Raw genomic sequence first — 71571 nt, forward strand, 5'->3', positions numbered from 1 at the left:
CAATTTAGTCTCTGCCTGGGATAGTATGAAAACTATTGTGGGGATAATAACATTTTTTTAAAGGTGTCACTAGATGGCTTTAATTCTGACAATCAACTGGCACAGTAGTTTTACCCGGGACCAGACAATATAGGCAGCCGCCTGCTCACCTCCTGTGCAGAGAAACTAGGCCCTATCATTTATTATGTCTTTATGTCGCTCAGCCAGCAGAGGGTGCCAAATCTATGGAAACAGTCTACTGTGATACCAGTCGCCAAGAACAAACACCTAAAGGTTTTTAACGACTACAGACCAGTCACCTTGACTTCCTTGGTCATTACGTCCTTAGAGAAACTGATTAAGAAAGCGCTTCTGGACAAGACACAGCACCTTCTTGATCTGTTTCAGTTTGCATATAAGGCTAAGTGGGGTGTACAGGATGCTACTGTCACCCTAACTGACCTTCCGTGCAAACATCTAGGGTAGAAAAAACGAATGGAAAGTTTTTATTTGTTGATTTCTCATCTGCTTTTAACACCTTTTAAAACCCCATCTGTTTGTGAACCAACTCACTAACTCACTAATGCACTCTCATGTAGTGGGTTGGACCTCAACTTTCTAACCAACAGAACCCAGAGCGGGAGGGTGAATGGATGCCTGTCAGGGGAGCTGTCATCACCAACAGGCTCACCCCAGGGATCTGTCTTCTCATCACTCCTCTATACCCTGTACACTGATGGTTGTCGAAGCCAGTACGTGAACTGACACGGAAGTCCCCCTACCTTCAGAACATTATCATCAAAGGACAGGACAGTGTAGACAACTACAAGTATCTTGGCACAATGATAGCTAAAATAGTGAAAGTGGCAGGGAAGTCCAGCAGAGTAGTCTGTCTGACCTGTACAAGAGAACAAATAAGTGGTGATGAAGGCAGAATCCATCCTGTCTGACTGTGTCCATCCCCTACACCTTGAGTTCCAGATCCTACCCTCTGCCTCCCGGTGTAGATTCCCCACTGTTAATACTAATAGGTACCAGCACTCTGTCACCACAATAGCCATTTCCCTTATGAATATAGGGAAGATAATGAGGTAGGCTAGGGGTGATTTTGAGGATGATGATGGTAAAATGTTGTTGATGATGATGAAGGTGATGTTTCCGTTGTTTTGGGGTTTTTGTCAGCACATTGATTATATGTTGTTGACAAGATGACCTAATATAGGGAATATAGAACACTTTACTTATTAGACAACTTTGGCTCACTGTACTTTTGTGCTTCTGATAATGTCGGTCACTAGTAGGCCTACTGTATATATTAGTATTGATGGCTATTAGTATTGATGGACCAGCTAGACCATTGTATTCCCTAGAACTGTGTGTCATTGTAATCCATGTGGATTTTATACTGTTTGTTCAATGTTGTTTTTAATTATCCTTAGCTGCAAAACCAATTTCCCTCTGGGACAATTAAAGTTGAAACTTGAACATACTGACCTAATTGTATTGTGCGTGCATTCTTGTAAATGAACAATGATTTACCATAGTTGACTGTAATTTGCTTTTATTTGTAGTTTTCAGCACAGTACATTACATTTACATAAACAACTCCCAAAGGGGAATACTCCTGCAGACTTCCTGGTTCTCCCATCAAATTTGCCAAATTTATCTGAAGGGAGTTTTTCTCTGTCTGTTCTTTGTGAGCTGACAGACTTTTAGCTGACTGTAGCAGCTTTCATCATCCTCCCATTTTCCCTGTATATATATATATGACCTTTCACCTCATCTTGGATATAGAAGATAACATGATAAATAGAAAGCTTAGGTTCACCTAAAAAGGATGATTATCAAGTATGTTTCAATCCCAAAGGGAATCTATGTTAATGACCTTTTATTCCAATGATGTTTTAGGATTTCAGATGTTGCCCAGACTTACCCACTTGTCTCTTTAAATAAAGTTCTGGGTTAAAACAGGGAACTTGATTCATGACCTAGAGTGTATCCCTCCTCAACTTCCAGTTTTGCATGAGCTCGTGATCTAAGGAAAGCCTAGAATATTTCTGATGGTATTTGTCTGTACTGCTTATTTGGATTGTTTTTGACAAATGCTCACTGTTACCAAACTGTTTCATTCATTCATTCATTCATTCATTCATGTCAACTGCCAACACGTTTACTTAACAACCGTTATCCACCCAAGTAACACTCACACAACATACTTTGGTTGTAATTGGCACCTGATCATGTAAACTGACAGTCCATTGATAATTAGTTTGACATCGAATGTTTGAATAATCATGGAACTCTTGTATTGCGCGCCAGTACAGATCTCCATCATATGGTGTAATGCAGATTATCATTACATCTATATGAACACATCACCCCAGAACACACAGATAATCTGACCCATACACACCCACACCTTGTGACTGGCCAGACAGAAGCCCGCCAGTTTCACAAAATCTTTCCAATCAGATGCTGTGCTGTCTTCAAGACATGCGTCATTGGGAGATGAGATCACAGACTCAGTGTCTCAATTGCTTCCTGGTTTAGAATAATCTCTCATGTTTGGACCACTGGGTTGAATTTTTGCAGTGTAAGGTTAACATCATAGACTTTACTTGAGCACATCCTGTGAAAAGCATTATGTGAAATTAGCTTACAAAACTATAAAAGTGACTCAGATTTTATCAAAAGACATTCATTTTAAAATCTCACAGTATTTATGACCCTATTGTACAAAAAATACTGCAGGGCAATATTAACACGAGTTAATACATTCTCCACATGAACATAATATACAGTGGGGCAAAAAAGTATTTAGTCAGCCATCAATTGTGCAAGTTCTCCCACTTAAAAAGATGAGAGAGGCCTGTAATTTTCATCATAGGTACACTTCAACTATGAGAGACAAAATGAGACTGAAAAAAATCCAGAAAATCACATTGTAGGATTTTTAATTTATTTATTTGCAAATTATGGTGGAAAATAAGTACAACAAAAGTTTATCTCAATACTTTGTTATATACCCTTTGTTGGCAATGACAGAGGTCAAACATTTTCTGTAAGTCTTCACAAGGTTTTCACACACTGTTGCTGGTATTTCGGCCCATTCCTCCATGCAGATCTCCTCTAGAGCAGTGATGTTCTGGGGCTGTTGCTGGGCAACACGGACTTTCAACTCCCTCCAAAGATTTTCTATGGGGTTGAGATCTGGAGACTGGCTAGGCCACTCCAGGCACTTGAAATGCTTCTTACGAAGCCACTCCTTCGTTGCCCGGGCAGTGTGTTTGGGATCATTGTCATGCTGAAAGACCCAGCCACGTTTCATCTTCAATGCCCTTGCTGATGGAAGGAGGTTTTCACTCAAAATCTCACGATACATGGCCCCATTATTTCTATCCTTTACACGGATCAGTCATCCTGGTCCCTTTGCAGAAAAACAGCCCCAAAGGATGATGTTTCCACCCCCATGCTTCACAGTAGGTATGGTGTTCTTTGCATGCAACTCAGCATTCTTTGTCCTCCAAACACAACGAGTTGAGTTTTTACCAAAAAGTTCTATTTTGGTTTCATCTGACCATATGACATTCTCCCAATCTTCTTCTGAATCATCCAAATGCTCTCTAGCAAACTTCAGACGGGCCTGGACATGTACTGGCTTAAGCAGGGGGACACATCTGGCACTGAAGGATTTGAGTCCCTTGCGGCGTAGTGTGTTACTGATGGTAGGCTTTGTTACTTTGGTCCCAGCTCTCTGCAGGTCATTCACTAGGTCCCACCGTGTGGTTCTGAGATTTTTGCTCACCGTTCTTGTGATAATTTTGACCCCACGGGGTAGGATCTTGCATGGAGTCCCAGATCGAAGGAGATTATCAGTGGTCTTGTATGTCTTCCATTTCTTAATAATTGCTCCCACAGTGGATTTCTTCAAACCAAGTTGCTTACCTATTGCAGGTTCAGTCTTCCCAGCCTGGTGCAGGTCTACAATTTTGTTTCTGGTGTCCTTTGACAGCTCTTTGGTCTTGGCCATAGTGGAGTTTGGAGTGTGACTGTTTGAGGTTGTGGACAGGTATCTTTTATACTGATAACAAGTTCAAACAGGTGCCAATAATACAGGTAACGAGTGGAGGACAAAGGAGCCTCTTAAAGAAGAAGTTACAGGTCTGTGAGAGCCAGAAATCTTGCTTGTTTGTAGGTGACCAAATACTTATTTTCCACCATAATTTGCAAATAAATTCATTAAAAATCCTACAATGTGATTTTCTGGATTTTTTCCCCTCATTTTGTCTGTCATAGTTGAAGTGTACCTATGATGAAAATTACAGGCCTTTCACATCTTTTTAAGTGGGAGAACTTGCACAATTGGTGGTTTACTAAATACTTTTTTGCCCCACTGTAACTGCGTACATTAATTATACTCCCAATGGAAGTTTCCTACTTGGCACAAACTGGTTGGATCAACTTTGTCCAACTTAATTTGTCAACGTATGGTGATGTGGGATCTACATGGAAAATACATTACATTTGGAAAAATTTTTTTACATAAACTGTTGTTTTGAGGGTGAAATTTCAACCACAGGATTATGTCATCATGGTAACCAATTTTCAGCATAGGCAACCTTGTATAAAATATGTTGAATTTATACCTTTGAAACAATGTCAGATCTTCAACGTTATATCCACTATCAGAATGAAATAATACATCTGGGCAGCACATAGTAGTTGATTTATCTACAGCTATCAATCTGGTCTCCCTTCCAGGGTTTTAACTTAGGCTGTCCCTGCTTAGCTTTGATATTTGTCACTGACTATTACCAATGTGCTATTGTGAGAATTATTATTAAGAGATCTCTTAACAACTAAACAGATTCACTGTTGCTTGAAGTCATTCCAAAGGGTAGGTTTAACAGAGCAAATTAAATGTAACCGTACTTTGTTATACACTGAGTGTACGAAATATTAGGAACACCTTCGTAATATTGAGTTTCACCTCATTTTGCCCTCAGGACAGGCTCAATTTGTCAGGGCATGGACTCCACACGGTGTTGAAAGCGCTCCACAGGGATGCTGACCCATGTTGACTCCAATGCTTCCCACAGTTGTGTCAAGTTGGCTGGATGTCATTTGGGTGGTAGACCATTCTTGATACACACGGGAAACTGTTGAGTGTGAAAAACCCAGCAGCGTTGCAGTGCTTGACACACTCCAGCCTGGCACCTACTACCACACTCCGTTCAAAGACACTTAAATATTTTGTCTTGCCCATTTCCCCTCTGAATGGTACATATACACAATCTACATATACACAATGGTACATATACACAATGATTGAAGTGGATTTAACAAGTGACATCAATAGGAGATCATAGCTTTAATCTGGGTTCACCTGGTCAGTCTATGTCATGCGGTGTTCCTAATGTTGTTTTTTTTTACATTTAGTGTATATCACTAATGACACTATTTGCAAAACATTAAGAACGTTGTAGAGTCTATGCCCCGGCGACTAGAAAGTGTTCTTAATGTGTTGTACACTCAGTGTAACATGTGCAAAGTCTTCAACAGCTATTGCTTAAATTCAACCCACGGTTCAGCTAAAAATAGACAATAGATATACACCTAGGGTTTCAAGCTTTGGCAGATTTTAAATTTAATCTTAAAGTCAATAATTCATATGTTGGATTTACGTCTCCAGCTCAACCAAAAGTCTAAGTTAAAGAATAGGACTTAATCAGGTCAAACTTGATTTAAAATGCATTTTGATTTGTTTGATTTGATTTAATCCTATTTTTTAACTTAGATTTATGGTTGCGATTGGAGACGTGAATCCAACATATAATTTGTTAATTTGTAGACAAACTGGATATTGAATTATGTTTAGCTGTCAGTGCCACAAAATATCAACATTTTAAGGAGATGTATCTTCTGCTTGGATAGCTCCATCTGTGTAGTTTGATGTTATCTAGTCCTATTCTTTAACTTCGATGTTTGGTTAAAATGGAGATGTGAATCCAACATACAGTGGGGAGAACAAATAAAATGAAATAAAATGTATTTATATAGCCCTTCATACATCAGCCCAGGTGGCAGGGTAGCCTAGTGGTTAGAGCATTGGACTAGTAACCAGAAGGTTGCAAGTTCAAACCCCTAAGCTGACAAGGTACAAATCTGTCATTCTACCCCTGAACAGGCAGTTAACCCACTGTTCCTAGGCTGTCTTTGAAATTAATTATTTTTTCTTAACTGACTTGCCTAGTAAAATAAAGATAAAATAAAAATATCTCAAAGTGCTGTACAGAAACCCAGCCTAAAACGCCAAACAGCAAGCAATGCAGGTGTAGAAGCACGGTAACAAGTATTTGATACACTGTCGATTTTTCAGGTTTTCCTACTTACAAAGCATGTAGAGGTCTGTAATTTTTTATCATAGGTACACTTCAACTGTGAGAGACGGAATCTAAAACAAAAATCCAGAAAATCACATTGTATGATTTTTAAGTAGTTAATTTGCATGTTATTGCATTACATAAGTATTTGATCACCTACCAACCAGTAAGAATTCCGGCTCTCACAGACCTGTTAGTTTTTTTTAAGAATCCTTCCTGTTCTCCACTCATTACCTGTATTAACTGCACCTGTTTGAACTCGTTACCTGTATAAAAGACACCTGTCAAAAACTCAATCAAACAGACTTCAACCTCTCCAGAATGGCCAAGACCAGAGAGCTGTGTAAGGTCATCAGGGATAAAATTATAGACCTGCACAAGGCTGGGATGGGCTACAGGACAATAGGCAAGTAGCTTGGTGAGAAGGCAACAACTGTTGGTGCAATTATTAGAAAATGGAAGAAGTTCAAGATGACGGTCAATCACCCTCGGTCTGGGGCTCCATGCAAGATCTCACCTCGTGGGGCATCAATGATCATGAGGAAGGTGAGGGATCAGCCCAGAACTATACGGCAGGACCTGGTCAAAGACCTGAAGAGAGTTGGGACCACAGTCTCAAAGAAAACCATTAGTAACACACTACGCCGTCATGGATTAAAATCCTGCAGCGCACGCAAGGTCCCCCTGCTCAAGCCAGCGCATGTCCAGGCCTGTCTGAAGTTTGCCAATGACCATCTGGATGATCCAGAGGAGGAATGGGTGAAGGTCATGTGGTCTGATGAGACAACAATAGAGCTTTTTGGTCTATACTCCACTCGTCGTGTTTGGAGGAAGAAGAAGGATGAGTACAACCCCAAGAACACCATCCCAACCGTGAAGCATGGAGGTGGAAACATCATTCTTTGGGGATGCTTTTCTGCAAAGGGGACAGGACGACTGCACCGTATTGAGGGGAGGATGGATGGGGCCATGTATCGCAAGATCTTGGCCAACAACCTCCTTCCCTCATTAAGAGCATTGAAGATGAGTCGTGGCTGGGTCTTCCAGCATGACAACGACCTGAAACACACAGCCAGGGCAACTAAGGAGTGGCTCCGTAAGAAGCATCTCAAGGTCCTGGAGTGGCCTAGACAGTCTCCAGACCTGAACGCAATAGAAAATCTTTGAAAGGAGCTGAAAGTCCGTATTGCCCAGTGACAGCCCCAAAACCTGAAGGATCTGGAGAAGGTCTGTATGGAGGAGTGGGCCAAAATCCCTGCTGCAGTGTGTGCAAACCTGGTCAAGAACTACAGGAAACGTATGATCTCTGTAATTGCAAACAAAGGTTTCTGTACCAAATATTAAGTTCTGCTTTTCTGATGTATCAAATACTTATGTCATGCAATAAAATGTATATTAATTACTTAAAAATCTTACAATGTGATCTACTGGATTTTTGTTTTAGATTCCGTCTCTCACAGTTGATGTGTACCTATGATAAAAATTACAGACCTATACATGCTTTGCAAGTAGGTAAACCTGCAAAATCGGCAATGTATCAAATACTTGTTCTCCCCACTCTACACTACTGGTCAAAAGTTTTAGAACACCTACTCATTCAAGGGTTTTTCTTAATCTTTTTACTATTTTCTACATGTCGAATAATAGTGAAGACATCAAAACTATGAAATAACACATGGAATCATGTTGTAACCAAAAAAAGTGTTAAACAAATCTAAATATATTTTATATTTGAGATTCTTCAAATAGCCACCCTTTGCCTTGATGACAGCTTGGCACACTGTTGGCATTATCTCAACCAGCTTCACCTGGAATTATTTTCCAACAGTCTTGAAGGAGTTCCCACATGTGCTGAGCACTTGCTTGCTGCTTTTCTATCACTCTGTGGTCTGACTCATCCCAAACCATCTAAATTTGGTTGAGGTCGGGGGATTGTGGAGGCCAGGTCATCTGATGCAGCACTCCATCACACTCCTTCTTGGTAAAATAGCCCTTACACAGCCTGGAGGTGTGTTGGATTATTGTCCTGTTGAAAAACAAATGATAGTCCCACTAAGCCCAAACCAGACGGGATGGCGTATCGCTGCAGAATGCTGTGATAGCCATGCTAGTTAAGTGTGCCTTGAATTCTAAATAAATCACAGACAGTGTCACCAGCAAAGCAACCCACACCATAACACCTCCTCTATGCTTTACGGTGAGAAATACATGTAGAGATCATCCTTTCACCCACACTGCATCTCACAAGACACGGCAATTGGAAACAAAAATCTCCAATTTGGACTCCAGACCAAAGGACAAATTTCCACCGGTCTAATGTCCTTTGCTGGTGTTTCTTGGCCCAAGCAAGTCTCTTCTTATTATTGGTGCCCTTTAGTAGTGGTTTCTTTGCAGCAATTCGACCATGAAGGCCTGATTTACACAATATCCTCTGAACAGTTGATGTTAAGATGTGTCTGTCACTTGAACTCTATGAAGCATTTATTTGGGCTGCAATTTCTGAGGCTGGTAACTCTAATGAACGTATCCTCTGCAGCAGAGGTAACTCTGGATCTTTCATTCCTGTGGCGGTCCTCATGAGAGCCAGTTTCATCACCGAGCTTGATGGTTTTTGCGACTGCACTTGAAATTTGCCAGATTGACTGACCTTCATGTCTTAAAGTAATGATGGACTGTCGTTTCTCTTTGCATATTTGAGCTGTTCTTTCCATAATGTTGACTAGGTCTTTTACCAAATAGGGCTATCTTCTGTATACCACCCTACATTGCCACAACACAACTAATTGGCTCAAACACATTAAGAAGGAAAGAAATTCCACAAATTAACTTTTAACAAGGCACACCTGTTAATTGAAATGCATTCCATGTGACTACCTCATGAAGCTGGTTTAGAGAATGCCCAGAGTGTGCAAAGATGTCATCAATGCAAAGGGTGGCTATTTGAAAAATCTCAAATATAAAACGTATTTTGATTTATTTAACACTTTTTTGGTTCCTACATGATTCCATATGTGTTATTCCATAGTTTTGATGTATTGACTATTATTCTACAATGTAGAAAATAGTTTTTTTTAAATACAGAAAAACCCTTGAATGAATAGGTGTTCCAAAACTTTTGACCGGTCGTGTATAAATTATGAATTTGTAGACAAACTGGAATTAAAGCTAGAATAAGTCAGTGGGACAGATGGAACTATCCAAGCAGAAGATACTTTTCCTTCAAATGTTGATATTTGGTTGCGTCACTTACAACTGGCAATACGGTTTAAAGCCCAAATGTAAGGCAGTTTTACAAATGAATGTAACAGTATTTATACAAACTTAAAATGAGCAACACATCCACTGCCATGTTGTGGTTACTGTAACTATAAATGTCTTCTATAATCATCGAAAGCATTCATGTTCAAGATAGTATGCAAAGGTCCCAGGTCAGTGGAGATCTTCACAATTGCTATTTGGAATCTACACAAAATCTTGAACAGCATTGATTGCTTGCACTATGTACTTTTAATGTAATCTCAGCTGCAATACACTTCATTTGGTTGCGCTATTAGATGAAGCACAGTGATAACACATTAAGTTGTTGCATAAATACAAAATATCTGACATTTTATTCCCATTTGAACTTTGTTGTGCTATATAATGGTTGAAAGTGCAGCGATAATACATTTACATGACAAAAAAAAATCTGACATTGTTTTTCAATGGAATTTGGTTGCGCTTTTAGATGGTGGAAAACATATTGATAACACATTGGGAATACAACAGAATTCTGTCTGTCTTTTTGAGTGGAAGAATGAAGATTGAAATCTCATTGGTTAACATCTCAACCAACTTTACACAAACGACGACGTTCAAATGACGTGGTATGCACAGGGGATTATTGCTGCCACTGAAAAATATTGGCCGGCCATTTTTTCTTTCAGTGGCAGCAATAAGCCTCCATACCTTCAAGTGTACAATAAATAATAAATAAAATAAATAGAAGGTCAGGCTCAGAACAGTGCATTTGTGTCTGCAAATGTTGTCCTCCTAGTGCACACTTGGCTCTTTAGGGTCCTTAGTTCACGTGTGATCCGCGACAGGAACTCCTTGAATCTCTTAAGAACCACACAGCCATAGACCTTCTGCTGGAACACGTTCTGGGAGGGGGGTACTGAAGTCGGTCGGTCTACAGGTTCAGGTGGGATGGGCAGGTTTGGAAAGAGGGTTTGGTAAATGCAGTTTATCTGGTTGGCCAGACCATTGGTGCGGTTATGGGCAGTAGAGAGTTTGCTCAGCAGTGAGCTGGATGGTGGCTGTAAGTCTGTCTGTTGCTCAGTGACCCTCTTCAGGTGTGGTAGGAAAGCCTTACAGTGGGTGTAGATGCTCAACATCCGCTCTGAGGGGTCAAGGCCAGAGATGTTTGGGTCAGGAACGTTGTTGATTGACATCTGGCAGAACAGCTCTGACATGTCTCCTTGACTGAGCTTCTGGAGATCAATGAAAAAAACATCAAATTACTGGAGGTTCTTGGAAGCCCTTTTACAAACTCCAACAGGTAGCCTATTATCCATTATGATTTGGCCATAAAATCGCTTAAAAGTAGTTTTAAATTTCCCATTAGACTGTGGATGATTCCATAATATACAGTTGAAGTCGGAAGTTTACATACACCTTAGCCAAATACTACATTCAAACTCAGTTTTTCACAATTCCTGACATTTGATCCAAGTAAAAATTCCCTGTCTTAGGTCAGTTAGGATCACCACTTTATTTTAAGAATGTGTCAGAATGTCAGAATGATAGCAGAGAGAATGATTTATATGAGCTTTTATTTCTTTCATCACATTCCCAGTGGGTTAGAAGTTTACATACACTTGTGTCTTGCACAAAGTAGATGTCCCAAACGAGTGGTTGAAAAACGAGTTTTAATAACTCCAACCTAAGTGTATGTAAACTTCCGACTTCAACTGTACATGTCACCCGAGTCTATAATTAAGCCAATCAGCCAATCAGCATTCAAACTGGTTACCAACGTAATTAGAACAGTAAAAATACATGTTTTGTCATTTTTGTGGTATACAGTCTGATATACCACATCTGTCAGCCAATCAGCATACAAGTCTCAAACTACCCAGTTAAAATACTGGACAAATATTATGCCTTGACTTACGTATGTTTTTAAGAGGTCCACAGATTCCTTGTGTATGAGTTTGGTTAGCTTCAAACTTCTTTGTAGGGAACTCCCACACGGTTGATTCCTACATACTACTCCAGCACTCACTGAATCAATGGCAGCAACCAGTAACAGAGAGAGCAATGCTGAGGAGCAATGTGAGACAATTAAAATCACCACACTAACACCTATATCACAGACTTTAGCATAGTTGCATGACAATCTAAAATAGAAGTATGAAATGTATTGCGATAAGTAGCTGTGGTAACAGTTACAGTATTTAAAATGTCTATATAATCAGTAAAGGACACAGTAAAAAGTTGAGACGACACATACTTAGTTTGTACCTTTGCATATGAGTACAATCATTCATACACACACACAAAAAAAATCATTATTCAACATTTGCACATCATCATTCATTTAATGTCGGCACATTGATGTTCCATAAATACATGTGGCATTTCAGCAAGTCCAGTACAGTATCCACATGTTTGAATAAATAGTTATTCACCGTATATGAAATATAGCAATAATGGTTTTATAATGTAATTTTACTTACTTCTTGCTGCTTGTGATATGGTCAGCTGAGGACACATATTCTTTACATGACCACTCATTTCCCATACAATCACACAGGCCAAGTGTTAGACACAGACTAGTCATGATCACTCCCCTGAAAAACGTTTTAAAAGACTGAAACCACGGATTTGTCATTGGAGGAAATGACGTGCTCAGCTCTTTCTTTGTGAAGCAACTGCATTTCCCAGATTTGTTTTTCAGACCTGAATTGCTTTATTTGATATACCAAATCTAAATGTATGTGTATGTTCACCCTTGTCTGTAGTCTGAGCTCACTCCCACAGGGTTCACAGATACCAGATGTATCTACAGTATATATTACAGCATTGCAGGTATATTCATTTGTATATTTGGATTTTATTATTATAATTTTTTAAAATCTTTTTCTTAACTAGGCAGGTCAGTTAAGAACAAATCCTTATTTTCAATGACGGCCATGAACAGTGGGTTAACTGCCATACATTTACAAACAGTATAACTGTCAACGGATTACAATCTTTGAGTTGAGGTAGTGTACTGTAAAAGCTGTGCTAATAAATTCATATAATATCCTATGCATATGTGAGGTCATTTGTTTTATACCAGTCACAAGAGGTCAACCCACTCTGACACAATTCATTGTAGTAGTGCTGTCGCCTCCTAGAGTAAGTGGTTGTGAAGTTTTAAAAGAAGTTCATGCAGTGTTGCAATCTGTTCAGTTTGGGTATCATATGATGTCGTTTTAAATTCCTTATGGTTTTTATAAATTGTTTATTTAACATTTATTTTACTGAGACCATGTAACGTTCGTTGTAGGTGGAAGAAGAGGACGACCAATGCGCAGCGTGGTAAGTGTCCATATTCTTTAATAAAGTAATTGAACACTGAAACAAAACAATAAAACCACAACCGAACAGTCCTGAATGGTGCTGAAAAAACACTGAACATAAAATATATCACCCACACCACACAGATGGGAAAAGGCTACCTAAGTATGATTCTCAATCAGAGACAACTAACGACACCTGCCTCTGATTGAGAACCATACCAGGCCAAACACAAAAACACCACATAGACAACCCACACAACTCACGCCCTGACCATACTAAAACAAAGACATAACAAAAGAACAAAGGTCAGAACGTGACAGTCCAAGGTCTCTTTTACAGATTAGCCCTGAATTACATAAAATAGAGACAGCAAAATATAGAATGCAAGCAGAAAGAAAAAAAATGGTAATCAAAACACATTCATCAGTAATAAGGTCCTCAATGAGCTTTCTGAATTGCCTTATTGGCACCAAAGAACTTCAAATTTAACAACATTTTGAAGATTGTTCCACAAATAAGGTGTAAGAAAACGAAAAGCTGATTTACCGAACTCAGTAGAGAGCAAAGGAATGTCCGGAGTTAGCCATCAGTGAGACCTGGGGTGGTGACTCGAATGTCTAAAGTTTAGTAATGATGTTAGATACAGTAGGACTTTTTGTAAAAGGGCTTTATACATGAAAACATAGCAAGGTATCAACCTACTGGACATCAAAGAGGGCCAACCAACTTTCTGGTAGAGAATACAGTGAGTACTAAAATTGTCGCCCGTAATAAAGTGCAGTGTGCTGTGATAAACTGCATCTACCGGCTTTAATGAGGTGGGAGCTGTGTTCGTATAGATGCTTTCGCTATAGTCTAGCACTGATAGAAACGTCAACTGAATAATCTGCTTTCTACTATTTAGCGAGAGGCAGGACCTATTTCTATAGAAGAAGGCCATTTATATTCCCAGCTTCTTTACTAATTTATCAATATGCTTTTTAAAAGACAGTTTTCATCTATCCAGATGGCCAGATATTTGTAAGCAGGGACACGATTAGTATGGACACCATCCAAAGTACATATGGTTAAATCATCAAAGTTATTTTTTGCGCTTTAGAGAACAACATCAATTTTGTTTTTTTATATTATTTAACCTTTATTTAACTAGGCAAGTCAGTTAAGAACAAATTCTTATTTACAATGACGGCTTAACAGAAGGCTAAAGGCCTCCTGCGGGGACGGGGGCTGGGATTAAATATAAAATATAGGACAAAACACACATCACGACAAGAGAGACAACACAACACTATATAAAGAGAGACCTAAGACAACAACATAGCATGGCAGCAACACATGACAACACAGGATGGTAGCAACACAACATGACAACAACATGGTAGCAACACAACATGGCAGCAGCAACACAACAGACAACAGCACAAAGGGCAAGAAGGTGGAGGCAACAACACATCAAGCGAAGCAGCCACAACTGTCAGTAAGAGTGTTCATGATTGAGTCTTTGAATGAAGAGATTGAGATAAAACTGTCCAGTTTGAGTGTTTGTTGCAGCTCGTTCCAGTCGCTAGCTGCAACGACCGGAAAAGATGAGCAACCCACAGTTACACATAGTAGTTGCATGGAATATATACTGAACAACAATATAAACGCAACATGCAATAATGCCAATGAGTTCACTGAGTTATAGTTTATATAAGGAAATCAGTCAATTGAAATAAATTAATTAGGCCCTAATCTATGGATTTCACATGATTGGGCCCAACCACTGGGGAGCCAGGCCCAGCCAATCCGATTAAGTTTTCCCCACAAAAGTGCTTTATCACATACAGAAATACTCCTCAGTTTCATCATCTGTCCGGGTGGCTGGTCTCAGACGATCCCGCAAAGGAAGAAGCCTTTTGTGGAGGTCCTGGGCTGGCGAGGTTACACGTGGTCCGCGGTTGTGAGGCTGGTTCGATGTACTGACAAATTTTCTAAAACAACGTTGGAGGTTGCTTATGGTCGAGAAATTAGCATTAAATTCTCTGGCAAAAACTCTGGTGGACATTCCTGCAGTCAGCACTCCAATTACATGCATTCTCAAAACTTGACACATCTGTGGCATTGTATTGTGTGACAAAACTGCACATTTTAGAGTGGCCTTTTATTGTCCCCAGCACAAGGTGCACCTGTTTAATGATCATGCTGTTTAATCAGCTTCTTTATATACTACACATGTCAGTTGGATGGATTATCTTGGCAAAGGAGAAATGCTAACTTACATGAATATAAACATTTGGGCACAAAAAGTATGGAACATTTCTGGGATCTTTTATTTCAGCCCATGAAACACTTTATGTGTTGTTTTTATATTTTGTTCAGTAAAGAAAATACTGTATAACTGTGTTCTTGTACATAGAGGAAACGAAACAGAGTGAACTCCTAGCGTATGTTAGTTAAGACCCTGTACCCATTTTCAGGTTCATCAGAAACCCTTGCATGTGGGCTCACAGGAACTTTTCAACGCACAGGACGAGAGTTTCTCAAGAGGAGACTTTCCCCAGTGTGTAAAAGACAGTGTAAAGAAAGGGTCAATCACCAAAGTGGGCCAGGAAACAACCGCACCACACCCTGTAGTGTATCTCTTGTCCCAACACCAAACCAAGACACACCTCAAAGCTCTTGAAACCCACAAAAGTTGATTTTCTCAGGAAACTCCTGTTTGGTACATCTGTGTTTCAGAGAAGCCCACTTTCAGCATATGATGACAGTCAAACTATGATGTTGTTTATAACTAATAAACCGGCTACTCCATTTTTGATTGAAGCAACCATGACCAAAACAATGATAAATGATCAGTGATGACATGTGTGAAATGAATTACCAAGGTGGAGCCAAATCAAATCAAATGGTATTTGTCACATGCTTCGTAAACAACAAGTATAGACTAAAAGTGAAATACTTACTTACGGGCCATTCCCAACAATGCAGAATAAAATGAAATAAAATAATAATAGAAAAATAGTAAAAACAGTAAAAAAGAAAAATGAATAGAAAAATAATAACACAAGGAATAAATACTCAATGAGTAACGATAACTTAGCTATATACACAGGGTACCAGTACTGAGTCTATGTGCAGGTATAGGAGGTAATTGAGGTCGATATGTACAGTTGAAGTCAGAAGTTTGCATACACCTAAGCCAAATAAATTTAAACTTTTTTTTCAGTTTTCTCAGTTTTTTTAATCCTAGTAAAAATTCCCTGTTTCACCACTTTATTTTAAGAATGTGAAATGTCAGAATAATAGTAGAGAGAATGATTTATTTCAGCTTTTATTTCTTTCATCACATTCCCAGTGGCTCAGAAATTTACATACACTCACTTAGTATTTGGTAGCATTGCCTTTAAACTGTTTAACTTGGCTCAAACGTTTCGGGTTGCCTTCCACAAGCTTCGCACAATAATTTGGGTGAATTTTGGCCCATTCCTCCTGACAGAGCTGGTGTAACTGAATCAGGTTTGTAAGCCTCCTTGCTCGCACACGCTTTTTCAGTTTGACCTACAAATTTTCTTTGGAATTGAGGCCAGGGCTTTGTGATTGCCACTCCAATACCTTGACTTTGTTGTCCTTAAGCCGTTTTGCCACAACTTTGGAAGTATGCTTGGCGTCATTGTCCATTTGGAAGACCCATTTGCGACCAAGCTTTAACTTCCTGTCTGATGTCTTGAGATGCTGCTTCAATATATCCACATCATTTTCCAGCCTCATGATGCCATCTATTTTGTGAAGTGCACCAGTCCCTCCTGCAGCAAAGCACCCCCACAACATGATGCTGCCACCCCCGTGCTTCACGGTTGGGATGGTGTTCTTCGGCTTGCAAGTGTCCCACAGTGGCTTCTTCCTTGCTGTGCGGCCTTTCAGGTTATGTCGATATAGGACTAGTTTTACTGTGGATATAGGTACTTTTGTACCTGTTTCCTCCAGCATCTTCTCAAGGTCCTTTGCTGTTGTTCTGTGATTGATTTGCACTTTTCGCACCAAGGTACGTTCATCTCTAGGAGACAGAACTTGTCTCCTTCCTGATCGGTATGACAGCTGCGTGGTGCCATGGTGTTTATACTTGCGTACTATTGTTTGTACAAATGAACGTGGTACCTTCAGGCATTTGGAAATTGCTCCCAAGGATGAACCAGACTTGTGGAGGTCTACAATTTGTTTCTGAGCTCTTGGCTGATTTCTTTTGATTTTCCCATGATGTCAAGCAAAGAGGCATTGAGTTTGAAGGTAGGCCTTGACATACATCCACAGGTACACCTCCAATTGACTCAAATGATGTCAATTAGCCTATCAGAAGCTTCTAAAGCCATGACATAATTTTCTGGAATTTTCCAAGCTGTTTAGGCACAGTCAACTTAGTATATGTAAACGTCTGATCCACTGGAATTGTGATACAATTAATTAGAAGTGAAATAATCTGTTTGTTAACAATTGTTGGAAAAATCACTTGTGTCATATACAAAATAGATGTCCAAACTGACTTGCCAAAAATATAGTTTGTTAACAAGAAATTTGTGGAATGGTTGAAAAACAAGTTTTAATGACTCCAACCTACGTGTATGTAAACTTCCGACTTCAACTGTACATATACAGTAGGTAGAGATAAAGTGACTAGGCAAAGGGATAGATAAACAGTAGCAGCAGCGTATGTGATGAGTGTGTAAGTGTGTGTGTGTTGGAGTGTCAGGGTAAGTATGTGTGAGTGGGTAGAGTCCAGTGTGTGTGCATGGAGTCAAAAAGAGTTAGTGCAAAAAGGGTCATTGCAGATAGTCCATGGAGCTATTTGGTTAACTATTTAGCAGTCTTATGGCTTGGGAGTAGAAGCTGTTCAGAGTCCTGCTGGTGCCAGACATTGGTGCTGCTTGTTAGCAGAGAGAACAGTCAATGACTTGGGTGGCTGGAGTCTTTGAAAACTTTTAGGGCCTGCCTCTGACACCGCCTGGTATAGAGGTCCCGGATGGCAGAGAGCTCAGTCCCAGTGATGTACTGGTTACTACGGACTGGGGACCCTCGTAGCGGGCCCCGGACTGGGGACCGTCTCTGGAGGCTCCGGACTGAAGGACGTCTCTGGAGGCTCCGGACTGAAGGACGTCTCTGGAGGCTCCGGACTGGAGACCATCTCTGAAAGCTCCGGGCTGAAGGACGTCTCTGGAGGCTCCGGGCTGAAGGACGTCTCTGGAGGCTCCGGACTGGAGACCATCTCTGAAGGCTCCGGGCTGAAGGACGTCTCTGGAGGCTCCGGGCTGAAGGACGTCTCTGAAGGCTCCAGGCTGAAGGACGTCTCTGGAGGCTCCGGGCTGAAGAACATCTCTGGAGGCTCCGGGCTAAAGGACGTCTCTGGAGGCTCCGGGCTGGACACCGTTTCTGGAGGCTCTGGGCTGGGGACCGTCGCTGGAGGCTCCGGGCTGGGGACCGTCACTGGAGGCTTCATGCCATGGATCACCACTGGTGGCTTCGTGCCATGGATCATCACTGGAGGCTTCTTGCCATGGATCATCACTGGAGGAAGGAGACGTATGGGCTGTCTGGTACGTTGAGCTGTCACAGGGCTCACCAGACTGGGGAGACATACAAGAGGCCCTGTCCTTCTGGGGACAGGCACAGGATACACTGGGCCGTGGAGGCGCACTGGAGGTTTTGAGCGTAGGGACTGCACAACCCGTCCTGGTTGGATGGCGCAGGCACAGGACACACAGCTGGCGCAGGATATCCCGGGCTGTAAAGACGTACTGGCGGCCAGATGCGCTGAGCCGGCATCCTCTGGCCTGGCAGGATGCCCACTCTCGCCCAGCCGATTCGAGGAGCTGGAAGGTAGCGCACCAGGCTGTGCACGTGCATTGGAGACACCGTGTGCTCCACCGCATAACACGGTGCCTGACCAGTACGACTCTCGCCACGGTAAGCACGGGGAGTTGGCTCAGGTCTCCAACCTGACTCAGCCACACTTCCCGTGCCACACCCCCAAAAACAACATTTGGGAGCTGCCTCTCGAGCTTCCTTGCTAGCCGAGTCCCTTCGTAGCGCTGCCACTCTGCTCTTGCTGCCTCCAATTCCTCCCGTGGACGGCGATACTCCCCAGCCTGCCTCCAGGGTCCCTTACCGTCCAGGATCTCCACCCAAGTCCATGAATCCTGGACACGCTGCTCCTCCTTACCACGCTGCTTGGTCCGTTGTTGGTGGAAAGTTCTGTCACGGCTGTTGAAGGAGGAGGACCAAGGTGCAGCTTGATGAGCGTACTTATTCTTTATTTAAGATGACGCCAAGCAAAACAATAAACACTACAAACTGTGAAGCTAAAGGCTATGTGCCCTGAACAAAGTCAACTTCCCACACAGGTGGGAGAAAGGGCAGCCTAAGTATGGTTCTCAATCAGGGACAACGATAGACAGCTGTCCCTGATTGAGAATGTTATGGGATGCATTTTCCCCATTGTTGTTGATGGTTGGCTACTCTGGTAGGCCTAAATTATGATCAAATAGCCACAGTAGCCTACTTGACCACTGTCTGTAACTGTCACTTCAAGCGGGTGCAGGCTCAGTGTTCACAGTAAACGCAAGCTGGAAGTTAAACAGACTTTTCACATCGTTGAAATTTGCGCTCAGCAGACCCAAAAATGTCTTAGTGCTGAATTTTGTTTTAGGAAACTTTGGCGGTATGAGAATTGGAGTGGGTCCAGAATGTCTGGGATAATGGTGTTGATGTGAGCCATGATGAGCCATGATAAGTCTTTCAAAGCATTTCACTGCTTCGGGGCGATAATCATTTAGACAGGTTACCTTGGCGTTCTTCGGTACAGGGACTATGGTGGTCTGCTTGAAACATGTAGGTATTACAGACTGGGTCAGGGAGAGGTTAAAAATGTCAGTCAAGACACTTGCCAGCTGGAGAGCGCATTCTCTGAGTACGTGTCCTGGTAATCTGTCTGGCACCGTGGCCTTGTGAATGTTAACCACATGAGGTTGGTGGAACCCTAATTGTGGAGAACGGGCTTGTGGTAATTACTGGAGCGGAATCAGTGGAATGGTATCAAATACGTCAAACACATGGTTTCCTGGTGTTTGATGCCATTCCAATTGCGCCGTTCCAGTCATTATCATGAGCCGTTCTCTCCTCACCAGCCTCCACTGATGTTAACCGGTTTTAAGGTCTTACATCACCTACGGAGAGTGATATCACACAGTCGTCCGGAACAGCCAATACTGAAAAAAGTTATTTTTAACAGAAACATTTTGCCAGCCTAAGACGTGATGTATAATTATGTATGTTGGTCCATTTCTGCTTGTCTCGGACTTTGATGTGTGGACTTACTCCTTTGACCTCCCTGTAGGTGTCATAATCACCTACAGTGCCTTGCGAAAGTATTCGGCCCCCTTGAACTTTGCGACCTTTTGCCACATTTCAGGCTTCAAACATAAAGATATAAAACTGTATTTTTTTGTGAATAATCAACAACAAGTGGGACACAATCATGAAGTGGAACGACATTTATTGGATATTTCAAACGTTTTTAACAAATCAAAAATTGGGCGTGCAAAATTATTCAGCCCCCTTAAGTTAATACTTTGTAGCGCCACCTTTTGCTGCGATTACAGCTGTAAGTCACTTGGGGTATGTCTCTATCAGTTTTGCACATCGAGAGACTGACATTTTTTCCCATTCCTCCTTGCAAAACAGCTCGAGCTCAGTGAGGTTGGATGGAGAGCATTTGTGAACAGCAGTTTTCAGTTCTTTCCACAGATTCTCGATTGGATTCAGGTCTGGACTATGACTTGGCCATTCTAACACCTGGATATGTTTATTTTTGAACCATTCCGTTGTAGATTTTGCTTTATGTTTTGGATCATTGTCTTGTTGGAAGACAAATCTCCGTCCCAGTCTCAGGTCTTTTGCAGACTCCATCAGGTTTTCTTCCAGAATGGTTCTGTATTTGGCTCCATCCATCTTCCCATCAATTTTAACCATATTCCCTGTCCCTGCTGAAGAAAAGCAGGCCCAAACCATGATGCTGCCACCACCATGTTTGACAGTGGGTATTGTGTGTTCAGGGTGATGAGCTGTGTTGCTTTTACGCCAAACATAACGTTTTGCATTGTTGCCAAAAAGCTCAATTTTGGTTTCATCTGACCAGGGCACCTTCTTCCACATGTTTGGTGTGTCTCCCAGGTGGCTTGTGGCAAACTTTAAACAACACTTTTTTTGGATATCTTTAAGAAATGGCTTTCTTCTTGCCACTCTTCCATAAAGGCCAGATTTGTGCAATATACGACTGATTGTTGTCCTATGGACAGAGTCTCCCACCTCAGCTGTAGATCTCTGCAGTTCATCCAGAGTGATCATGGGCCTCTTGGCTGCATCTCTGATCAGTCTTCTCCTTGTATGAGCTGAAAGTTTAGAGGGACGGCCAGGTCTTGGTAGATTTGCAGTGGTCTGATACTCCTTCCATTTCAATATTATCGCTTGCACAGTGCTCCTTGGGATGTTTAAAGCTTGGGAAATCTTTTTGTATCCAAATCCGGCTTTAAACTTCTTCACAACAGTATCTCGGACCTACCTGGTGTGTTCCTTGTTCTTCATGATGCTCTCTGCGCTTTTAACGGACCTCTGAGACTATCACAGTGCAGGTGCATTTATACGGAGACTTGATTACACACAGGTGGATTGTATTTATCATCATTAGTCATTTAGGTCAACATTGGATCATTCAGAGATCCTCACTGAACTTCTGGAGAGAGTTTGCTGCACTGAAAGTGAAGGGGCTGAATAATTTTATACGCCCAATTTTTCAGTTTTTGATTTGTTAAAAAAGTTTGAAATATCCAATAAATGTCGTTCCACTTCATGATTGTGTCCCACTTGTTGTTGATTCTTCACAAATAAATACAGTTTTATATCTTTATGTTTGAAGCCTGAACTGCAGCAAAAGGTCGCAAAGTTCAAGGGGGCCGAATACTTTCGCAAGGCACTGTATACATCATTGCTTTACTCAATATGAATAACATGAATCCTGGTTAGGTTCCTGTCTAGTCATTGTGCTCTGTGATAATACATGCAAGTATATATAAAGAGTACACTCATTTCACTTTACATGATTATGACCCACATTTCCTCCTTTCAACTCAGAAGTGTTTCATGTCAGGGGGAACTCACTCGACCACATCCCTGTCAGCACAACTCAGGTGAGGGTAGACCGCTTTTGCCACAACCCCTCTACCATATGAGAATGTCCTTACCCAACAGCCAGATCAAACAGATACACAGTCTGCATTGTAAGATGGTAGACCACAGGGCATCGAGGAAACAGGAAGCACTGTAGGGGTAACTTCCCTCACCACCGGTTCACACACACAGCACTGTGGGGAATATGGACTGTCACTTCTAGTGAATCTAATATGCTATAACTATTTGTGTATTTCTTACATAATTGTCAGGGAGTATACTTTACGTAAGGCATGCATGGTAATAATACAGGAAATAAGAAAATAATTGCACATTCATTCATGGGAGCACTGACATTGGATGCAGGATGTTGATGCAGACCTCTTGTTTCAAGAGAATCTCTTTTATTTCATCTCTGTACCACACAGGAAACGCTGTGTGGCTTAGTTTAGGGAAGTCCCCTTTCTTGATAACATAAGTCCACATAAACACGTTTGGTTCATAACAGGTTTGAACCAGTCTCAAGTTAAACCAACCCAAAGAAAATAGCATATGGATCTAAACCATTCGTCAAGAAAACGTACATTCTCCAAAACCTTCCAACCTCAAAATATGCCCCATTCCATGGAGTCATTTACACCAAATAATTCCCAAACTGAAGCCTACTGTATAACTTTGGCACTTGAAGTCATGCCACAAGTCATGAGTCTGGAGGTATCAATAATGCCATACTTGGTTTCTTACATTGAAAGTATTAGTTGTTTATTAATGTATTTTGAAGTTCATAGTTTTGTTGCATTTATGTGTCAGATATTTTAACATTCTTAATCTCACTTGCCCAGCCCACCGACTAGGAAGGGCGTGATTTCCATCACTTAAATTATATCAATGTGTGAGGAACAGGACTAGGGAGTGGGTTTGGAGGCAACTGTCAAAATATCAGTGTTGCATTAAAGATCTCAACTTAAAACAATCTTTCAAAACTGTTAAACCTGGACATGTTGAAATAGTTTTAACATCCATAGACAGGCATTCAATCCGGTATTCTGTCTGTGTCAAAGGCTGATGGTGATATTAGAAATCAAGCACCAAACAATTTCCTTCCCAGTCACTGTAATGGACACATTTTGCAACCGTATGTGCAATAACAACAATGAACATTGCAAAACATTGTACATCTGGTTACTAAACAGCTACGACTTGAATGCAACCCAGAACAAAGCAACCACCCACCTGGTTAACTATTACCAGACAGCTTTTTTTTAATCGATGCATTTACAGTAATTCTGTGATACCATTTAACTGTGTTTTTTTTTAATACAATCTGATAAAAGTCTTCAGTGATTCGAGTTTTCAGTATGTTTGACCTACCGCATTACCAAGGGAAAAAAACATGTTTCTAAGTATAATGTGAAGTTCCGTCATTAGTAATCGACCAATGCTTCTGTATCTCCTATTTATGTCCTCAAATACAAATATTTATATCAAAAGTTATACAGCACAATTCTCACCATTGTCCTTGACAAGACCTTTGATTGGTGAACGTTAAATGATTCCCAAATTTGGATGGAACAATCAATGGTATTGGCCGTGCTAAACAAACATGAAAGAATAACAACGACAAATCAAAACCGCTTCATAGGCACAACTTAAATAAAGGCATTTGTGACATTTTCATATCAAATATGGCGCTTGTCAATAGGGATTAAAACAAAAAACGCAATGACCACTTTTATTTACAAACGGCTAAAATCTCTGGACAGAGTCATGCATCACTTCACAACCTGAATGTGTCTTTAAAGTGCATGCAATAATAACCAGTTTGACGGAGTTGAATCATTCTGATAAAATACACACCTTGATCAAACTGATGCCAATAAATCCTAAATACTGAACAACAAAAAATAAAGTACCGGAATTGTTTAAAAAGTGAAGGACCATATGCTTTAGCACAATATGGAATGAAGTAAAATCTCTCTTTAAAACTGTTTTACATATAAGATCTGACACTGTCCCAATACCTTCTTTTAGCTTACAGTATTCACATACAGTATTATTCACATTCTGTGAGAAAAAAAAGAAAGAAGAAGCAGCTCAACACCACGGTGTAGTCCGCAGCTCACATTCCACAATCGCAATGCCCCTCCATGTGACATACGCATTAAGCATCATATGAACATGATGGGTTAATACCTAAACATATCAAAGTGCTAATTTTTACTAAAATTTCCTGAATTTCCTGAATTCATACCAAAAGGAGGATGATGGCATGGAGGAAAGAGTCGGTTCCTATTTTTTTAATAAGTATTCTATTCTTGTAATCTCCAACGCAAGACTTTTGAGTTACACACACTTGGTTGAACTTGTGATGTGAATTAATCTTGTTTAATTTTCCCCTTTTTCTAAAGTTTAACAAAAGTCGTTCCCATGGCAAATGACCGCTCTATGCTGTGATGTGGTATCTAAAAGACTCTAGAGAGGAAGAGAGAAAGAGGGTTATCTAGCGTTATCACTGTAGAGATGGCCATGGTGAAGTTGACCGTGAGAATGCAGGCACATGCCTACACCATACACCAGAAGGAAAGAGTCTAGTCCTCCACAACCACATCCATTTTCATCTGTCGTCCTCCTTGGGGAAGTCCAGCGATCCTAAGCTCCCAAACCCCAGCCTAGCGCTCTCTGCATCGAAAGCGTCCATCTCCCTCTCCTGCCGTTCAAAAAGCTGCTTGATCCTTTCAGTGCGTTCCTTCTGAAGAGAGTCCAGCTCCTCTTCAATCTGAAACCATAATAGTGATAATCAAATAAGGGACGTGGTCAGTTTAAAGAGGTGAGACTGTGTTACCACATAACCAAAACATACCTTCTGTTCCAGGTGGGCCCTGCGTAAGGAGACCTTCTGTTCCAGCATCTGCAGCTCCCTCTCATGTTGGGCTTCTGTCTGGGCCTTGGTCTTGCTCTGGTAAGCATCCAGGAGCTCCATCTCCTGCTGCAGCTGCTGCTTCAACGCCTGGCACTCCCTTTCCTGCTCCTCCTCCAGACGCATCTGGGGGACCACAGAGACAAGCGAAAGAGAGAGAGGGATAAAAAAGACATGCAGCAGTAAGCATTGTGTGCCTGTTTGGAGGTTAAGGGTGAGTAGTGCCCTTACCGCTTGTGAGGCCATCATCTCGTTGATGCTCTGCTCGTACTGCTCGGCCAGCACAGCGAGCTTGCGTGTCTGCTCCTCCTTCAGTGACTTTAGGATGGCCTTGTGCTCGCTCTTAGGAGAGACTTCAAGCTGATGGTTCCTCAGGGCTTTGTACTGCTTGTTCTGCACCTTACACGTGTCCTGGAACTGTTTCTTGATCTGCATCTCCAACATCTCCAAATAGAAAGAAAGAAACAATCGTAAGAAACATACAGTAAGAAACAATCATTTTGCCGGTTATTGCTACCGGCTGAGCTTCAGTCTGATCAGGATCAGGGGTGCGACTTTAATTCAAGGATCTTTGCCTTGATGTGCAGACACACAATGATTTATCATTGGCTCTTACTAAACCAAATGTACAGTGCAACAGCTGTAGTATAGATTCTATGCACCTTGAGGTTCCGGGGCTGCTGCCGCTGCTCCAGGGCGTGCTTCCTGTGCAGCTCTCTCTGCCGCCGGCCGTTGTACTCCTCCTGGTTCTCCAACTCGGTCTGGTGCTGCAGGAAGATCAGCTCAACACGGAGCCTCTGCAGTGTCTGCAGCTGCCTGCGCTCCAGCTCCTGAGTGGACTCGTCCTGTCGGATCATCAGGGCCTGCTCCATCTCCTTCTGGGTCTTCTTCTTATTCAGCTCCTGGGGTGGGACATATTCCTCATCTCCTCATTTCATTTTGAATATACAGTACTTCAGATTTCTACAATGCAAATTAGGCCATTTAACAAAAGAGGTTGGGGTGACAATTCTAAAGGCAATTCTATCAGCATCATTGGCAAGCTAAATATCAGAGAGGAACTGTACCTCTCTCATTTGCTCCTGTTCGAACCCGTGCCTCTTGACCAGTGTCCTGCGTTTCAGAGCACGGCAGCTCCTGTCATAGACCAGCCTCTGCTGGTCCAGAAGGTGGGCCTCATCCTCAGCCTGTGAGCGCTGCACCGTCTCCTTGTGCCTGGAAAGACGCTCTTGCTTCTCCTCCTTGGGCGTACTGGGCTCCTCATTCATCTCCTGCAACATCCAGATAAGAACCAGGGCGTAATGGGTATTGCATGGAATCCATGGAAAAATCAAACAGTGTAATCACAGACCAAGGGGAAAATAATTGTAAATGATTTATGCATTTACCTCTTTGATCTTGTCTTTACAGAGCCTGTACTCTTTTTTCTGGTTGTCTACGAAGGTGGTCAGCTCCTTCTTTTGCTGGGCAATGATCTGTTGCTGGATCCTCTTCTCCTCTGCTGTAGCTGCCTTTATCTGTACGTGAACATTCGAAATGTCCAAGATTTATTTTGTTGATTTCCTCCCTTCGATGTGCTTTTTAAAATTCTTACATTATGCTGAAAGGACAAAATGCTACGGATGCAATCTAATCAAGGGGCTGGAACATCTTCAGTTTACATTTTCATTCACAGCAACCAAGACCTACTGTCCTACCAAGCAACAACATTATTCACCTCTTTGTCTGTGTGAACGGTGTGCCGTTTAGCCAGTCTCTCCAGTTCAATGTAAGTGTTGTTGGCATGGGTCTCTACTTCCTTCTGCAACCGGAGCCTATGCTCGTCCATCTCCGCCTTCAGCCTGTTCTCCAGGGCGATCAGCTGCTTCTGGTGCTGCCGCCGCATGCGCTTATACCCAGACATCTGCTCCCGCAGCTCAGAGTCCTGCTCATGCTCCTGGATCTACCTGGTGACCTGGACACAGGGTTCAGGGGGTCAGAGGGCACAGAGAGAACAGTCAGGTGTGAAAAGCAAGAGGGCCTGAGATACCCACTGTACAATTAAAATGTACTATATCGTTAAATATGGACTTACAAAGGGAGAAACACGAGTACCCTAGTCGCACTGAGTAATAGACTGTAAAATACAGTAGAACAATATCCTTTGTGAATCTGACACATAACTTGACATATTTTATTATCTTTGCAAGAATACCTTCAGTGAAATAGAAAAGAGAGACCTCACAAAGACTATATACAGTACACCTAAGGGTAACTGCAGTATTAATTTGGTTCTATGTAGTTGCGCATACTCTAGATCACTGTCTCTGAATATCACCCTTGATGTAGTATAACTACAGTAAATTCATTCCAGAATTTACTAAATATATTCTCATTAGCCTTTTAGTTCAACGTGTAAAGTCCAATCAATTATAACTAAAGATGGCCTCTATGGCCACCTGTCACAAATTCTTTCATAACTTTCACACATACAAACATGCACACATACACACACACACACAAACACACAAACACGCGCAGTTGTTAATTGGTGTACATTCTTGAGGATTATTAGGTACAGTATCTGTGGATAGTATTAGCCAGGGCAGGAAATAATGCACACTGCTCCTCTTCACTAAATGATCATGGCTGCTCAGCTCAGATTTCATGCTAGTAGCATAGCACATGCATCATCAATTATAAGAGCTACATACATGAACATAAGAAGGGTGTCTTGAATGTCAATGTGGTGTTCTTCATGCTAATACATCTGTCACGTCCATAGTGTATGTAGCCACAAATGGAGAGCTCAATAGGTATGAGCCTGTTTTGCAGGCCTACTATTCTGGGATGAAAATGCTAAAGGTACGTCCACACATAGCCAGTAAATCAAAAAGCCAAAAACACATCACGATAAACAGATATAGAAAGAGATTTGATATCAATCCAAACGATTACACACACATGAAAGCAGAGGGGGGAACCTGAGGATGGAAAAAAACGACACTTATTAACGGGATCCGGTTGCCATGGCTACAGATGTACTGCTGAGAGGATGGAGAGAGAGACCCTCCCAGCGGGAGAGGGAGCCTGCCTACCAAAGATGCTGATTTGATGGTGGCAAAGCGTTCACAGATCTTGCAGTCGAGAGCCCGGCTCTTGTGAGAAGAAGTAGGCCGCAGCTCTGGCCTGGCGTCCCTGTGCACAGCCTCATCCCTCACGCAAGCATGGTCCTGCAGGGGGGGAGGAAAAGGAGGAGAGAGAGGGGGTGGGCGCTTCCCAGGCCCTCCGTGCTCGCTGCTGCTGCTGCTATCGCTGCCGTGTCTCCCAGCATCCAGCACACATCCTGCTTTAAATGCATCCTTCCCCTGCGTGGTCTCTTGCTACTGCCTGCAGCTCCTCGCTAGAAATGAACAGGGCATCGCAGAGCGATCGCAGGCACCGTCAGAAAGGCAGCAGCTGAAGGCAGTCCTTGTCTCAGGCGTCTCCACTTCCTGAGGAGGAGGAACCAAATGGATCCGGTGGGAAGGGTGAATTATGCCATGCCTATCACAGACAATCAAGACAAGAAGAAGAGGAGGAAAATGTCAAATATAGATGGTTGCACTCCTTCTCTCCTACCTCCAAATGAAATAAAATGATTAGGAGCGGTGTTCATTTTCCTGTATTCTCATGAGGACATTGCGAAAATATGCAAATCAAACACTGATCCATCCAAGGCATTGTTCTCCTATGACAATACTAATCAGCTAGATAATTTGTGTATATTCCAATTAATTGTTTCTGGTGTCTTCCATTAATCTCTCACACATTACAACATTTCAAATACTGGATGGATGCTATACAATGATACCAATCCTGAACATTACATTCATTATCTGGTGTGGCCTCCTTAAATTAATCAATTTGCTCGAATCTTGTTGATTCTAGATACAGATTTGTAAAAATGTCTGAATAAACAACAAGGTCTTTATGAAAGAGTCATAGAATAGTAGTATTGTAAAAACGATTCAAAACGAATACTAGTTCAGAAGACTGGCTAATAGGTAAACTACTGTAAAGATTACTTGATTACCCTTTACTATAATTTTCATGAATAAGCTTATACATGTTTTATAAATTATTACATGTGCCATAATTGCTTATGAATTGGGATTCTTATAATGTTTCAAAATTATTATGCATGTTTACAAATAATGACATTTTAGATACACAATTTATAAATATGTATAATATGTATGAATGCTTATTCATTAAACGATTATACAGTGTTACCAATTACTCTACATACTGCAATTTCATATTGTGTTTCTCACTGACTCAGTTTGTCTTATAAATGGCCAATTAAATTACTACCGGGAGCATGTAAAGGCCCCAAGTAACAAAGCTTGTCTCAACAAACCACTGGATGGGTCAAATGTGTAGGATAACAGTTTCTAAAAGGGGGTTTCAGTGACCCACAATCATAGCACTGATCAAAGAGAATACATTTCAAGTCAACATCCTCAGCCAACTCCAGTAGAGCTAAGAACCAAGCAAACAGTCCTCTAATTCTCTATCTAAATGGGTAACCTATTACTATGTCAGAATAAGGTATGCTCCTGAAAAAGCCCATGATAGGAACTGCAAGGAGAACAGTATGTGGTCACCTAGCTATCTTAAGGTGAATGCACTAGTTAAATGTAAGTCACTCTGGAAAAGAGCATCTGCTAATTGACTGAAATGTAAAATGTCATCCTTACCTCAAACACTATTTATTTTTACTGTCATGTTCATGTTTGTGTTCCCTTACCAGATCTTTAGATCTTCTTTAAGTCAGTCCTTTCCTCTTCCATGCCAATAACTTGTTACCTGACATCAGGCTTGAGCTTATTCAACCACCTCTGAAGAAGCTGCCTCACTGCTGGTATTACTTTCTATGACCTATATGTTTAACAGAGCCCAATACTTTAATATTGTGAAACATTCTGGATATAACATTTGCGTGAATAGGCTGAGCAAGCTTAGTCAAAAATGTAGTTTTTCTTTATTTTTACTATTTTCTACATTGTGGAATAGTAGTGAAGACATCAAAACTATGAAATAACACATATGGAATCATGTAGTAACCAAAAAAGTGTTAAACAAATCCAAATATATTTAATAGTTGAGATTCTTCAAAGTAGCCACCATTTGCCTTGATGACAGCTTTGCACACTCTTTAAGTGTTGTTTACATGGTTCCAAACGGTCAGAAAAGGTATATTGTAATCTGACAGCACCTGTTTGGCACACATAATGTGCACGCAGTGCTTGCTCCATAACTTATTTTTCTTGATCTCCAGTATTTTCCACAACTAGTCAAATGTATTCCACACATCTGACTTCCCCTTTACCTCCTGAGGAACCAGTAAACATTCCCCATTTAGTTTATTTGTCACGTCCTCTGCATCCATTTTGCTGTCACATGTGTTGTGGTGTTCAGAGTTTGTTATAACCAATTTGTTGATGTGATAATGATAGGCTATAGGTCAGGCCCTATTGGTCACGAGCATGTGATGCATACATGTTTCACCTAACGAGAGCAAGGATTGAGGGAATTGGGAATGTTTTTCTAAACAAATCAGGGATTTCGGTAACAGAACTTTTCAGTCATAAATGGCTGTAATTATGTTGCATCTTCAGCAACACGAACAGCGCAATAAATACTGTTGATGTTCTGTGGTGGTCGCTGCAGCATAGAGAGGTGCTCGTCACACCGTCATTCGCTGTCAATTTTTTCAGCAAGTCGAACTCCCTCTAGTCATTTGTGTGTCTTAATTATTTAATCAAACAGTGGGCATAAAGCATCAGACAAGCTCAGTGCATATAGTTTATTTGATTAAAACACATGGGATGTGTCTATATATGGAAAAAAACGCGTTTTCAAATTTCGACAAATTGATTGGTTGAAAGAACAGACGACTCTCAGTTGACCAATCATTTTTTTCTTTGGGGACAGCCCTAATACAAAGTATATGTTATGGCATGGGGTGCATTTTCTTGGGCATGGTGTAGGTCCACTTGTAGAATCTATTCCAAGGCACATTGAAGCTGTTCTGGCAGGTTGTAGTGACCTTTCACTCTTTAATGACATTTTATGTTGGTGTTTCCTTTATTTGGCAGTTAACCTGTATGTGCTTGTGATAAAATTTAATCCACAGTTATTTTTTAGAAAATAACTGGATTAGCAGCTGGAGTAACAAAAGTGTATTACTAGCACAGGGGCAGGCAAAACGACAGGTCAAGGGCAGGCAGAGATCAGTAATCCAGATAGGGTGCAAAAGGTCCAGAACGGCAGAAAGGTTCAGGGTCAGGGCAGGCAGAATTGTCAAAACCGGGAAAAACTAGAAAACAGTAATGAGAACAAGACAGGACTAATGTCACGCCCTGGTCGAACGCCTTGGGAACCATATTTAGGCAGCCATATTCTTTGAGTGTTTCGTGGGTGATTGTTCCTGTCTCTGTGTTTAGTTTCACTAGATAGGCTGTATAGTTTTTTCACGTTTCCGTCTGTTGTTTTTGTACATTTCAGTGTTTTCATGTCAAGTCATTTTCCATCATTAAACATGAGTAATCACCACGCTGCATTTTGGTCCGCTCCTCCTTCAACAGAAGAACATCGTTACAACTAAGGGGAAAACGCTGGTAGGTTTCTCAAAAACAAAATGAACTGGCAACAGACAAACAGAGAACACAGGTATAAATGCACTGGGGATAATGGGGAAGATTGGTGACACCTGGAGGGAGGTGGAGGCAAGCCAAAGACAAGTGAAACAGATCAGGGTGTGACATATATAATATACACTGTATATATTTCCAAAACAGATGAAGTCGGAAGTTTACATACACTTAGGTTGGAGTCATTAAAACTTGTTCTTCAACCACTCCACAAATTTCTTGTTAACAAACTATAGTTTGAGCAAGTCTACAAACTATAGTTTAGGACATCTACTTTATGCATGACACAAGTCATTTTTCCAACAATTGTTTACAGACAGACTATTTCACTTATAATTCACTGCATCAAAATTCCAGTGGGTCACAAGTTTACATTACTAAGTTGACTGTGCCTTTAAACAGCTTGGAAAATTCCAGAAAATGAAGCTTCTGATAGGCTAATTTGAGTCAATTGGAGGTGTACCTGTGTATGTATTTCAAGGCCTACCTTCAAACTCTGTGACTCTTTGCTTGACATCATGGGGAAATCAATAGAAATCAGCTAAGAACTCAGAAGAAAATTGTAGACCTCCACAAGTCTGATTCATCCATCGGAGCAATTTCCAAATTCTTGAAGGTACCATGTTCATCTGTCCAAACAATAGTACGCAAGTATAAACACCATGGGACCACGCAGTCGTCATACCGCTCAGGAAGGAGACGCATTCTGTCTCCTTGAGATAAACTTACTTTGGTGTGAAAAGTGCAAATCAATCCCAGAACAACAGCAAATAACCTTCTGAAGATGCTGGGGGAAACAGGTACAAAATTATCTATATCCATAGTAAAACGAGTCCTATATCGACATAACCTGAAAGGCCGCTCAGCAAGGAAGAAGCCACTGCTCCAAAACCTCCATAAAAAAAGCCAGACTACGGTTTGCAACTGCACATGGGGACAAAGATTGTACTTTTTGGAGAAATGTCCTCTGGTCTGATGAAACACAAACATAACTTTTTGGCCATACTGACCATCGTTATGTTTGGAGGAAAAAGAGGGATGCTTGCAAGCCGAAGAACACCATCCCAACCGTGAAGCACGGGGTTGGCAGCATCATGTTGTGTGGGTGCTTACCTGCAGGAGGGACTGATGCACAAAGTAGATGGCATCATGAAGATGGAAAAGTATGTGGATATATTGAAGCAACATCTCAAGACATCAGTCAGGAAGTTAAAGCTTGGTCGCAAATGGGTCTTTCAAATGGACAATGATCCCAACGATACTTTCAAAGTTGTGGCAAAATGGCTTTAAGGACAACAAAGTCAAGGTATTGGAGTGGCCATCAAAAAGCCCTGACCTCAATCCTATAGAAGATTTGTGGGCAGAACTGAAAAGGCGTGTGTGAGCAAGGAGGCCTACAAACCTGACTCAGTTACACCAGCTCTGTCAGGAGGAATCGGCCAAAATTCACCCAACTTATTGTGGGAAGCTTGTGGAAGGCTACCCGAAACATTGGACCCAAGTTAAACAATGTAAAGGCAATGCTGCCAAATACTATTTGAGTGTATGTATACTTCTGACCCACTGGGAATGTGATAAAATAAATAAAAGCTGAAATAAATCACTCTCTACTATTATCCTGACATTTCAAATTCTTAAAATAAAGTGGTGATCCTAACTAACCAAAGACAGGGAATTTTTACTCGGATTAAATGTTGGGAATTGTGGAGAACTGAGTTAAATGTATTTGGCTAAGGTGTATGTAAACTCTGACTTCAACTGTATATACTGTATATTTGTTTTACTTTGTTTTTTTGCTGCCTCTTGGGCCCCCCACGGGCCTGGCCCCAGGGCCTTCAGCCCCGGTAAGCCCCTGCATTAATCCGACCCTGACAATACTGATACTAGAAGCATAACTTCTTCATTTTTTTATATGATTGCCCCACCTAACATGTATTTGTAATAACTCTCACTTTATGAATGCATCCACATCGCCAATTCTCTTCATTTGGGGTGCATTTGTTTTGCTAATCTCATATTTTACACCTTTTGCCATGAGGCTGAGAGAATTGCTGCTGTTTTAGAGTGTTGCTGTTTTAGAGTGAAATATTTGTAATTTTTATTTGTGTTTACTATTTCTTATTTAATTTGGAAATAGATTGGACCTGAGACATTTAAAATAATTGTAACTAGCATAAGTGTGTATTAGCATCAGTGCATACTTTAGTCTAATCATACAACTATCAACATAAAATTATAGCCTAAAATCTAATCAAATCAAATCAAAGTTTATGTGTCACATGTGCCGAATACAACAGGTGTAGACCTTACAGTACAATGCTTACTTACAGGCTCTAACCAATAGTGCAAAAAAAATGTGTTAGGTTAACAATAGGTAAGTAAAGAAAAAAAACAACAGCAAACAGAAAGGCTATATACAGTAGCGAGGCTTTAAAAGTAGCAAGGCTACATACTGACACCGGTTAGTCAGGCTGATTGAGGTAGTATGGACATGTAGATATAGTTAAAGTCACTATGCATATATGATGAACAGAGAGTAGCATTAACGTAAAAGAGGGGTTGGCGGGTGGTGGGTGGCGGGTGGTGGGACACAATGCAGATTGCCCGGTTAGCCAATGTGCTGGAGCACTGGTTGGTCGGCCCAATTGAGGTAGAATGTACATGAATGTATAGTTAAATTGACTATGCATATATGATAAACAGAAAGTAGCAGCAGCGTAAAAAGAGGGTTGGGGAGGCACACAATGCAAATAGTCAGGGTAGCCATTTGATTACCTGTTCAGGAGTTTTATGGCTTGGGGGTAAAGACTGTTGAGAAGCCCTTTTGTTAAGGTTGGGGTTATGTTTATGAGTTAGTTTAAATGGTTAAGGTTAGGGGAATGTTTAGCTAAAAGAGTTAGGGTTAGGGGAAGGGTTAGCTAAAAGGGTTAAGGTTAGGGTTAGGAGAAGGGTTAGCAAACATGCTAAGTAGTTGCAAAGTAGATCAGAAGTACTAAGTAGTTGAAATCTTTGGGTTTCCAAACGTTCACTACGCTCATCCACCGTAACCAACCACCCTACTTCAGTTTTTGCCTAAGGTAACCATCTGTCTCATGTAAACATATGTTTACTATGTTACATCTAGTGTATGAGACCAGCCTGTATTTGCAGGTGACAATGTTGGATCTCTGTTGCTGTGTTCTTTGCCTTAAAAAACAGCCATATAATAAGATATAAATGCCTTTCAAATATAACTTTACTAAATAATTAATGGTTGTAGTAGTTCTTAGGTCTATGTAAGCTATGTAAAATATTATAACCTGTAATATTATCAATTTAACTAGAACTAATTCCGTAAGAAAAACAACAGTTTATTCTGCCTGGTCAAAGTGTGCTGTTAATTTAGTTGTCAACCCTTCCTTACTTGCTGAGCTTTATCCTTATTATATACCCAACATCACTCATCTGCCACATTAGTCCTTTGTTTTTGGCAGCCCTCATTGTCCATGATGAAAATCCCTGTCAGGAACACTGGCCTGGGTATTTAAATTGTATTTAAAACTTCTCATTAAACAGTAATCAGCAAGCTTCTCTCATTTCAAATCCCAAACCAAGGAACACTATAACTCCCAGACCAGGAAAATAGGTCAAGGTCCATCTAATTTAAATCACTTATAGACACATGATACTGTATATCAAGCCTTGTGGCATTACATAAGTCATGTTAAAAAAAATCAAGGAGTGACTGGACATCTTACAAATTGTGGCTCGTACAGATGTATCCATTCAATTGAGGAAAGCATGCCTCACTGTCAACCATATTTGGCCTTTCCCATTTGAATATCATGCCACCACTTTGTGTCACATACTATGGATAGAAAAGTATGATGGGTGGGGTAAATGACTAGCTTATTTAGTTTTATAACTGATAAGATCTTGACATTTCTACTGCAAGGGATCAGTTTAATATCTGTGAAACATGAGGGTTAGAATTTAGAGCGGGTAACACAAGGCAACCCATGCCTCTGATATTTACTGCTTTGCCAGTAGTGCCGCACCAAATGCGAACACCATCAGCCCCACTTAAAACATCTCTCACACCACTACTCCAAAAGGATGCATTGGCATTTAAACATTTGATATTAGTTTTATTGACTGGGATCACAGTAAATAAAGTAATTGAAAGTTGGGTTACCCTGGCTTTAGTCCATTAAAAGAGGCCTGCATTTTTCTACTTACAGTAACTTGACACTGGGGAAATCACCTGGAAAATCAGCTGCCGAACATGTCCAAAAGGATATGTATTTTTAGTTAATAAAACATGTGCTTGCATACATATGTATATAACAAATGTTGTAAACCTAGTCTTGTCGAGCAGAGAGAATGTACATATTTATTTTTCATTCATAATATAGGCCTAATGCAAGGTAATATCAAATCAAATCAAGCTTTATTTATACAGCACATTTCACACAGGAACACAATGTAATTCATTGCAACAAAATAATAAAAACAATGAAAATAAAAACTGAAATATTTACTACACAACAAACATAAGAGGATAAAAAAACAAAAGAATAACAATAAGAAACTGAACGACTAAAATGCACCCTAAGGAAAAGCAAGCTAAAAATGTGTGTTTTAAGATCTCTTTTAAAAATGTCAACAGTTTTGCTTTGGGATAGTTAAAGGCCAGTGCCAGAATACCTGAGGGACCTACTGGGCACATAACTTTAAAAGCATGTCTGGCATCTATTGGGGTGCACAATCATGGATTGATTTACAACCAATAGAATAATTCTAAAACTCACAGGCAGAGATCTTAAAACTGGTGTAATGTGTGCTCTCTGTCTGGTCTTGGTCAGTACCCGTGCTGCACCATTCTGTATGTTCTGCAGTTGACCAATGGCTTTCTTAGGTAGACCAGACAGGAGAGCCTTATAGTAGTCAAGCTTGCTTGTAATAAAAGCATGGAGGAGTCTATCTGTATCAGCCTGAGAGAGAAACGCCCACACCGTGGCAATGTTCCAAAGGTCTTATGGATTCTTACACTGACAGAAATAGTCAGTCATATTTGGAAAGGATAACTAATGCAAACATGATATTCAGCTGACACAGACTGCACTCCTGGTGCTTCCAGTGGTTTATGGGTGTTAATCCCTATTCGTTGATTTCACTGCACATTCTATCAGTAGCAGAACACCTATGGAGCTGAAGGCACTATGAAGAGTTTCCTTTGTTACAAACATAGGATTGTCTGGGTCAAGCCCCACTCCTCTTCTGCTCTTCTGGACACAAGTCTTGTAGCCATACATCATTTTCTTTCTTCCAGTACCTGAGGTAAATCGTCACATTTACACATTTACACATTTACACATTTACATTAGGCCTAATGTATAGAACCACAATTAACATGTGACTTAACAGTGGACCAGTGTCTATGATAACTGACATCAAAAGGCATAAAAAGTATCTGTATCACCTTGCTTTGGGTGAAGTCGTCACATTCCCTCAGTGTAAGTACTAAACCATTCATCTGCACTTCAGGTTCTTCTGAATTGCGGTGATATCAGAACATTACCTGACAGACCAATGACAGGTTGTGGCACCTCGTACAAGTACAGGACAGATTACATTTAAATATTTTGGTTTGCAGACCACTGTAAAACTGTCATGTCAAAATTCTAAGAGTAGATTACTTGCATTGTCTTTAACATTAATATATTAATACAATAGAAAAAAATTAAATGGTGTCATAATCAACATAATCAACACATATACAGTTTTACAGTACCATTAGATGTTTTCAGGCTGGAGGTATCCATCGATGTTGCTCACTGTCTCTACTGACCAAATGCTTTGTATGTGATTTGTCATAGTGTGCCAGCTGAGAGGGTTTCAACTCCTGTTCGTGGACGACTGGACGTTGTAGCCTCTGACATGGGTCAACACGCCCACACCAATGAATATAAGATTTTGGAGCACACATCAAGTATATCTCTAATGTATTTAAACAGGGTTCTTAGCATAAACCTGTCAAACTTCAAGGCTTAAGGCAAATGCAGGGCAACAGTGCCACCATCAGGATCATTTGCCAAGTCCTTTAGGGTCAATTTGGGTCAAGTAGGCAAGAGTTTGAGGGAAATGAGAGAAGAGAATGGGGGGGAGGACCCACATCCTAGCGTTGTACTTACCTTTCTTGCACTAACACTTGTCTGCTTTATTGAGGAAGTTTGCTTACTTTGACTTATGTGGTTGTTGTACCTAGTGCATTCAGTTAGTGAATGCAATAACAGTAAGTTACTCTGGATAAGAGTGTATGATAAATAACTAAAAGGGAAATTACTTCACTTTATACTGTATTTACACAGTAGTTATTTTGGTTTGGACTCATTTAAAACATTCTACTACTTCCAGGTCTAATTTAGAGTAAGTAATGTGTGTACACAGGCAGCAGTTCTAGTACAAAGACAGACACCGCATACATAAGAGCCCCCCCCCCCCCCAGCCCTCCTCAAAATGTGTCATTTTGTCATTTTGCCATGGATTGTTTATTGCTTTGATTCAAAGGAGATTCAATTCAATTCATAGAAATAGATCACGTTGAAATGTATGCCTTGCAGAACTGTTTTATTAACAGTTATGAACATCTTTATTAAGAACAGCTTTATTAAGCATGGTCATGTTGACTCCTAGATGATCTATCATTTGACAAATGAGAAAGTACATTTCAAAAGTCTTGATTTTTCACTTTATCTTGGTTTTGCTAGTCTTTGCAGGAAATGATTTTAACATAATACATAGAAAAACATGCCACACGTGTAGTTCGAGTGAGAGTAAATAAAGTGATGGTGTTTCAATAGCAATAGAAGCCACTATGTTTGTCATCATAAATGACCAAGGCTTAATTCAAAATAATGTTGTCAAAAGTTGTCAACGCCGACATCAGCTTTAAAGCTCTACCCCAAGCTTTACATCTAGTTGTAATGGATCACTGGATTCACTCTTTCCCCTCACACTCGTGCTTGATCTGAATGGGGATGACCATGTCACTGGGGAGGATGGTGGTGGTTAAGCCTGGGAGGGGTGCTTCTACCAAGAGAATCCCTTCACCAGACAGAGATGAGCTGACGTGCTGCAAGTCCACACCAGGGGGCAGCCTTCAACAAACCCACAACAACAATCCGCTTACAACACAGACAGGCAAGGACTTGTTTACTGTGATTCAATAGACTGCTTGTCATCTGTTTTTACAAATGTAATTAAACCGAGGGAAACCATTTAGAATGCCTTCCTATAGCAATCAACAGCAAAGACGTTCAATTCCTTTGAATTCTTACTTTCATTACCGGTATGTCTTTGTCACAGCATTGTGAGGGACTTTATTTTCTATTAGAACTTACTTGTATTTTCTTGTAAAGCACCTTGAGACTGATCCATGCTCGTCCTCCCTTTCTTCGTGTTGACCTGAAAATATAAGTTGAGACAATAATTGAAGTAACTGAATAAGGAGCACGTTGACGTGAGACCTCTATAACAATTTTCATCCGTTAATTGTCCAACATTTTTTAGTAACAATGAATGTTCAAACTGCCACCATATTCTGGTTTCTCAGATCAGAGAAATAATGTTAGTACCTGTAATCTCCAGGAAGCCCCCCTTGGTTTTGATTGATATCTCCTCTGGTGAAAAGTGATTGACATCCAGTGTGATCCTCCAGCTGTCCTGTCCTGTCCTGATCTCTGACACTCCTCCAGACAGTTGTCTCTGAAGTCTGGCTGCGGTCTGGGGTGCCACTGCAGCAGGGGGAGCAGTGCTGGGGGTGAAGAGGGGATGGCGTGTGTACCCTGGCCAGGAGGATGATGCCAGTCTCCTCCTAGCCCAGTCTATCCAGCTCACATCGCCTGGATCCAGGAAAGGAGGGAGGCCAAAGTCCTGCTCCATGATCATGCGGCTAGGCTGTGTCCACTCACGGAAAGGATCCCAGTTTACATCTCGGCGGAAAAGAGGACGCGGTAATACCTTGTTGTGGTCAGCCATGACTTCGGAATGGCCTGAGACTGGTACTAGGGGGAAAAAACTGTTTCCTCTCTTGGGTTTCCCCTGGCTAGCTAATGTAATTTAATCTTTGACTAATTGCAATGACTAAGTCAGGTTTAATGACTTACTCAACACACAAAAGGGCAGCAATATTTTCCCCCAAACAGTTCAGAAAGGCTGGCTCATAGTGGGAAGGACTGCCCTGGACAATCAGACTTTGTTCAGCTGTGGAGCATCACTCACACCCTTTATATACCCAGTTAATCCATTCTAGAACGTATCAAACAGTAAGTCTTATCCATGGCATGACAATGAGTTGATTGGCATGGTTGGGGCAGTGGTGTTGCTCCTCTGTTGCCCTGGGACCTGGAGAGAATAAATCTTAAGTATGTGTATTTATAGCTCCAAAGCGTAAATGGCAAGTAGATGGTGGATGACTCAGGGTGCAGCAACGATGGGGTTTCTTCAGCACTTGGCCTCTGCAGTCTTGTCACATACTGGTGCTCTTTGTCTTCTCCATAGTAATCACACCGTTCAGCTATGTACAGGGACAGCATGTCCATTCAGCGCAGAAGCTGCTAAGCAACTCGTCAGCTACTGTAGGAACGAGGGGGAAACTGTTAGTTCCAGCCCCAAACTCCTAAACATGACTTCTCTGGTTAACCCACTGTCGGAGCCATGGTTTACTGACACCTAATAGGTTATTTTGCAGTGACTTCAACTTCTACATCTATGGGCATGTAACATTCACTTACATGTTGACACTGTTGCTCCTGCATCTGAGGGGAGTGATGGAGTTCTAATGGAAAGACTGACGCAATAGAGAGGTAGTGAGGAATGTTGATATGAAGAGCCTGTAGGCCTTTCCTCTGGTTTGCCCTGCTTTACCCCTGGGTGCGACTCTCTGTCCCCTCACTCACTGTCAGGGGGGAATGGACCTAATAAGCCTGCGCCAGTGTGTTTTAGGAGGGTCATGAAAGGGATTATCTACATAATGTCAACAACTCAGGCTCTCTCCATTCAACAACTCCTTGGGGTGAAGTCCCACTTAGTGTTCTCTCTCTCTCTCTCTCTCTCTCTCTCTCCCATACATAATTGATAACTCTCCTTGGTTAGCTTTAGAGTCCACAAACCAAGTTCTCAAGGCCCCAATATGTCTATCAGGCAAGGATGGAAACGAGAATTAGTGTACCCTCTATTGCAACAACTGGGCCAGTTGCTGTTTGTAAGGGGTGCGTAACTGGTGGCAGGGAAGTCAAACGCAGGAGAGCAGAACTTGGTGAATAGCCGGAGCAGTTTAATATATAAAACTAACGGCATATATAACAACAAACAAATGGGGTACAAAACCCGTAGTGCACCAGTACCACATAGCACGAGTACTTACAATAAACATTTCCTGACAAGGACATGGGGGAAACAGAGGGAAAATATACAACATGGAATTATGGAATTGAAACCAGGTGAGTGTGAAAACAAGACGAGACAAATGGAACATGAAAAATGGATCGGCGATGGCTAGAAGACAGTTGACGTCGACCGCCGAACACCACCCGAACAAGGAGAGGAACCGACTTCGGTAGAAGTCGTGACACTGTTGGATAATTATTTTGTTGCTGCAGTTTCGTAGTGTTTATATATTTGTGTATTGTCTTTCAGATATTAGTAATACAACATAACAACAATTGTATTCTACAGGTGGGGGATGAGAGGGGGTGGTGGTGTGACATAAATTCTCAAATAAAGGTGCTTTCAAACTGCAATATGCTATACACACGTTGGCCCTGTCCAAAATCTGTTTTTCCTACTACTTACTAAAACTACATACTGTGTACTAATCTTACTGCATGCTATTTTGAATGTACTGTTCCGTAAAAACGAATGCAGTAAGCAACAGATCAACATACTAGACTCACCCATCCTAAAAATGAATCATCTAATGCGCAATTGCATTGATTCCCGCAATTCGGTCATTATCAGCGGTTGTGAAAAACACGTGAGCCTGGAATTCTTCAAAAGTATGCAGTAAATTCTACTAAAATGAAAAGGCGAAATTTGTATGACGTCCTGGCATTTAAAGCATACATGATTTTCGAAATGTCACATACAGTATAACGTTCTATTTTCGCAAACCTGAAATGCCTACTATTTAGAATGCAGGTATGAGTATTTGGACATTGATTGTACATTGGTTTTCAAAAACGAAATAATAGGAAATACAATAAATGAAACACAAATAAATTATGTATGTGTGGTCAAATACAAAGACATCCACACATATTCATCTCATACGTCAACATTGATCGCACTGGTCTCTCAAGAGACCAGTGCGAGACACACTCCCACGGGCGCGCCCCCACCACCGCTCCCAACCCAGATAGTGAAGACGTCAATAAATATATTTTTGTTGTCAGTTGCACTAGGTGAAGGCTGGAAAGAGAGCCGCATGATGATACTTATTTTCCACCATAATTTGCAAATAAATTCATTAAAAATCCTACAATGTGATTTTCTGGATTTTTTTTCTAATTTTGTCTGTCATAGTTGAAGTGTATCTATGATGAAAATTACAGGCCTCTCTCATCTTTTTAAGTGGGAGAACTTGCACAATTGGTGGCTGACGAAATACTTTTTTGCCCCACTGTACATCCACAGGTACACCTCCAATTGACTCAAATTATGTTAATTAGCCTATCAGAATCTTCTAAAGCTATGATGACATTTTGTGGAATTTTCCGAGCTGTTTAAAGGCACAGTCAACTTAGTGCATGTAAACTTCTGACCCACTGGAATTGTGAGACAGTGAATTATAAGTGAAATAATCTGTCCTAACCGACTTGCCAAAACTATAGTTTGTTAACAAGTCATTTGTGGAGTGGTTGAAAAACGCGTTTTAATGACTCCAACTTAAGTGTATGTATACTACCGACTTCCACTGTAGTATAAAATGTGTATTTTTCAGAGGAAGTGTGTAAAGGAAAAGGAACTGCATGAAGATCACTTTACCGTACCTTTCATTTTTCCTGCTGTTGACTGAGTGTTACTATCATTAAGTTGAATAATATTGCTCCAATAACTGAACACATTACAATTTCCACGAGATTATCTGAAAAACAAAGAGCATGTACTGTAACGTCAGTGGAGTTTAAGAGGGAAAGATAAATCATTTTGTTCAAGGGAGTTGTGAATGCTTTGAAATCCTTCCCTTTTTGATTTAAGGGGCCCATTTGGCACACACTGGCTGAATCGTTGAATTGATGTCTGTGCCCAGTGGGATGAAACCGTGGTGTAGTAACGCATTTTAAAGATTTGGGAAAATTAAGAGAAGACAGGACAGCCAGTACATAGTAAAGCAACTAATTTCAGGAGGATAAGCAGGATAAAGTAGAAGTGACCCCACTGGCAATATGCCCATGATATCAATCCTCAGCATTACTGAGTTCATTTTGCAGTAACAACTGTCTGTCTCAAGGCTTAAATATCCTTCTTTAACCTGTCTCCTCTCCTTCATCTACACTGATGAAAGTGGATTTAACAATAAGGGTGTCAGGATTTGGCCAGGGTTGTTCCGGGTTTTGGTCAGTAGATGTCCCCATTGTGCTTTTTGTCCCTATGTTTTTCCCTTGATCCCCATTATTATTTGCACCTGTGTCTCGTTTCCCCTGATTGTATTTAAACCCTTTGTTTCCCTCAGTTCTGTGCTCTGTGTTTGTATGTTAGCACCCTGCCCTAGTGTTCTGTGTGCTCTTGTCGATTCCGGGTGGAGTTCTTGTGGTATTCTGTTTTTTTTGTTTTTGTTTATTTTTGGTGAGTTTCTTTTGAGGTCTTTTTGTGTTTTTCCTACCACCTTTTGGATTTGCCATTTTTTGTATTTTAGGATTTTTTCTTTATTAAATACACCGTCTTAAGTACTGCTGTGTCTGCCTCATCTTCTGGGTTCTGCTGACTATTCGTGGCTCAGTTGGTTAAGTGACTGTTTCTCACTCCGGAGACCCAGGTTCAAAACCGGGTCCTGACAGAAACACAGAGCCAAAATGAACCCAGAGGCAGCCAGTTCCCAGGACCTTTTTGCCACGCTGTCCCACCACCAGGAGACTGTCCAACGCCACGAAGCCGCCCTGGTTCAGCAAGAGGCCTTAGTGGCTAGACATTCTCATCTTCTGTCGGAGATGCTGACTTCCATAAAGCAGATATCTGATCGACTTACCCCGGCAACGGTTCCCGTCCCAGTACCTCAGGTTCACGTACCCATGGCAGTTAACCCCTGGCTGAACCTCGTCTTCCACCTCCCCAACGGTTCTCAGGTGATCCAAGTGCTTGTAAAGGCTTTCTCACTCAATGTTCTCTCTCCTTTGAGCTGCAACCTTCGTCGTTTCCCACCGACCGGTCTAAGATCGCATATATCATTACCCTGCTGTCGGAAAAAGCCCTGGCCTGGGCTACTGCTGTGTGGGATGCCCATAGTTCCTGCTGTGCCAGCTACTCTGCCTTTGCTGAGGAATTCAAACGAGTGTTTCAAGGCCCAAGCAGTGGTTCTGACTCAGCCAAACAGCTCCTGACTCTCCATCAAGGTTGGCGCAGCGTGACGGACTATGCCATCCAGTTCCGCACGGTGGCAGCAGCGAGTGGCTGGAACAACGAGGCGCTCACGGTGTGCTTTCTGAAAGGCCTTTCCGACACTATCCAAGATGAACTGGCCACTCGGGAACCACCGGACAATCTCGAGTCCCTGATCAAGTTGGCTTCACGCATTGACCAGCGTCTGAGAGAGAGAGAACTCAACCGTAGACCTCTAGCCCCTATCAGTCCCAGCTCCGAGTCCCCACCTTTATCATCGCTGGCTCCACCGGAACCCATGCAGATTGGACGCATCTCCCAGGCTGAGAGAGACCGCCGGATGAGGAGCGACGCTGTCTATATTGCGGCAAACCGGGCCATTTCCGTTCCACGTGTCCCGGGCTCCAGGGAAACGCTCTGTCCCGTACAGACCGGGGGAACTGTAACGGGAAACATAACCTCCTCCCATCCGTCCAACTCCCGTCTGCTCATTCCAGTCACCCTCTCCTGGGACAACCACAAGCTTCACCTTCAAGCCTTGGTAGACTCTGGAGCCGCAGGTAACTTCATGGATGGTGTCTGGGCGAAGGAGAATGGCGTTCCCTCTGAACCTCTAAGTGACCCCATGAGGGTTACTACATTGGATGGAAGCCCTTTGGGATCTGGACTTGTCACTCATGTCACTACCTCCTTGAGACTTTCAGTTTCACAACACCAGGAATTGATGAACTTTCATTTGATCTCCTGTTCCGAGTTCCCTCTCGTCCTTGGATACCCCTGGCTTCACAGCCATAACCCTCACATCGACTGGTCTGTGGGCACTATCAAGCAGTGGGGTCCTACGTGCCAAGCTACTTGTATTTTCCAGAATTCCCGAGTTCTACTCCCGAGTCTTTAGAATCCATCGACCTGACCCGAGTTCCCGAGTGTTACCATGACCTCAAACTGGTGTTTAGCAAACAGAGGGCCACCATGCTACCACCCCATAGATCTTACGATTGCCCCATCGACCTGTTTCCGGGCACTTGCCCCCCAGGGGTCGGATCTTTTCCCTATCTCCACCCGAACGAGCTGCTATGGATACCTACATCAAGGATTCTCTGGAAGCAGGCCTCATGCGTCCATCAACCTCCCCGGCGGGAGCAGGGTTTTTCTTTGTGGCCAAGAAAGACGGTGGATTACGTCCTTGCATCGACTACCGGGGACTCAATGACATAACCGTCCGTAACCGTACCCGCTACCCCTTATGGCCACAGCCTTCGAGCTGCTCCAGGAAGCAGTTGTTTTCACTAAGCTTGACCTGCGGAACGCATACCATCTTGTGCGGATCAGACCTGGTGACGAGTGGAAGACCGCTTTCAACACGCCTACTGGTCACTATGAATACTTGGTGATGCCCTTCGGCCTGACCAACGCCCCAGCGGTGTTCCAAGCGCTCATAAACGATGTGCTTAGGGATATGCTTAACATATTTGTGTTCGTTTACTTGGATGACATCCTCATCTTTTCGAGCTCCCTTCAAGAACACACTAAGCATGTCAGACAAGTACTCAAACGCCTCCTGGACAGCCATCTGTACGTTAAGCCGGAAAAATGTGAATTCCATTCATCCCGAGTACAATTCCTGGGATTTGTAGTGGAACCCGGTCGAGTCCAAATGGACCCTAGGAAGGTAGGGGCGGTAGCGGATTGGCCCACCCCCAAATCCGTTAAGGATGTTCAGCGTTTCCTGGGCTTCACAAACTTTTACCGCAAGTTCATCAAGAACTTCAGTTTGGTGGCAGCTCCTCTCTCAGCTTTAACCAAAGGTGGCAATGCAAGGTTTGTGTGGGGAAGAGAAGCTGAGACGGCCTTCCAAGGACTCAAGCAGCGCGTCCTCTCTGCTCCCATCCTGATACTACCGACTACGGATGAACCATTTGTGGTGGAGGTAGACGCATCAGAGGTTGGTGTTGGAGCTGTCCTGTCTCAGAGGGGTGAAGACAAGAAGCTTCATCCGTGCGCTTTCTTCTCACACCGGCTTACCCCGACTGAGAGAAACTACGATGTGGGGGATCGTGAACTCCTAGCGGTTAAGATGGCATTGAAGGAATGGAGACACTGGCTCGAGGGGGCTTCTCACCCGTTTCAAGTGCTTACGGACCACAAAAATCTGGAGTATATCCAGCAGGCGAAGCGATTGAACTCTAGACAAGCTAGATGGTCTCTTTTCTTCAATCGATTCCAGTTTATCCTCACCTATCGGCCCGGGTCGAAGAATCTCAAACCGGATGCCCTGTCCCGAGTCTACGCTCCTGCCATTCGAGATGACACGGACATGCCTGTCCTTCCTGCTGCTAAGATTGTGGCTCCGATCTCGTGGCAAGTTGAGGATACCGTGAGACGTGCTCAAGCTAGCGAACCGGACCCTAAAGGAGGCCCTGCCAATCGGTTGTTTGTCCCCAAGGCAGTGAGGACTCAGGTCCTTCTGTGGGGGCACTCCTCTCGCCTCACCTGTCATCCGGGCGTAGGTCGCACCTTGGAGTTCATCCAGCGTAAGTTCTGGTGGCCTACCATAAGAGAAGACGTTGCCACTTTCGTCAATGCCTGCCCCGTGTGCTGCCAGGGCAAATCTTCTCACCTCCGCCCTCAAGGACTCCTTCACCCTTTACCTGTTCCCCACAGACCCTGGTCCCATATCTCATTGGACTTTATTACTGGACTTCCTCCATCCCATGGCAATACTACTATCCTAGTCATAATCGACAGGTTTTCAAAGGCGGCCAGGTTCGTCCCTCTGACTAAGTTACCTTCTGCCAAGGAAACGGCTGAGTTGGTAATTAATCATGTGTTCCGAGTCTTCGGCATTCCTCAAGATGTGGTTTCTGACAGAGGTCCCCAGTTCGCCTCAAGGTTTTGGAAGGCCTTCTGCCAACTCATGGGAGCTTCTGCCAGTCTATCTTCAGGGTACCATCCGGAGTCCAACGGCCAAACAGAGAGGATGAATCAAGAGCTGGAAACCACCCTCCGATGTATGACTCGTGACAACCCGTCCACATGGTCATCCTTTATTGTTTGGGCCGAATACGCGCACAACACCTTGCGCTCCTCCTCCACTGGTATGTCCCCGCACGAGTGTCAGTTTGGCTATGCTCCTCCATTGTTCCCGGACCAGGAGGCAGAAGTCAGAGTGCCTTCAGCCTTGAGGTTCGTCAGACGCTGTCGGCTTATGTGGAGGAAGACCCGTCTTAATCTGATGCGTTCCTCACAGAGGTATCAACAACAAGCCAACAGACGTCGCCGTCCCGGGCCTACCCTGCGCCCCGGCCAGAGAGTCTGGCTTTCCACAAGAGACTTACCTCTACGGGTGGAGTCTCGCAAGCTGTCCCAAAATACATCGGTCCCTTCAAGGTTGCCAGGAGAGTTAACCCAGTTTCTTATCGCCTACACTTACCCAGATCCCTTAAGATTAATCCCACATTTCATGTGTCATTGTTAAAACCTGTTGTTTTTTCTCCCCTTGTCCCGGCAGACAGACCTCCCCTCCGCCTCGTGTCATTGGAGGCCAGCCGGCTTATACCGTCCACCGGATACTGGATTCCCGCCGGGTGCAGCGGTCCTGGCAGTATCTGGTGGACTGGGAAGGCTACGGTCCTGAGGAGCGCTCCTGGGTTCCTGCCAAAGACATCCTGGACCCTGACCTCATTCGTCAGTTCAAGGTCCTCCACCCTGAGAGAGCTGGTAGGAACGTCAGGAGCCGTTCCTAGGGGGGGGATTCTGTCAGGATTTGGCCAGGGTTGTTCCGGGTTTTGGTCAGTAGATGTCCCCATTGTGCTTTTTGTCCCTATGTTTTTCCCTTGATCCCCATTATTATTTGCACCTGTGTCTCGTTTTCCCTGATTGTATTTAAACCCTTTGTTTCCCTCAGTTCTGTGCTCTGTGTTTGTATGTTAGCACCCTGCCCTAGTGTTCTGTGTGCTCTTGTCGATTCCGGGTGGAGTTCTTGTGGTATTCTGTTTTTTTTGTTTTTGTTTATTTTTGGTGAGTTTCTTTTGAGGTCTTTTTGTGTTTTTCCTACCACCTTTTGGATTTGCCATTTTTTGTATTTTAGGATTTTTTCTTTATTAAATACACCGTCTTAAGTACTGCTGTGTCTGCCTCATCTTCTGGGTTCTGCTGACTATTCGTGGCTCAGTTGGTTAAGTGACTGTTTCTCACTCCGGAGACCCAGGTTCAAAACCGGGTCCTGACAAAGGGATCATAGCTTTCACCTGAATTCACCTCTAAAGTCTATGTCATGAAAAGAGCGGTGTATACTCTGTATATACAGTACCAGTCAAAAGTTTGGACACACCTCCTCATTCCATGAGTTAAAAAAAATGTGTAGTATTTTCTACATTGTAGAATAATATTGAAGACATCAAAACTACGAAATAACACATATGGAATCATGTAGTAACCAAAAAGAGTTAAACAAATCAAAATATTTTTTTTATGATTACAGCTTTGCACACTCTTGGCATTCTCTCAACCAGATTCATGAGGTAGTCACCTGGAATGCATTTCAATTAACAGGTGTGCCTTGTTAAAAGTTAATTTGTGGAATTTCTTTCCTTCTTAATGCGTTTGAGCCAATCAGTTGTGTTGTGACATGGTAGGGCATACAGAAGATAGCCCTATTTGGTAAAAGACCAAGCCATATTATGGCAAGAATAGCTCAAATAAGCAAAGAGAAACAACAGTCCATCATTACTTTAACCAGTTGGATTTAGGGTGTGCTATTTTAATTTTTGGATGAAAAACGTTCCCGTTTTAAACAAGATATTTTGTCATGAAAAGATTCTTGACTATGCATATAATTGACAGCTTTGGAAAGAAGACACTCTGATGTTTCCAAAACTGCAAAGATATTGTCTGTGAGTGCCACAGAACTGATGTTACAGGTGAAACCCAGATAAAAATCCAACCAGGAAGTGCCACATTTTTTGAAACCGCCTCATGCCAATGACTCCTTATATGGCTGTGAATGAGCTACGAATGAGCTTACGTTTTCCACGTTTTCCCCAAGGTGTCTACAGCATTGTGACATCTTTTTAGGCATTTCCCTTGAAGAATGGCTGTAAGGGACCATATATGGCATTTTTCCAATCGCTTCTTATGAGAAACCAACTGCCTCGACGGATATATTATCGAATATATTTGTTAAAAACACCTTGAGGATGGATCCTAAACAACGTTTGCCGTGTTTCTGTCGATATTATGTAGCTAATTTTGAAAAAAGTTTGGCGTTATAGTTGTAGCATTTTTCGGTCGATTTCTCAGCCAAGCATGGTGATGAAACGGGAGCTTTTTTGCCTACAAAAATAATATTTTTGGAAAAAAGGAACATTTGCTATCTAACTGGGAGTCTCCTGAGTGAAAGCATCCGAAGTTCTTCAAAGGTAAATGATTTAATTTGGTTGCTTTTCTTATTTTTGTGAAAATGTTGCCTGCTGCCAGCAGAGCCTAGCATAGCATTATGCCATGATATACTTACACAAATGCTTGTCTAGCGTTGGCTGTAATGCATATTTTGAAAATCTGAGATGACAGTGTTGTTAACAAAAGGCTAAGCTTGTGTTTGAATATATGCATTTCATTTAATTTGCGATTTTCATGAATAGGAAAAGTTTTAGGGGTATTTATGTCCGTTGTGTTATGCTAATGCGTTTGAGGCTATGATTACGCTCCCGGATACGGGTTTGCTCGTCGCAAAAGGTTAAGAGATGAAGGTCAGTCAATATAGAGCATTTCAAGAACTTTGAAAGTTTCTTCAAGTGCAGTCGCAACAACCATCAAGCGTTATAATGAATCACCACAGGAAAGGAAGACCCAGGTACCTCTGCTGCAGAGGATAAGTTCATTAGAGTTACCAGCCTCAGAAATCGCAACCCAAATGCTTCACTGAATTCAAGTAACAGCCACATGTCAACATCACAACTGTTCAGAGGAGACTTCATGATCGGATTGCTTCAAAGAAACCACTACTAAAGGACACCAATAAGAAGAAGAGACTTGCTTGGGCCAAGAAACATGAGCAATGGACATGAGACCGGTGGAAATCTGTCCTTTGGTCTGATGAGTCCAAATTTGAGATTTTTAGATCCAACTGCCGTGTCACTATGAGACGCAGAGTAGTTGAACGGATGATCTCCACATGTGTGGTACCCACCATGAAGCATGGAGGTGGAGTTGTGATGGTGTGGGGTTACTTTGCTGGTGACACTGTCTGTGATTTATTTTGAAACTGGTTGAGAGAATGCCAAGAGTGTACAAAGCTGTCATCAAGGTAAAGGGTGGCTACTTTGAAGAATCTCAAATACAAAATATATTTTGATTTGTTTAACACTTTTTTGGTTACTACATGATTACATATGTGTTACTTCATAGTTTTGATGTCTTCACTATTATTCTACAATGTAGAAAATTGTAAAAATAAAGGAAAATCCCTGAAATGAGTAGATGTGTCCTAACTTTTGACAGGTACTATAAATATAAGGGCAAATGTAATGTTTCATCAAATCTTTTTTTGTGCTCAACAGTCCAATGTCCCATAACCTTTCGTTCATTAACATTCCAGGCATCTCTGTTGAGTAATGGTAGCAAAAGTAATTGCGTTAACACATTTCTTTAAGCTTGTCCTCTGCTGACTAATTCACTCATCAGTGCCTGTTTATTTATTTGGACCCTATTTTTACCATTGAGGAATAAGACTGTAGTGTGAAAGCTTTGCCTGCAGATGGCTCTAACTGCCATACATATGAAATACAGCGTGGTGGTTATTCATGTTCTTTAATAAAAATGAACTAGACATGAAATAACGAACAAAACAAAGAACGATGTGAAAACTCATCAGTGCCTGTTTATTTATTTGGACCCTATTTTTACCATTGAGGAATAAGACTGTAGTGTGAAAGCTTTGCCTGCAGATGGCTCTAACTGCCATACATATGAAATACAGCGTGGTGGTTATACATGTTCTTTAATAAAAATGAACTAGACATGAAATAACGAACAAAACAAAGAACGACGTGAAAACCTATACAGCCTATCTGGTGAACACAGAGACAGGAACAATCACCCACGAAACACTCAAAGAATATGGCTGCCTAAATATGGTTCCCAATCAGAGACAACGATAAACACCTGTCTCTGATTGAGAACCACTCCAGACAGCCATAGACTCTGCTAGATACCCCCACTAAGCCACACACCCAACACCCAACAAAACCCCAAGACAAAACACACCACAATAAACCCATGTCACACCCTGGCCTGACCAAATAAATGAAGACAAACACAATATACTTCGACCAGGGCGTGACAACAACAGTGAGAATATAATACATTATTCTGTTGGCCTGTGCTACAACCCGTAAAATGTAACTCACGTTATTCAAATATTCTCATTTTAAATCCCTATATGATTGATTCCTAACTGCTGTGCCATTAAGCCATCTGTCTACTTTGTGATTGAAGGTTCCTCAATGAACCCCACCTCCTCTGGGGTTCTTGGAAGATCCTTTTGGGGGCCATTTTTAGTGCCATGAACCCTAAGGTTCTTCAAAGAACCCCATAGAAGGTGGGGTTCATCGTGGAACCTCCTTAGTTGGTGGGGGTTCTTGCAGGAACATAACTGCCCAACTGAAATATTTCAATTTGAAAGGGCAGCAGGTGCAGGCACTTAACTGACAAATGTAAAGATCTCCTTAATTTAAGGTAAGGGTTGTCCCTTGTTATGATCAAATTGATATTATTTTTTCATATGATTACAGATCTTTCTAAAATTGACACAATTCAATGGATATCAATCAACAAAGAGGTAAGAATATATAGGGTATAAGAATATGTTGAAGGCTAGCTGTAATGGGTGCAGATGACTGAACTGCTCACTTTTGTGTCTGTGTCTGCAGGTATACAGACGAGGAGGCATACAAAGGTATGTCAATTGGTATTGGTATGTTATACAGATCACATTTACCATCCTCCTCTCTTACCTCTTCAATAAATATCCCATAGGCCTCTACATTATGGACAAGGTATGTGTATGAAAACCATGATCAAAACAGTTTTTTTCATTCACATTCACCTCAAATACCAAGGTATGAATTCTGTCGTTTGCATTTGTTTAATTACTATTTTTGGGATTCACAGATTTCACCCTCCCTACAGCTCTGATGAATATAACAGGAAACCTGTTAGATCACCATGCACTGCAAAATCATTCTAGCTATGGATACAGAGAACATCAACATTAACATCAAAACGACCCATTATACTTGGGTTTCTGTTTTGAGTTGACATCATATTTGGATTTTTCTTTTCTGCTTTGACACTAAAATCATGATAAGCACTGAGAACTAAAATATTGTGTTACTGTTATGCCTATTATTATCCAAAATAATAATAATGGTATGGCAGGAGGGGTAGTTCAAAAACGTACCCCAAAAGGTTCTTCAAAAGGTTCTTTGAGGATGCATTAAAAGGGGTTCTTTGAAGAACCATTTTTAAGGGTTCTTCAAAGAACTTCTAGGGGTTCCCCCACACTTTCAATTTGAACAACCCCTAAAGCAGGGGTGTCAAAGTCAAATGGACGGAGGGCCAAATAAAAAATTTAGCTACAAGCCGAGGGCCGGACTGTTCGAATGTTCATTGAAAAATTTTTAAATGACGCATATAGTCTAGTGAACCTAATTGAACCTACTGAAAACCTAACAAATATATTCCAATATGATCAGATAAATAAAGCAATATTTTCTTATGGCTCTGTCAGTAATCTTTAATTTTCAACAGACACAAAAGACAAATTTCCTTTATATAAAAATCCCCATAACATGAACATTAAATGAAAGAAACCGGTATTCAAGGCACCATCAGTAGCCTATATTTTCTATTTTAGCAAAAGTGGGCTAAATTTACTTCAAAGAAAAAAACAATAATAGCAATTTTCTATCATCCACTCAACTGAAATATTTTTAAAATATAATTGGATTGAAATACAATAAAATAAAGTGCAAAAATCTATTAATCAAAAACAACACTTTGTTCCTCACGAAGCTCGAAACATCTTTGAAGCACCTTTCCCTGGCTTAGCCATCGCACCTCTGTGTGATAAGGCAAATCACCATGCTCCGTTTCTAACTCCGTCAGAAATGCCTTGAACTGGCGGTGATTCAAACCTTTGGCTCTGATAAAGTTAACTGTGCGCGTGATGATGCTCATTACATGCTCCATTTTCAAGGCTTTACCGCACAACGCTTCCTGGTGTATGATACAATGATAAGCTGTCAGCTCACCTGTCGCGTTTTCCTCTTGCATCTTTTCCCGTATCTTCGCCACCAGTCCGCTCCTGTGTCCACACATCGCAGGTGCTCCGTCGGTTGTCAAACCCACGAGTTTTTCCCAAGGCAGCTCCATCTCATTTACACATCTTGACACCTCTTCATACAAATCATGCCCCGTAGTTGTGCCATGCATAGGACGTAAAGCCAAAAACTCCTCTGTCACGCTTAGGCTGGAGTCCACTCCGCGGATGAAAATTGACAACTGGGCAATGTCAGAAATGTCGGTGCTCTCATCCACAGCCAAGGAATATGCAATGAAATCTTTTCCCTTTTTCACAAGCTGCTCTTTTAGATTGATGGACAACTGGTCTACTCTCTCGGCAATGGTGTTTCTGCTCAGACTCACATTTAAAAAGAGTTGCCTTTTTCTGGGCAAACTTCGTCACAAACTTTAATCATGCAGTTTTTGATGAAATCCCCTCCGTAAATGGCCGGGCTGATTTAGCGATCTCTTCTGCCAAAATAAAACTGGCCTTGACAGCAGCCTGGCCTTGTGATTTGGCTTTTTTGAACAGAGCCTGTCGAGATTTGAGGCCTCGTTTTAATTCCTCTGCCTTTTGTAGCCTTTGTTCCATGTCCATATTCTTGTTTTTGTCCGCGTGTTTCGTTTCATAATGTCGTCTCAGATTATACTCTTTCAGTACCGCCACACTTTCTCCACACAGAAGACACACAGGTTTTCCAGCTACCTCCGTGAACATATACTCCGACTCCCACCTTGTTTGAAACCCCGGTTCTCAGTGTCCACCTTCCGTTTTGCCATTTTTGATGGGTATCTGAAAGTTAATTTTACTGTGATGCTGACGACTGCTGTGCCAATAAATATTGAAATGAAGCAGCCTACTGCTCGGTACGTCACCGTTGCATTGTGGGAAATGTAGTATTGGTGCGTGTAAAAGATCTGCGGGCTGCCGGCTTGCTGCGGTCTGCGGGCCGGTTCTAATAATAAATCAAGATCATCCCAGGGGCCGTAAAAAACCTTCTCGCGGGCCGGATGTGGCCCGCGGGCCTTGACTCTGACATATGTGCCCTAAAGGATACTCCAGGAACCTTTTCTTTTTAGAGTGTAGGTTACACACAAAATTGAATTATGCACTGGTCTGTCTGATACGCGATCATGCCTCACATAAAACAAATCCTCCAACTCAAATATTTTGTAAACAGAAATAAGGAAAGCCTCATAATATGCACCATCAAACTATAGGGATGCCATTATATAAATACTAAGCTGTAGACCACAAATCCATTATTTTAGATACAACAGAAAATGCGCTCGTGAAACTTCACTGCCAGACTGCATATTTCTGGCTTCCGCGGCAATGAAGCTGCATTTAAAATGTTGCGGATCCATTTGGGTCCAATACAGACCCGACCCAACTTGGATCCGGGTCTCTCTCATTTTGGACATGTTCCGGGAGGATCTGGTCCACCTAGGATCCAATTTGGGTCAGGTATTGTTTTCAAAAATGACCAGGTCGGGTCAGTTGTGCATTTCGCAGGTACAGTTCGGTTTGGGTCTCATTTCCGGGACCGAGAAGACCTCTAGTCCATAGCTGTCTTTAAAAAAAATCTGAGTTAGCAAAGATGATCTATTCTGACCAGGGAAGGCCTCATTCTGTTATAGACAGAAGCCTGTGACATGACTGACCAATCAGGATTCATCTCTTGGCACATCCAGTCCCTTCATTATCTCAGCCAATTGTGGCAAACCAGAAAGGATCCTGTCTTTCTCCTTATATAGCGCACTGCTTTCTCCTTGGCTAATCTAGGCTCATAATTAAATATTTGTATTCATATTTAGGCCTACAGATAACACACCCGTTTGTTGTTTAAAACAAAAATTCAAACAGCCCTACTAAGTAGGAACTAGCATCAATTGCCCACCTTTTTGAATCCAGTCACATTTTGTCTCTCAGCCCCTAGATTTATGTACAATATCCATTCTGATCATAACAATGCCAACTGGGAGTCATTTAGTTGCCTTGGTAACCTCCAGAGGCGGAGAGCCAACTCCGTAAGTACGACCCTCCACTGCTCTAGTAAAGAGGGATTCAGAGTACAAAACACTTATGCCAAACTGCTCTGTTCACTTACACAAATGAAAGAAGATGTAGTTACACCACACTGGCAAATCACATTGAGTCATTGTGAGCTTTCCAAATGTAGCTGAAAATATGATGATATATTCAATCAGGTTTTGACGATTTAGACAAGATTTGCATGTGAATATGTCATTTATTCAATATCTTATCTAAGGAAATACAGAAAGATCATTGAGCACAGCTAATGCAATCAAATCCGCTACATTCCATTTTTTCCCCACAGACTTTATTATCAGATACCTCCACATTCATAGAAACATGGCAATATTGCAGTGACACTAACAGTGACAGCCCATCCTTCAGATGATGAATTCCATCTATTCAAGGGGAACTGTTGCCTTCAGCAAGGAAATCTCATTAATACTGATCATGTGGAAATAAACATTATTTTGATATTGTAATGGAATAAGCACATTCACCAAGTGCAAGCTGTTCTGACAAGCTTGTCATTCAAATGAGTCCATACTCTTCATAGCCTCCAGCAGTAATATAGAGCAGAGGCCATTCAATTTGATGAACAGCCCGAACCATAATACTGTGATTTACTGAAGATGTAGGTACTCACTAACAGGGGCGAAATAGGAGAAGATTTTCTCTCGAGCATATGATGTGCTGAAACGTTTCAGAAATTGAACAGGTAACACACACCATCATAAAGATGGGAGCATCATTCCATCATAAAGATGGGAGCATCACTTTATCAGGGTAATGTGTGAAATAGCTCCAGCCTAGTGTGTAAACCCATATATCTGTTGATTCAAGAGGGATGGGATGATGCTATCCTAACATCAATCCAGCCCAGTAAATGGCTGGCTGTCTTCTGTTGACTCATGCAGGAGCTGTGATGCTACTGGGTGACTGGCTGGAGGCTGATAAATGCCATGTTGAATCACACATACTGTAGTAGCCATGAAGTGTAATGCACAGCTCACTGCTCTGGAGAATGGGGATACATTTTTACATTTTAGTAATCTAGCAGATGCTTTTATCCAGAGCAATTTGTGAGTTTGTGCATTCATCTTAAGGTAACAAAGTAAGACAACCACATGACAGGTTTAGGCAGTAGTTGTCATCTCCCGTCTGGACTACTGCAACTCTCTGTTGGCTGTGGAGCGAAAAAATAAATGTAAAATAAAATCTTATCCAGAACGCTGCAACCCGCTTAGTGTTCAACCTTCCCAAGTTCTCCTATGTCACCGCACACTCCACTGCCTTCCTGGCTTCAAAGCATCCACTTCAACACCCTGGTGCTTGCCTGTGAAGTAGCAAGGGGAACTGCCCGTCCCGACCTTCAGGCTTAAATCCTACACCCCAACCCACCTCTGGTCGCTTGGCCCTCCCACCTCTATGGTGGGTCAGCTCCCGCTCAGCTCAGTCAAATCTCTTCTCTGTCCTACCACCCTAAACTGTGGAACGAGCTTTCCCCTGATGTTAGGACAGCAGGGTCCCTGCCCATCTTCCGAAAACTTCTGAAACCCTACCTCTTCAAAGAGTATCTTAAATAATCCCACCCTTGCCTTTCGTGAACTAACACTCGCACTTGACTTTTTCCCACTAGCACTGACTTTGCTGGTAGCTGCTTTGAGGAAAAATGTACTTACTATGAGATATGTGTCACCTGGGTATCTCAAGATGAACTCACTACTGTCAGTCGCTCTGGATAATAGCATCTGCTAAATTACTAAAATGCATGTGTTGTTTTTGGTAGCTCTACAGCTCACATGAATCTCTAAGGATGGCATGGCATTCTCCCTAAAAGACCTGGGAGAGACACCCTCCTTAGCCTTCAGCATTTCTATACTCGAGGCATTGTACATGTAAAAAGTGTTCTATTTACAATGTTATTTGCTGTGTTATGTTACTAGAGTCAGCTTCCCTGCAAGAGGATGATATTAAAGCCGATATCTCCGCATATAGGGTACTAAACTTTCACCCTCTGGTATTGCACATACTGTGGCATCCTACTCAACAACGTAATTGCATTTGCATTGATGTAAATGTAAAATCCTTTGACACTGCCCGTGTTTTATTGATGATGGGTGAGGTACACATGAAACAGGAATTGCATTGTATCTCAGGGAAAGTGTACCATATTCAACTGAAATGGATGGATGAGTGCTTTGATGGTCGCTCCCTCCCTCTGCTCATGCCTTCAACCAATATAATTATCAGACACTACAAAGAAAAAAGGAACAAACCAAACATCAAAAGAAGCTGAGCATGACAGCTGTATTATTGTGAGACATAATTTCAAAGCATTTACAGTTTGATAAAGAGGCATTGATGTTTTAGGTAAGGTACATTCTTCAGCCTTCAGATATGTGGTAGTAGATATTATGTGGTTGTAGAATAGGGGCCCGAGGGCACACACTTAATATGCTGTGGAATCTGTTGTGAATGATTTGTAATGTTTTTAAAATTGTATAACTGCCTTAATTTTGCTGGATCCCAGGAAGAGTAGCTGCTGTTTTGGCAATAGCTAATGGGGATCCATAATAAATACAAATAGAAATACTGTACTTAATGGGATTATTTTCAAGGAGACACTTATTTTGATTTATTCCCTGCATTGTTGATTGCTTTTTTTCATCCGATAGAGAACAAACAAGCATCAATCTTAGAGGATGGGAAATGCAATTTTAGGCAATGAGCATTTCTACCAAATATCTTTTGACAAAAACAATACACTTGTGAGTTTTGTTGCACTCTTGATTTACACTGAACAAAAATATAAAATCAACATGTAAAGTGTTGGTCTTATGTTTCATGAGCTGAAATAAAAGATCCCAGAAATATTCCATAAACACGAAAAGATTATTCTCTCAAATTGTGAGCACAAATTTGTTTACATCCCTGTTTGTGAGCATTTCTCATTTGCCATGATAATCCATCACGTGTGGCATATCAAGAAGCTGATTAAACAGCATGATCCTTACACAGGTGCACCTTGTACTGGGGGGCAATAAAAGGCCACTAAATTGAACAGTTTTGTCACACAACATGCAATTGGAATGTTGACTGCAGGAATGTCCGCCAGAGCTGTTGCCAGGTAATTTAATGTTAATTTATCTACCATAAGCCGCCTCCAATGTTGTTTTAGAGAATTTGTACATCCAACCGGCCTCACAACCGCAGACCACGTATATGGCGTCATGTGGGCGAGAGGTTTGCTGATGTCAACGTTGTGAACAGAGTGCCCCATGGTGGTGGTGGGGCTATGGTATGGGCAGGCATAAGTTAAGGACAGCGAACGCAATTTCATTTTATCAATGGCAATTTTAATGCACAAAATTACCGTAACAGGATCCTGAGGCTCTTTGTGAGGCCCATTGTCTTTAAGGTATCTGTGACCAACAGATCTGTATTCCCAGTCATGTGAAATCAATAGATTATGCCCTAATGAATTAATTTCAATTGACTAATTTCATCATATGAACTGTAACTCAGTAAAATCAATGAAATTGTTGCATGTTGCGTTTATATTTTTTTTCAGTATGGATATGCTGTTGTATTAGATTTCCAGTAAATTCATACACTGTCACAGAAACATACTGAATGTAATTGTTTTAAAAATTATTACATTATTAAAACGGTATCAGCAGTCATTTATGGAGATGCTAATTCTCTCTCTCACACACACACACTCACACACACACACACAGGCAGATTGGGCTCAGATGGCTGGAGTTTTTTTTGGATGTGGCTCCAGGCTGTGCTGGCAGGCTGTAGCCAAGTGGAAGTGTGTCACAGTACTCTGAGTACTGTAACACTGTCTGCTGGGCTCTGATTAGCCTTCTCCAGCCTCCTAGCTGTTTCACCCAAGCTATGTCCTATGGAGAATGATTTCAGGGTTTGGACATCAATAACTCAGAACAGTGTGGGACTTACCTCAGAAGTGAAGAACTTTCCCAGGGTTATCTCCAACTGCTCCAGCCAAACCACTTGTATCATTTATCACTTTTAACATTTCAGATAACATTTATCTCTTGTAGACTTTGGAGATCTAGAATTATTTCAAGTTCAAATCATATCTGGCATTTATGATGGGCACCATAAGAAGCTTTTAATACACATATTATATGCATGGGTCTACAAGTTGACTATGAACATATCAATAGTCATCCATTATGTTTCTTAATGAAATATATCGTTTCTGGGAAAAACCTGTCACAGCAGCAAAGCTTTAATAACAGGTATTGTCACATTTAAAGCCTAGCAGGGAACTGTGCTGGCTTTCATCATAGTGTAAAGATATCCACCACCAATTTAATTAGACATTTTATATTCCAGCGGTCTCCTCCTGGAAGGGATATTGAGGTCCCTTCTGCGTTCTGCCACCTACTTATCCTCTCGCCCCCTGAGCCAAACCTACTATTTTATTACAGAGGGGAAGTGGAGTTAGGCCCGTATCTTCTGGTGTAGCATGATGAGGGAACAAGCGATTCAGTCTGAGGTAGTCTCTACGCAAGATTAAAACAAGCACAGCTATCACCCTCTGCATCTCATGATACTCATGCATTTTTCATCAACATATCATCTTCGCTCTACTTGTCTTGACCTTGAATTTAAATTGTTTTGCACAGGTTGCACATGCTCTATTTCAGTATCTCAAATATTGCAATGGTAGTGGATACCAAACAGCAAAAACTTGTCATAACTAAGTTCTACACAGGGAGGTACCGATACAGGAGACGCAGGTCCTGAGTGCCTTGTTAGAATTCATAGGCGAGTGAGTAACCCACCTCTACCATCCATCCTATTGGCCAATGTGCAATCATTTGAGAATAAACTGGATGAGCTCCGTTCAAGACTATCCTTCCAACAGGACATTAAAAACTGTAATATCTTGTGTTTCACCGAGTTGTGGCTGACCGACGACATGGATAATATACAGTTGGCTGGTTTTCCGTGCATCTGCAAGACAGAACAGCAGCTTCCGACAAGACAAGGGGTGACGGTCTGTGTCTATTTGTCAATAACAGCTGGTGCGCAAAATCAAAATTCAGTCTCAAGGTTATGCTCTCCTGAGGTGGAGTATCTCATGATAAACTGTAGACCACACTATTTACCGAGAGAGTTTTCATCAATATTTTCCGTAGCTGTCTGTTTACCACCAAAAACCGATGCTGGCACTAAGACCATACTCAATGAGCTGTATAAAGCTATAAGCAAACAATAAAATGCTCATCCGTAGTCGGCGCTCATAGTGGCCAAGGACTTTAATGCAGGGAAACTTAAATCCGTTTAACTCATTTCTACCAGCATTTTACATGTGCAACCAGAGCCAAAAAAACTCAAGACCACCTTTACTCCACACACAGAGATGCGTGAAAAGCTCTATTTCACCCTCCATTTGGTAAATCTGACGATAATTATATCCCCCTGATTCCTGCTTACAAGCAAAAACTAAAGCAGGAAGTACCAGTGACTCGCTCAATATGGAAGTGGTCAGATGACGCAGATGCTAAGCTACAGGACTGTTTTGCTAGCACAGACTGGAATATGTTCCGGGACTCATCCGATGGCATTGAGGAGTATACTATATCCGTCCACGGCTTCATCAATAAGTGCATCGATGACGTTATCCCCACAGTGACCATACTCACATACTCCAACCAGAAGCCATGGATTACATCCGCATCCGCGCTGCTTTCAATGAGCAGGACTCTAACCGGGACGCAAGCAACACTGAAGCATGCATGAGAGCACCAGCTGTTCCGGACGACTGTGTGATCACGCTCTCCTTAGCCGATGTGAGTAAGTCATTTAAACAGGTCAACATTCACAGACAAACTGGCAAGTTTCTTCAATGATATTTTCAACCTGTCTCTGGCCAAGTCTGCAATACATACATGTTTCAAGCAGACCACCATAGTCTAATCTGTCACCCTGATCCTCAACACTGATCCTCAACCCTCAGGGGTGCGTGCTTAGTCCTCTCCTGTACTCCCTGTTCACCCATGACTGTGTGGCCAAACACGACTCCAACACCATCATTAAGTTCGCCGACGACACAACGTTGGTAGGCCTGATCACCGACAACAATGAGACAGCCTATAGCACATATGTCAGAGTCAAGGCCCGCGGGCCACATCCGGCCCGCGAGAAGGTTTTTTACGGCCCCTGGGATGATCTTGATTTATTATTAGAACCGGCCCGCAGACCGCAGCAAGCCGGCAGCCCGCAGATCTTTTACACGCACCAATACTACATTTCCCACAATGCAACGGTGACGCACCGAGCAGTAGGCTGCTTCATTTCAATATTTATTGGCACAGCAGTCGTCAGCATCACAGTAAAATTAACTTTCAGATACCCATCAAAAATGGCAAAACGGAAGGTGGACACTGAGAACCGGGGTTTCAAACAAGGTGGGAGTCGGAGTATATGTTCACGGAGGTAGCTGGAAAACCTGTGTGTCTTCTGTGTGGAGAAAGTGTGGCGGTACTGAAAGAGTATAATCTGAGACGACATTATGAAACGAAACACGCGGACAAAAACAAGAATATGGACATGGAACAAAGGCTACAAAAGGCAGAGGAATTAAAACGAGGCCTCAAATCTCGACAGGCTCTGTTCAAAAAAGCCAAATCACAAGGCCAGGCTGCTGTCAAGGCCAGTTTTATTTTGGCAGAAGAGATCGCTAAATCAGCCCGGCCATTTACGGAGGGGGATTTCATCAAAAACTGCATGATTAAAGTTTGTGACGAAGTTTGCCCAGAAAAAGGCAACTCTTTTTAAATGTGAGTCTGAGCAGAAACACCATTGCCGAGAGAGTAGACCAGTTGTCCATCAATCTAAAAGAGCAGCTTGTGAAAAAGGGAAAAGATTTCATTGCATATTCCTTGGCTGTGGATGAGAGCACCGACATTTCTGACATTGCCCAGTTGTCAATTTTCATCCGCGGAGTGGACTCCAGCCTAAGCGTGACAGAGGAGTTTTTGGCTTTACGTCCTATGCATGGCACAACTACGGGGCATGATTTGTATGAAGAGGTGTCAAGATGTGTAAATGAGATGGAGCTGCCTTGGGAAAAACTCGTGGGTTTGACAACCGACGGAGCACCTGCGATGTGTGGACACAGGAGCGGACTGGTGGCGAAGATACGGGAAAAGATGCAAGAGGAAAACGCGACAGGTGAGCTGACAGCTTATCATTGTATCATACACCAGGAAGCGTTGTGCGGTAAAGCCTTGAAAATGGAGCATGTAATGAGCATCATCACGCGCACAGTTAACTTTATCAGAGCCAAAGGTTTGAATCACCGCCAGTTCAAGGCATTTCTGACGGAGTTAGAAACGGAGCATGGTGATTTGCCTTATCACACAGAGGTGCGATGGCTAAGCCAGGGAAAGGTGCTTCAAAGATGTTTCGAGCTTCGTGAGGAACAAAGTGTTGTTTTTGATTAATAGATTTTTGCACTTTATTTTATTGTATTTCAATCCAATTATATTTTAAAAATATTTCAGTTGAGTGGATGATAGAAAATTGCTATTATTGTTTTTTTCTTTGAAGTAAATTTAGCCCACTTTTGCTAAAATAGAAAATATAGGCTACTGATGGTGCCTTGAATACCGGTTTCTTTCATTTAATGTTCATGTTATGGGGATTTTTATATAAAGGAAATTTGTCTTTTGTGTCTGTTGAAAATTAAAGATTACTGACAGAGCCATAAGAAAATATTGCTTTATTTATCTGATCATATTGGAATATATTTGTTAGGTTTTCAGTAGGTTCAATTAGGTTCACTAGACTATATGCGTCATTTAAAAATTTTTCAATGAACATTCGAACAGTCCGGCCCTCGGCTTGTAGCTAAATTTTTTATTTGGCCCTCCGTCCATTTGACTTTGACACCCCTGGCCTATAGGGAGGAGGTCAGAGACCTGGCAGTGTGGTGCAAGGACAACAACCTCTCAACGTGATCAAAACAAAGGAGATGATCGTGGACTACAGGAAATTGAGGACTAAAACACCCCCATTCTAATCAATGGGGCTGTAGTGGAGCAAGTTGAGAGCTTCAAGTTCCTTTATGTCCACTTCACCAACAAACTATCATGATCCAAACACACCAGGACAGTTGTGATGAGGGCACAACAATGCATATTCCCCCTCAGGAGACTGAAAAGTTTTGGCATGGGTCCTCAGATCCTCAAAAAGTTATACAGTTGCACCATCGAGAGCATCCTGACAGGTTCCATCACCGCCTGGTATGGCAACAGCTTGGCCTCCGATTGCAAGGTGCTACAGAGGGTAGTGCGTATGGCCCAGTACATCACTGGGGCCAAGCTTCCTGCCATCCAGGACCTCTGTACCAGGCAGTGCCAGAGGAAGGCCTTAAAAATTGCCAAAGACTCCAGGCACTCTAGTCACACACTGTTCCCTCTGCTACCCCACGGCAAGCGGTACCAGAGGGCCAAGTCTAGGTCCAAGAGGCTTATTAACAGCTTCTACCCCCAAGCCATAAGACTGTTGAACAGCTAATCAAATGGCTACCTGGATGCCTCCCCTGTGCTTGATCACAGAGATTACAGTTCACATGTTGTCTGAGTGAAACACTTACATATAATTAGAGAGCCTGGATACTCAAGGTCAGCCCTTTGCATAAATGTATGTGGAACCAGCTGTAGAGGTGAGAAAACAATACTTTTCATGATTAAGAATAGTAAAAAAATTCTGCTCTCATACAAAACCACTCGTCAAGAAGGAACACATATGTCATAATGTTTAATGTTATATCATTCGATTCAAGTTGTTGTGTACAATTTGTGTTTTTTACTTTTTCCTCTACTGTCCACGAGTGTGAGATAATGTAGCCCTCCAGATGACAGACATATAATTGAAGGAACATAATTGTGATTATGGCGTGAAATCTGAACTCAGAAACAAAACACGCTCAAAATGAACTGGTTCGTCAACATGTGCCAGTTCGCTTGTATTACCTCCTTAAGTATCGCAGACTGCAACTATCATTGTCATAGACAACCTCCGTATGGTACATCCTCTGGTTCTTCGTAGGGATATGTATCCTCCATACTTTGTGATGACTTGTTGTTAAGATGCTTGAGTTGTGGAAGGTTGGCGTTGAGATTCTTTGAAATCCCTTGACCTTTCCAGGAGCAGACAACGGAGTCTACAGCCTCAATCCAAAGGAACACAATATTTGTAAAGAGGAAGTCCAAGTGCCACAAGGTAAGAGTCCCATGTCTTTTTTGTAGAAATCAGCTGGCCTGTATATTGTGCCCTCAGTGTCGTGGTGGTTTGATCCAGTTCCTGATAGTCCACCTCTGACCAGAGCACCTCTGGACCACCAGCCGTAGGCCGAAGCTGGCCTCTCTAGACATCTCCACCTCCAAACAACGACCAGTGTCTCTGCTGATTATTGGGCCGTTCTACAGAGGGAAGAGGAACAATCTGTGGTTATAATTGCAGTTTTAAAAAGCAATACAGTTTCGGCAGGAGTCCTTTTCCCCCCACAAGTCATGACATATTGAAGTTTTACCTGACTGAAGTCCCAAAGCCTTTGTGATGAGTGTGACACTCCATCAAATGTTTTGAGACTTGGCGTCCGCCCTCGTCCCTCGTCCACCAGACACTTGGTGTTGGGCAAGAACGTAGTGGAACCCAGAGGACCAAGCTGCAAAAGCCCTTCTGAGGTGTAACGGGCCAGCTAAAAAAACACGTTAATGCCAAGTAAACATCAAGTTCTGAAAAAATATATGAACGGTTATATACAAATACTATCTTTACAGACACCTACATACAGTAGTCTTAGGACAATACAAAACGTTTTAAATACTCTGTACACATAGGAATGGTACATGTTATTGGGTAATCCTTGAGCTGTCTCATGAGAAAGATCTTTCTTGATACCTTGAGTACGAAAGGTCATAGTGCCTCTTGAGCTGAACAAGAGCTGTCAAACCAGTGCCTGCTCTTTCAACAGCTGCACCACAACTACGCAGTGGAAAGGCCATCTTGAAACGAAAGATCAATCAAATCCAATGCAAGGCCTGTCCTTAGTTACTGTTGAGATGTCCAACAAACATTTGCTGTGTAATTGACTGAAATACTAATGACAATGTAGACTTGATAGATACCACAGGGATACTTGCATTTATGTATGTTCCATGCTGATGAAAGCCAAATTGTTTATGAGCGTAATGGACCATACAGATCCCTTAGGTGAGTACATGTTTTTATAAATGAGACCCAGTGATCCTATCTGAAGAGTTCATTGTCATTTGACATTGTGAGCTTGATCTCTATTCCAGGGCACAGACGATTACAAAGTCCAGGGTTGAATAATTCACGATGAACAACACTCAGGAAACTAGATGCCAGAGAGGATGTTGGAGCCCATCACAGGTGCTGCTGCACAGTTCTGAGTAGAGGTAACCTTGTCAAACTGCCCTGTGCCAAGCAAATTCATTTGGAATTCACTGAATTACCATGCTAAAGCAAGCTAAATGAAAGCACAAACAACCACTGTAAAGATGAACAATGGAAGGGCTTCAACGCAAATGGGTGGGGATGCATAATATATTGTGGGTATCCGCCGGTGGCCAGAGTGTATGGGATAGTTATACATGTTTTCCTGAACTAACATAAGAGCTTGTGTAAGAGGAATACATTTCTATGCATTCAAGCATATAGGGTATTAAGAACTTCTCCTGACCTGTGATGTCATGCCATGACACGGGCAGAGAGTCACGCTGTTGTGTTTAGATCCTTGGTCTAAGCAATAGCCACTGGCCTTGCTGTTTCGCACCTCACCATAGGTGATGGTGTCATTGTACACTCGCATCTCTGGATACACATTCTGCAAATACCACTGGAAACTATGACATTGCAATTTTTTCCTCAAGGCGATTCTCTCAGAAACATCTCCAAAATCAACTCCTGGGTTCTGTTGAGTTAGAAAACAATTCACAGCACCAAAATCAATGACCAGTTAACACGCAATTGAGCTGTAGAATATTGGGGAACTACACTCGACTCACGTTGATGGGGATATTCCAGGCCATGTAGACGTGCGATTTGTAGTCATCCATCCACACCTCGGCTGCCCTCAAGGCATTGCGCTTTGCATAGTAATCAATGTCGTCGTTGTAGGGTTTCTTGGTGCGTTCAATGTGTGCCACCCGAGCACATGGTAACACCTCCATACTCCCCCCGCACTGCCATACCTGAGACATAACATAGACAGTTCAAGAAAGAGAAAGACAGATGATGTGTATGATTATATACTGGTGGTGTTGCCAGATTTTTTTTTTATTACCTCTTCATACTCCCGTGCATTGAGCACAGCACAGAGAGGTGTGGTAAGGTTAACAAAAATATAATTTGGCTTAGATCTCTTTTGATACAATCAGCTGTCTCTCATTGGGTTTCTGTTGTTGTGCCGTCTCCCTTTCCCACTGTCTCCATTACCTGGACCAAATGTTTTGTACTTTATTCCCCTCTCAGCGTAATAGGTGCAAACCTGGCCTCTTCTTCTCTTCCTGTCCCCACCCCTCTCTCTCTCTCACTCTCTCTCTCCCCCTCTCTCCCCTTCCGTCTCTGTCCTGCTGTCCCCTGTCGCTTCCCGCACACTGCTGCTCACGTCATAACGATCATGTCGGAAGTGTGAAATAAGTCTGTGTGTCAGTGGGACGCTGGTAGGTGACTGCAGAGTCCTGGAACACATTCAGTTCTCACACTGGGACACAACTTCCACACCAACGTCACTACAGACTTTTTTTACAGTCAACTATCTCAGTTATAGTATTAGAAAGAAAGGGAATTCAAATGGGTCCAGGCTTTTGGGAAATAACTGATGGACAAATCACCTGACACAGACCATTTTTTGGTGCACTATAAAGGCATGGGTTTGTTATTCAGCAGTATACCAGGTGGTGTGGTGCAGGATAACTTCCATCCATATTCATGCAAACTGGTCTCCCTGTATGCTTAGAGCCTAATGATTCCTTGATGATCTCAGCAGAGCCAACCAAAACATGCAGGGAGAGAATTTAGTCAGAACAGACCCATATGTTTTAATAACAAGCCATTGATGCCAAGTCACACATTTTTTTAGGACCTAAGTTAAATGATCGGATTGAATATTCCATTCTGTTTGATAGTAGAACTGACCCTGTATATAGTGTGCTTACTTTGTTGTGTTCTTCTTATTTCTTATTTTTATTACTTGTGTGTTTTTGTTCTGCCTTTTGTTATGTTTAGTACTACATTGATATAGATTACTGTATTGTTGGGTTTAGAGCTGGCAAGAAAGGCATTTCACTTACTTGTGCACGAGACTTAAAACTAAACTTGTTTTGAATCATACTTCAGATAATGGCAGCCTATCCCTTTTTAACAGATATTGAAATCTATTTGGATCAGGGCCAATATATATATATGCTGCCGTTACATTCATATTAAATCCCACCCACATCCTTTTTACTGTGACAGAGCTTAATTGAACTTCATGCATCTCTTACAGCACACAAACACTTGAACTCTCCAGTCAAAATTACATAATGATTTTCTTGCTTTATAATCACATTGTCACGCCCTGACCTTAGAGAGCTTTTTATGTCTCTATTTTGGATTGGTCAGGGTGTGATTTGAGTGGGCATTCTATGTTCATTTTTCTATGTTTTGGTATTTCTTTGTTTTGGCCAGGTATGGTTCTCAATAAGGGACAGCTGTCTATCGTTTTCTCTGATTGGGAACCATACATAGGTAGCATTTTCCCACCTGTGTTTTGTGGGTAGTTGTTTTCTGTTTAGTGTTCTGCACATGACATGACATGACATGACATGACATGACATGACATGACATGACTGTTTTGGTTTCCTTTCTCACTTTGTTATTTTGTTCAGTGTTAATAAAAATCATGAACACTTACCACGCTGCGCTTTGGTCCAATCCTTCATGCAACGAAGACCGTAGCACACATTGTCATGGCTAACACATAATAGACCACAGAACATACTGTATTGATTAGTTCTTAGTTTAAGCATGTACCACTTAGAAACTTACCCTCATGCCCAATTCAATGTTCTCTCCTCCATACACCTCCATGCCTGGGTCTAGAAGGCCAATCTCTTCAAAGTATTCTCTGTTCACCACAAAGGAGCAGCCAGTCATGGCAGGGGTTCTGAACGGAGAAAGAACAGATTAAGGCCTGGCGGCCTACCCTGTAGAAGCGAGTTGGAACATCTTGTATATTTTAAGAACATGTTTTTCAAGACCACGTTTTCTGTTTATAGAAAGCCTACACACCCATGGATTTCTTCACTGTTTATTCTGTTGCAAAGTGGGATTCAAATGGATTTCATTGTCATTTCTTTGTCAACGATCAACACAAAATACTCTAATGTCAAAGTTGAAGATAAATTCTAACAATTTTTTTGAGTAATGAAAAATAAAACACTAATATACACTATTATATAAAACGCTAACATGTTAGAAACACCTTTGGTAGTGATTACAGCTGAGTCTTCTTGGGTAAATCTCATAAGAGCTTTGCACACCTGGATTGTGCAATATTTACACATAATTTATTTCAAAATAATTCAAGCTCTGTCAAGGTGTTGGGGATCATTGCTAGACAGCAATTTAAGGATGCAGTTCCTCAGTGATGTGTTGTGTTGGATTTTCCCCAAACATTTAGGCCAAAAGGTGTATTCCTTTGCTATATTGTTTTAAGTATTACTTCAGTGCCTCGTTGCATACATTGCATGTGTGATGGAAATGTTCTCTGTGTGTATGAAATCAAATCACATGTGCCGAATACAACAGGATACAATGTCACCTTACAGTGAAATGCTGACTTACAAGCCCTAACCAACAATGCAGTTTTAAGAAAATACCTAAAAAAAGGTAACAAATAAAAGTAACAAATAATTGTAAAAAGCGAGGCTATATACATGCTGAGGGGATTTGGTTCCATTCATTTGGTTCCATTCAGCCACAAAAGCCTTAGTGGGGTCGGTCACTGATGTTGGGTGATTAGGCCTGGCTCTTAGGTGGCATTCCAATTCATCCCAAAGGTGTGTGATAGGGTTGAGGTCAGGGCTCTGTGCAGGCCAGTCATGTTATTCCACACTGATCTCGACAAACCAGTTCTGTATGGACCTCACTTTGTGCCCGGGGGCATTGTAATGCTGAAACTATCATGACACAAGGTGAGACCCAGATGCAGACACAGGAGCCAGATGGTTGGAGTCTTACAGTATTTATTAATCCAATAGGGTAAGTCAAGAGAATGGTGGTCGTGGACAGGCAAAAGTGTCAAAACCAGTTCAGAGTCCAAAAGGTACCGAAGGGCAGGCAGAGTCAAGGTCAGGGCAGGCAGGATGATCAGGCAGGCAGGAAAGTAGTCCAGAGACAGGGAGGGCTCAAAACCAGGCAGACTATCAAAAAGAGAATAGCAAAGGGAGTATGGGAAAAATCATGCTGGTTGACTTGAGCTTCAAGTTCCTTGGTGTCCACATCAACAACAAACTAGAACGGTCCAAACACACCAAGACAATCGTGAAGAGGGCACGACAAAGCCTATTCCCCCTCAGGAAACTAAAAAGATTTGGCATGGGTCCTGAGATCCTCAAAAGGTTCTACAGCTGCAACATCGAGAGCATCCTGACTGGTTGCATCACTGCCTGGTACAGCAATTGCTCGGTCTCTGAACGCAAGGCACTACAGAGGGTAGTGTGTACGGCCCATTGCATCACTGGGGCTAAGCTGCCTGCCATCCAAAAACAACACAGAGGTACACATAAACAAACGTACAGTCAATAACACAATAGAAAAATCTATGTACAGTGTGTGCAAATGTAGAAGATTAGGGAGGTAAGGCAATAAATAAAATATATAATATTTAATAAAATAATTACAATTTAGCATTAACACTGTAGTGATAGATGTGCAGATGATGATGTGCAAGTAGAGGTACTGGGGTGCAAAGGAACAAGAAGATAAATAACAATATGGGGATGAGGTAGTTGGGTGTGCTATTTACAGATTGGCTGTGTACAGGTAGAGTGATCGGATGTTGTAGTTGGGGATTGAAATTTCAGGATTTTTGGTGGCCTTCCTAAGCCAGGATTCAGACATGGCTAGGACATCAGGGTTGGCGGAGTGTGCTAAAGCAGTGAATAAAACAAACTTAGTTAGGAGGCTTCTGATGTTAACATGCATGAAACCAAGGCTTTTACGGTTACATAAGTCAACAAATGAGAGCGCCCGGGGAATAGGAGTGGTGCTGGGGGCTGCATGGCCTGGGTTAGCCTCTACATCGCCAGAGGAACAGAGGAGGAGTAGGATAAGGGTACGGCTAAAGGCTATAAGAACTTGTCGTCTAGTGCGTTCAGAAAGGAGCATATTTCTGGGTGTGGAAGAATAGATTCAAGGCATAACGTACAGACAAGGGTATGGTAGGATGTGAGTACAGTGGAGGTAAACCTAGGCATTGAGGGACAATGAGAGAGGTTTTGTCTCTAGAGGCACCAGTTAAGCCAGGTGAGGTCACCGCATGTGTGGGGGGTGGGAAAAAAGGGCAATCTAAGGCATATTGGGCAGGGCTGGGGGCTCTACAGTGAAATAAGACAATAATCACTAATCAAAACAGCAATAGACAAAGGCATATTGACATTAGGGAGAGGCATGTGTAGCCAAGTGATCATACCGTCCAATGAGTAACATTAGATGAATCAGGGAGCCGATTCAGTGGTCGCTACTATGCTAGGCGAGCTGGAGACACTGCGATTCAGACAGGTAGCGGGCCGGGGCTAGCAGATGGGCCTTTGGCGATGTCGGAACGGAAGGGCCTGTTGAAACCAA

General features: G+C 41.9%; 5 protein-coding genes and 1 long non-coding RNA gene across 11 annotated transcripts in view; 1 reads left to right on the forward strand and 5 right to left on the reverse strand.

Moving 5' to 3' along the window:
• Positions 1-1466, forward strand: part of LOC135517820 (calcineurin B homologous protein 3-like) — a 21745-nt gene extending 20279 nt beyond the window's left edge. The window contains exon 9 of one of the 2 annotated variants that reach the window (XM_064942446.1): positions 579-1466. In XM_064942446.1, coding sequence (XP_064798518.1) covers positions 579-744 — 166 coding nt within the window. In that variant the 3' untranslated portion in view covers positions 745-1466. The remainder of the gene's footprint in view (positions 1-578) is intronic. The other variant, XM_064942447.1, reaches the window with a different exon arrangement.
• An 8380-nt stretch (positions 1467-9846) lies between these two features.
• m17 (IL-6 subfamily cytokine M17) lies at positions 9847-12191 on the reverse strand. 2 transcript variants are annotated; one of them, XM_064943776.1, is made up of 3 exons: positions 12083-12191; positions 11518-11666; positions 9847-10831 (listed from the first exon to the last, which is right to left on the reverse strand). In XM_064943776.1, the coding sequence occupies exons 1-3, from the start codon at positions 12138-12140 to the stop codon at positions 10358-10360; spliced, it is 681 nt and encodes a 226-aa protein (XP_064799848.1). In that variant the 5' UTR covers positions 12141-12191; the 3' UTR covers positions 9847-10357. The 2 variants fall into 2 exon arrangements, with proteins under 2 accessions (XP_064799848.1, XP_064799847.1); XM_064943775.1 differs by having other exon boundaries at positions 9847-10834.
• Positions 12192-22474: 10283 nt separating this feature from the next.
• LOC135517831 (serine/threonine-protein kinase TAO3-like) lies at positions 22475-28484 on the reverse strand. Its single transcript, XM_064942473.1, has 8 exons — positions 28101-28484; positions 26741-26977; positions 26412-26540; positions 26091-26294; positions 25686-25925; positions 25255-25467; positions 24967-25149; positions 22475-24882 (listed from the first exon to the last, which is right to left on the reverse strand). The coding sequence occupies exons 2-8, from the start codon at positions 26924-26926 to the stop codon at positions 24721-24723; spliced, it is 1317 nt and encodes a 438-aa protein (XP_064798545.1). The 5' UTR covers positions 26927-26977; positions 28101-28484; the 3' UTR covers positions 22475-24720.
• A 7422-nt stretch (positions 28485-35906) lies between these two features.
• LOC135517839 (uncharacterized) lies at positions 35907-37707 on the reverse strand. 2 transcript variants are annotated; one of them, XR_010452083.1, is made up of 3 exons: positions 37474-37707; positions 37162-37232; positions 35907-37014 (listed from the first exon to the last, which is right to left on the reverse strand). It is a non-coding gene; the product is annotated as an uncharacterized LOC135517839 (long non-coding RNA). The 2 variants fall into 2 exon arrangements; XR_010452084.1 differs by having other exon boundaries at positions 37162-37288.
• A 585-nt stretch (positions 37708-38292) lies between these two features.
• LOC135517836 (heat shock protein beta-1-like) lies at positions 38293-40093 on the reverse strand. Its single transcript, XM_064942481.1, has 3 exons — positions 39317-40093; positions 39083-39146; positions 38293-38839 (listed from the first exon to the last, which is right to left on the reverse strand). The coding sequence occupies exons 1-3, from the start codon at positions 39717-39719 to the stop codon at positions 38680-38682; spliced, it is 627 nt and encodes a 208-aa protein (XP_064798553.1). The 5' UTR covers positions 39720-40093; the 3' UTR covers positions 38293-38679.
• A 24312-nt stretch (positions 40094-64405) lies between these two features.
• Positions 64406-71571, reverse strand: part of LOC135517826 (polypeptide N-acetylgalactosaminyltransferase 9-like) — a 23723-nt gene continuing 16557 nt past the window's right edge. For 2 of the 3 annotated variants that reach the window (XM_064942462.1, XM_064942461.1), the window contains 5 exons: positions 68770-68887; positions 66744-66929; positions 66419-66649; positions 65243-65410; positions 64406-65132 (listed from right to left, as the gene is read on the reverse strand). In XM_064942462.1, coding sequence (XP_064798534.1) covers positions 64986-65132; positions 65243-65410; positions 66419-66649; positions 66744-66929; positions 68770-68887 — 850 coding nt within the window. In that variant the 3' untranslated portion in view covers positions 64406-64985. The remainder of the gene's footprint in view (positions 65133-65242; positions 65411-66418; positions 66650-66743; positions 66930-68769; positions 68888-71571) is intronic. The other variant, XM_064942463.1, reaches the window with a different exon arrangement.

The sequence above is a fragment of the Oncorhynchus masou genome, chromosome 28, assembly GCF_036934945.1.
Source record: "Oncorhynchus masou masou isolate Uvic2021 chromosome 28, UVic_Omas_1.1, whole genome shotgun sequence".
In the NCBI taxonomy this organism is placed as follows: Eukaryota; Metazoa; Chordata; class Actinopteri; order Salmoniformes; family Salmonidae; genus Oncorhynchus; species Oncorhynchus masou.

Coding starts and splice junctions, on each gene's coding strand:
- m17 (XM_064943775.1), bottom strand. CDS start 12,140: ATGAGTGGTCATGTAAAGAATATGTGTCCTCAGCTGACCATATCACAA. Junction 11,667..12,082: donor CATATCACAAGCAGCAAGAA/GTAAGTAAAATT, acceptor ATTGCTCCTCAG/CATTGCTCTCTCTGTTACTG. Junction 10,835..11,517: donor TGGACCTCTTAAAAACATAC/GTAAGTCAAGGC, acceptor ATTGATCTCCAG/AAGCTCAGTCAAGGAGACAT.
- LOC135517831 (XM_064942473.1), bottom strand. CDS start 26,926: ATGTCTGGGTATAAGCGCATGCGGCGGCAGCACCAGAAGCAGCTGATC. Junction 26,295..26,411: donor GTAAAGACAAGATCAAAGAG/GTAAATGCATAA, acceptor TGGATGTTGCAG/GAGATGAATGAGGAGCCCAG. Junction 25,926..26,090: donor AACAGGAGCAAATGAGAGAG/GTACAGTTCCTC, acceptor GTCCCACCCCAG/GAGCTGAATAAGAAGAAGAC.
- LOC135517836 (XM_064942481.1), bottom strand. CDS start 39,719: ATGGCTGACCACAACAAGGTATTACCGCGTCCTCTTTTCCGCCGAGAT. Junction 39,147..39,316: donor GGGCTTCCTGGAGATTACAG/GTACTAACATTA, acceptor TTATATTTTCAG/GTCAACACGAAGAAAGGGAG. Junction 38,840..39,082: donor TGCTTTACAAGAAAATACAA/GTAAGTTCTAAT, acceptor GGTTTGTTGAAG/GCTGCCCCCTGGTGTGGACT.